Source organism: Gymnogyps californianus, chromosome 1, assembly GCF_018139145.2.
Source record: "Gymnogyps californianus isolate 813 chromosome 1, ASM1813914v2, whole genome shotgun sequence".
Lineage (NCBI taxonomy): Eukaryota > Metazoa > Chordata > Aves > Accipitriformes > Cathartidae > Gymnogyps > Gymnogyps californianus.
In genome coordinates, this window is record NC_059471.1 from 160137754 (window position 1) to 160209349 (window position 71596).

Consider the following 71596-nt stretch of genomic DNA (forward strand, 5'->3'; position numbering starts at 1 on the left):
TTGAAATGGAGCCCTTGATCTGAGCTTTTTTGATGTCCGTGGCAGTTTTCCTGGAGATTAATTCCACAATCACACAATAAAAAAACTGTATAAAATCCATACTCATCAGTACATTTGGGAATGTTCCAGTTTACTGGAAGAGTGCTCACTTGCGCTAAAGCCTACAGCAATCCCATTTAGGAGGTTTATTTTGTGCCATGAGGGCTAAATGTGTTTCTGAGACCCATACTTTATAGGCTTAGAGGGACAGAAACCTCTTCTCAATCTACAGAAGAAAAAAGGAAAAGCCTATTTCTGGCAAGCATCGTTTACCAAAATTAAAGTATCATCACCCTGCCCGTGATCCTGCCCACTGCATTTTGTTATTTTACGTGTGTATTGGGTTTGCGTGGCAAGGTTTTGGTAGCGGGGGGGGCTACAGGGGTGGCTTCTGTGAGAAGCTGCTAGAAGCTTCCCCTATGTCTGATAAAGTTAACACCAGCGGGTTCCAAGACGGGCCCACCGCTGGCCAAGGCCGAGCCAATCAGCAACAGTGGTAGTGCCTCTGTGATAACGTATTTAAGGAAGGGAAAAGAAGTTACAGGGGAGTAGCAATTGCAGCCAGAGAGAGAGGAGTGAGAAGATGTGAGAGGAACAACTCTGCAGACACCAAGGTCAGTGAAGAAGGAGGGGGAGGAGGTGCTCCAGGCACCGGAGCAGAGAGATTCCCCTGCAGCCTGTGGTGAAGACCATGGTGAGGCAGGCTGTCCCCCTGCAGCCCATGGAGGTCCACGGTGGAGCAGACATCCACCTGCAGCCCGTGGAGGACCCCACGCCGGAGCAGGTGGATTCCCGAAGGAGGCTGTGACCCCGTGGGAAGCCCGCGCTTGAGCAGGCTCGACCTGTGGACCCATGGAGAGAGGAGCCCACACTGGAGCAGGTTTGCTGGCAGGACTTGTGATCCCGCAGGGGACCCACGCTGGAGCAGTCTGTTCCTGAAGGACTGCGCCCCGTGGATGGGACCCATGCTGGAGCAGTTCGTGAAGAACTGTAGCCCGTGGGAAGGACTCACGTTGGAGAAGTTCGTGGAGGACTGTCTCCCGTGGGAGGGACCGCACACTGGAGCAGGGGAAGAGTGTGAGGAGTCCTCCCCCTGAGGAGGAAGGAGCGGCAGAAACAACGTGTGATGAACTGACCCAAACCCCCATTCCCCATCCCCCTGCGCTGCTCGGGGGGGAGGAGGTATAGAGAATCAGGAGTAAAGTTAAGCCTGGGAAGAAGGGAGGGGTGGGGGGAAGGTGTTTTAAGATTTGGTTTTATTTCTCATTATCCTGCTCTGATTTGACTAGTAATAAATTAAACTAATTTTTCCCCAAGTCGAGTGTGTTTTGCCCGTGACGGTAATTGCTAAGTGATCTCCCTGTCCTTATCTTGACCCACGAGCCTTTCGTTTTATTTTCTCTCCCCTGTCCAGTTGAGGAGGGGGAGTGATAGAGCAGCTTTGGTGGGCACCTGGCATCCAGCCAGGGTCAACCCACCACAACGTGGAACGGGTCTGTCTTCTGACTGTGTACGTGGTATAAGGGTATCGCAGTCACCATATGAGGGGCAGGGCATTGAAAGTAGATGGTGTGTACCCCAGCCTGAGCCGGTCACCCTGCCCCAGCAGTGTAGGCTTTCAAGGAGTGGGATCTGTGTAGGGTGTTCAGATAAGGAGTGAAGGTCGGTTTCATGTTACATTAGTATTTTCCCTGGGGTTGTAGTTTGTATTAGTAGGGATGAGTAAAGCTGGATCGGTGGGAATGAAGCAGAAATGGTTTCCTAGAGAAGTCCCAGTGGATCGGTGTGGTTGCTTTGCTAATACTTTATTGCCCAGAGTTGACTCACTCTGTCTGGAGGGGACTTGATCAGCAGTGGCAGAGTCTGCCTTGCAGGACAGAGCCTGGTGACGTGGATTTTTCCAGGATGGTCAAGATAGCCATATGTTGTTATGTCTGACAGTTCCTCACAGGACCTGTAAGTAAGGTTTCTGCGGGTAGGAAGTGTTGTGTGACTATGCAGTTGCCTGCAGTTTTGGTGCATTCGTTGGGTTTTGCTGCTTTTGATATGTGCAAGAGTTTTTCTGTGTGCATGCGTGCACTCATCTGTAAGTTGTAAATCACCATGCCCCTCAGCCGAAGGAAACTGTAGCTCCTTGTTCCCAAAGACCCCTGAGAAGTGCCAGCTGAAAACACTACCAGCATAAATAACCAGGGAGACTTGCAATTTCCCTCATCCCAAAATAGGAAAATGGCTGCAATTTCTCACCATACTTTATTTTTTTTTAAAAAGGGGGCCCATGGCTGAATGAATCCCTGCTTTCTGGTCTCAGCAGCTGGCACTGTGTGTGTACAGATGTGCAGAACCAGTCCCAGTCCTGGGGCTGGATCAGTCCACAGGCTCCTGCCACCCCTGTACTGCTGAACTGAAACTGCAGGAATTAATTATAAAGTCAGGGAAGGAGGAGGGGGAAGAGGGAGCTGAAGGTCACACAGGATTTTGGCACCTGTGGGACAGAGGGGAGGGTGGCATCGCTGACAGTGCCAGAAAGAAGGAGGAAGGGCAGATGAGGGAGGAGAGATTAGGTGTTTGGTGCTAGCGGTTGCCACAGATTATGCAGAAGGAAATACGAGAAAGGTCATGGGAAAACTACATCAGGGAGGAAGATCGGGGAAGAGACATTGCAGAGGTGCCAGAGGAAAAGACAGTAGCTAAGGGGACAAGAGTGGGGTTGTTGTGGGGGGAAGCAGAGGAGACCCCAGTGAGGCTGGAGAAAGGGGGTCAGAAAGGAGGCGCTTAGGGAGGGACCGGGGACTCAGCAGCCGGTGCAGGTTCTCCATGGGGGCTGAGGCAGGTCCAGCAGACCAAGGCAGGGATCGTTAGCATGTGCCACTGGGCTGCCTACACCTATGCTGGTGTAGGATTGTCCCAGCAGTGGACAGTCCAGCAGTCCTAGGAGTGACAGCAGGACACAGGGCCAGTGCAGGCAGCCGGCTTTGGAGCTATGGGTCACAGTCCGCCTTGGCACAGCAGGAGGTAGCTGATGGGGCTTGGTGGCCTGGCTGGGGAAGAAAACCCAGGAGACATGAGCAGTGACAGAGCAGCAGTGAGCAGGGTTGGGTTGGGGCCAAACACAGCTTGCAACCACTACAAAAAATGTTGCTGCACACTCACAGTAAACAGATGCCTGCTGTTGGTCAGCCACACGCTTGGCCAAGTTGGAAAAAGTGCCAGCATGCGCCAAGATAAGCACACCCTGCCATTGAACAGAATGCTTTCTCCCTGGCCTCCTCTACATCAAAGGGACCTCTAGTCCTTAAACACAAGGACATTGGTTACCAGGAGATATGGGCTCCTCCTGGACATTTGCTCTCCACCTAAAAGCTCTCTGTCCTCCAGCAAGACATGCTGTGATATCCCTGAGGTAGTAGGACTAGATACAGCCTGGCTCCTTGCAACCAGGGCAGAGCCTTTCTTGGGCCCCAGGAGAGCCAGGGATGCACTCGTGCTTCTTGTGTGCATCCCTGAGGGCCTCTAGTTTGACCCTGCTGTGGTCTGGGCTTCATGTGTGACTATTTGCTAACAGCCAGTGTGAGATGCAATGGTAAAATGGGTTTTCCAGCAACTGTTTCCTCAACAGAGCTCTCATCCCTAAAGAGAGGAGGGCCAGCATCTCCTCTTGGGACTGGTTTGCACCCAGCCCCGAGCCCGAAAGCACTATTGCTGTGCAGAGGCAGTGGTAGCATAGCTCCCATGTCCAGGGGAATGTGCAGAATGCAGCAGAAAGAGATGCAGGCGTGTTGATTAAGTTAACACCCAGGAACACCTGAAATCAGAAAGGAGGAGGGAAGCGTTATCTCTAAGTACCGAAGCCATCAGGATGGACTTGGAGTACCGCAGAGTGGAACAAGCAACGACAGGTATACTGAAATAAATGACTCGGAAAAAGGTTGGTCATACTTGATTTGCCAGAGCCAATTTGTGGTGAGTGAGCAGGCTGTGATACACAGTGGTGACCGCTTTCAGATTATTCGTTTTGAGGCAACCGTGAATCTATCATCTTGGGAACCATTGCCCTGAAAGCCTTCAGGCAGTGACGTCTAACCCTGAGGAGGGTGGATTTCAGCAGAAATGGGATGGAGGGGGGCACAGGGAGGGTCTTTGCATTGTTGGTAGGCAAACCTGGTCAGCAAATAAAAAATTTTAGTGAAATAAAAAAATTAGGGTTTTTTTCAAACTTCCGTGTTCCTAATGTTTGCTTTGTCATAGAGAAAAGAAAAATGTTGGGATTTCAGAAGAAAAAAAATCCTTTTTAATTTTCAATACTCCATTTTCCACCAAAGCCAGGAATGAAAATTGGGGAAGGTGGCATTCATCTTGGAAGGAAGAAAACAGATAATCTCTAAACACCTTAAAGGAAAAGTCAGATGGCTTTCCACAACAGTGTTTTGCCATGCTGCATCCCAGGTCTCTCTCAGTTTGCACAGAGGGTCATTCCATGAGTACGCACTTAGGACACCCTTTGGTAACAACATCCTCTCAGCAGGGTCTTCCTGGGATAGCCCAGATGATAACAAAACAAAACATTCCTTCTTCTAAAAACAGCTCCCAGACAGTCTCTGGGCATTCTCAGTCTGGTTATATAAGTGGCTTTTGAGTACAAGATGTGGTTTGGTCATTACAAACTCCCATCCTTAAATAAATTTACATTGGTGCTTCATGGGGAATGTTTACTCCTGCTTCCCTGAGTTCCAGTCATCAAACAAATGAGTTTTGCTTAATGAAAAGCACTCTGCAGGAGTGCTCCTTTAGCTGGGAGATGGGAGGTCAGGAAAGGAAATAAATGGGGAAAAAAGAGATTTAGTTCTTCTTCTCTTTGAACTGCAGATGTGTGGCAGGATCCCCCATTCCGCAAATTTCTTATACATGGGGTTGTTTGACTTCGGAGTTAAAAATCCATAAAGCAAACTAATTAATTTTAAGCTTCCCACATGGATCTCAAAAAGAACAAGATATTCCTTTGCGCTGCAGCACAATTGAGAGTCTTTCATTATTTCTTCCCCCCCCCCCCCCCCCCCCCCCCCCCCCCCCCCCCGCAGGGTGGGATGTGTTTCTGAAGGATACTATACCTCTTTCTTGCGTGAGCAGGACTCCATGTGTCATGGCAGAGAACAAGTCCAGCTGAGAGGGGTCAGGACCTTTAGGGAAAAGGGTAGTGTTACCGCATTGCAGAAAACACGGATTTAGCAGAGGGATGATTACCATCACAACTGACCCTGTAAATGAATGTTCTCAAATATAACTCTCAAAGATTTAAAAAGATGCTGGTAATGACTATTAAATGGAGTCAAACCATTAAAAAAACATTCAGAAGATTAACGCTGGTGTTGTTGCAGCCTCCAGACAGCGGTTCTCAGCCCTTTTCCACTGGTGTGTTGTGTTTGCTCTGGCTCTAGGAACAGCACTGCTCCTAGTCTCAGCATGGCTGTATTCACAGAAGAGTGCTCTCTGGGATCCTGAATCCTGAAGGCGTGAGAGCAATTACAACTACATAAACTGTTAAAGAGCGGTTGCATTCACAGCAGCGAGCTGCAAGATGAAAAGGACACCTGTTAGCAGAGCCATACTTTCCCTCTGTGCATCCAATGTGGTGACAGAAATGAGAGTCAGGATTTCCAAAGCAGGTTCACGTGATTCATGTCAGCGGAGCTGATGCGAACGTAAGGTAAAAGCAGTCATGGTAGTGCAAACCCAAGATCCAGCTTTCCTTTGCCTCGTCCAGGAGACAATTTTGCATGCATAAGGAAGAGTACAGCATGCAGGGTAAATCTTGAGTGGTCTTGCCTCAGGAGAACCTTCAAAAAATCAGTGGTTACAGAAATTCCTGAGCTGGGAGATGCTTCTGGGTGACTATGTTTAATAATCACTGGAGAACTCAGTTATAGCTTCCACAACACCTCAGCAAGAAATTCCACTGTGCAATAACGAGCATTTTTTGCCAAGATTCAGAGAGTTCTTACTGCTGTCATTTTAACTACATTTTCATACTTGACAGTTTTCAAAACATTGTAAAATTATAGGAGAGTGAACTGGATGCAATTCTGCATGTGTCGGATTGTGAGCTGAATTTGGTGTTTCAGCTTAGACTCTTTATTGCTAGAGAAATACTCCCAGCAGCCTGGTGATGAGCAAAAAAGCCTGCCAACCATAAAGGAAACAGAGAAAACAAGTAACTCTGAACTCTGATATTATTTATAAGTTGAGAATATTTCCTATTCCTAAGAAATAATGTGCAAAGTTATTTTCATAGAACATTTTTGCAGAGCATCTCAGTGCTGAATTCTATGACCAAAAAAGGGTGTATTGGTGTTTCTGAACTGCCTTTCCCAAATCCAGGTAGCATATAGGATTTTCCAGTGATCTTAAACACTTACTTGGCCAGTGAACACATAGGATGTCACAGCGTTCGGCAGCCAAACAATGTTCCTACAGCCTTTCCTGGTACTGAGCTTACCCCTTCACGCAAGTGAAGGCTACTGTGGAGCTTTCACGTTATGAAAATGTTCCTAGAGCAATGGAAGAGGAAGAAGTTTGAACAGCTGTTGAGAAAAAAGGGTTATGTGGGAGTGAAAAGTTTCCCATAACAAGCAAAATTTAAAAAGTAAACCAAACATTAGAAGTGAACAAAACAACAGAAAGAAAAGCAGAAATATTTTGAAATGCATCAGTGTATCCTCATGGAGATGCCCTTTATACAACCTAGTGCCATTGGGTTTGCTCTCTACTCACCATTTAAGGAGCTCCTTGCATCAGCTGTGCACCATTGCAACATTGATCCTCGTATGCAATGAGTAACTGTGTGTGCTTTCAGTGAAAAGCTCCAGCCCCCTAGCTTGGTTTCTATAGCCATGTTCTTCTAACCATTCTTGAGATGGTGCCTGGTATTGTTCCACTTATTCATGAATAACATGTGTTGTGGCTTCTTCTGATGTAAACATTAGCCAGGCTTTCACAAAGTTTTTAATAAACTTCTCCACCACCGCATACATTAAAATGAAAAATTATTGATGACCCCTTTAGCAAGCCATTAATGATGACATGCAATATTTGGCTGATGAATCACAAGTTTGCTGTAGATTTAGGCTATGTTTGTGTCTGTCTCAGTGGAGTCTGTCCCCTTCTTCTCCATGGTAACTGCTCTGCCTCTGACATCACTAGCCAAAATAGAGCATGGAGGTTATAAAATCCTGAGGGGGTGTGGGATGGGGAATGGTAGAGACAGAATGAAAATATAATTCAATAAAGGAAAATTCCTTAACGCTTAAGTCACCGGACAGTGTCCAGTGCATCAATCAGGCAAAGGCCATCTGAAATCTGAGAAACGGGAATATCAGCATTTCGGAGCTGGAAATTTGGGTAAGCTTATTGAGACAACTTGGAAAGCAAAACAACCTGTGACTCCTTTTTGGACTGAGTCATGACACACTTGATCCATATGATTTTCTTTCTTGGCATCAGAAATCCTCTTCATCACAATGAGGGTAAAGACCTCCATATTGGGAGTCAAGAAAGCTCTTTGGCTACTAGGGAAGATGACAAGACAAAAGCAGAAATAGAGTAAGTGTGCTAAAGCAGATGCCAGTACTACTCAATCTTTATCACAATCTTTACCTGTGATCTAGGACGCTGCTTTTCTGAAGCCTAGACCCCAGAAACCATGAACTAGATAACCATCTTAACTTCAATTAAAAAAAAAAGGGGGCAAAAAAAAAAGCAGACTTTTTGTGTTAGGAGAGACAAATCTGAAAAAAAAGATCAACATACCTTGGAAGTTCAAAATCAGAAGGGAAAGACAATGAACCCAAAGTTTCTCAGCCATTAACATTTCACAGTTCAAAGTACAATTGGGAGTTTCCTAGACCCCAGTTTAATGCTCTGGAGCCATCAGTGCTGCAGTTTGGATGCCACTGGAGGACGGGAGAGCTTAGAAGTTGTAAAGCGGGGTGTGGGGAGACAGCAGGCATGGGGAAGGGTCGAGAGGACGGGAGGATGTTTAGGCTCATCTCTGTTCATTTGAACAAGGCTGTCAGTCTTGGGAGGGTTAAGTGTTTCCAGGGGAATGGAAACTCAGCTCCAGCCTTGTCAGAGCTCTGACATGACAACATGTATAAAATAAACAGAAGTGGAGCGTTAAGATAATGCACATAGACCAGGTCTGTGCAATGTCGGGATCATTTTGGTTCACTTCACAAAGCTATTATCCCTTTTTGACTTGCATGGTTAGCCAATTTTAAACGTTCTGTGGACTGTTTCATTTAGGAGAAAAAAGCTAATAATGGAGCCCTGTATTTCCTTACTGCAGCCCTGCTTTATTTACAAAGAATGTACACGAAACCCTCTTTCCTTGGACAAAACAGGAATTAAACAGCAGGAAACGGTTTCTTTGTTCACAATTCTGAGCCAGCATTTAGTCCCAAAATATTTTTCTCCATGTTCTTTCATTCTTGTGTTTTCCCTTTCTCAGCGCTAGCTTTTATTTTTTTTTTTTCCATAAACCAGATGTATGTAGGGGTTTTGTTTATTTTTACTTTAATAAAATGTCTTCTAGGAAATTTAGAAAGCAAGTTGTCCAATGAACAGCAGAAAGAATGCAATGTGAGTTCCTACAAATTTGTACCCACTGTCCCTGCCTCTGTTTCCACTCAGAGCCCAAACAACACAGACAGTGATCATCTGGCTGATATCCATTTGCAGTTTGGCTTGACAGCATACCAAACTGGAAACATAACTGTTAAATGTACACTGTGGCCTTTCCCTCAGCAAGTTCCTAGCTTGGATATCTTCACTTGGTCACTGATTTTCATGCAGCTTGTAAGAATTTGTTATCTTTGTGACTTTCACTGTAGAAACTAGGGAGACTGATGGCTAGACAGCGTTGTAGGACAGCCAGATAAAAAAAAAAAAATCCACCCTTTTTTTTTTATTTCAATGAACTAAAGAAAGAAACAAACAAAAAAAGAGGGAGGAAGGGAGGGAGGGAGGGAGGGAGAAATATAGGGAACAAAGGAAAAATACATTTTAAACCAATGTAAGAGGAGAAAGAAAGACGGGAACAAGCAATTGAGGAGAAATAGAGACAAAGAATCAAAAGTAATCTACACATATAATTTAGATAAAGGAATTTTACTCTGCTTATTTTATAAAATGAATTAAAGCTGCCTTGCAAATACTGGCGCAATTAAATCACGTTTCTCTATTGAAGTCAAACATGAAAGAATAATAAAATTTAGTTATGCCATCTGCAGAAACAGCTGTCAAATGTCTGCTGTCTCTGTTTATTTTGGTGAATCTGAGTGAGTCTGGGCCACTGCATGTATGCACAGCATATATATAATTATATTAAGAGGACAGATGACATGATGTGGTCCTTTCTCAAGCATGTTTTAGCCAGGTGCTTAAACATACATGTTCCAAAATGCTTTTGGCTGAGAGGATGGATATTACACTGTGGTCAAAGACCCAGTGTTGAGGTTTGGACTGGTGTCCAGCAAGACCAAGGGCAGTGGAGGGGAGCTGTTGAAGAGAGGCAGCAGGTCCCAGCCCAGGTCCCTGGCTCAGCCCCAGCTGCATGGGCTGCAGGGCCAAGGGACCTCCAACCACGTCCTTGGCCCCTCTTGCCTCTTTGAGACCAGGATCTCCCAGGTCCTGCAGAGTATCTGCTGCCACATGGCTTCAAACTCAAGAGAGAGAAGTACGGTGTGGTCCACCACCCTCCAAGCCTCCTGCCCTACTCCATGCAGCGAGGAGCTTCCCTTCCTGCCTCTGCCCCTCACCATCGCCTCTCCTCCCTCTGACATGGCGGCTGGCCCCGGGTGAGCAGAGAGACCATGCCACACTCTGATGGAAACACTCTGCCTCCAGCCCTCACGGTCATGCGCCTGTGAGACAAAGGCTGCACCGGCGTTAGCAAGGATGCTGCAGCAGCAGAGGTGTCATATGGAGTCACTGGTGTGCAACCACACAGGATGACACCTTCGCTTGCTCCTGCGACCAGGCTGGAAACCGGCACAGAGCAGGAAGGGGAATGCAAGCAATCATCACGGGGTGATTCAGACGTGAGCAAGGCGAGCCCAGAGGTGTAGACATTAGCTTAGGGGTGACGAAGAAATCTCACCATCCCTTTCCAGGTCACTGTTTCACGGGTGGGCACCTGCAAATCCCAAGCGTTAGACTCCCACCTCACTTTCTCCCCTATCTTGCACTTCTGCCACACCATGACGTATGGCCTGAGCTGTGCAATTCATCACCATGCCGCAACCGCTCCGTGGGGTCACAGAAAGCTGCACCTAGCAAAGAGTAATGGGGCATATAGATATTTTAAAATCAGTGAGGAGACAAGGCACAGATGACAAGAATCCGCCCGAGAGCCTAAACCCCAGCTAACACTGCAGCTGGGATCCAGCTAAAGGAGCAGAGAGGGTTTAGGGGTACACTTCCAGGGGTGAGCAGGCAGGCTGGCTACTCTTTTAAGGTGAAGATGGAGCTCCTTTTTCTAGACTGATCAGAGAGCATTGCTGCCCATCTCAAAGGTGGCAAAAAGGCATTTTGCTCTTTGGGGTCAGCTGCCTGTTCCTCTTCTGTGTGGGCTTGAGATAAAGCTTTTTTGAGGACACTTGGTTTCGTGCTGACGTGGCTGGTGCACTCATTGGTATAGAGCTGCCTGGAGTCCTGACCAGCTTCGTTGGGTCCCCATGTCCCACAAGAGCCTCAGGAGAAGGAGCTTCCAACTGCTGCTAACGTGGCGGTCTCTCCCTCATCCTAGGTTAAGCTGCAGATATGTCAAGTGACAAGTGTGGGTTTGCTCCAGCCATGTGACAATGAATAAACCCTGACTGTGATTCAGATCATGCAGATGCTTTGTGATCTGAGCGAGGATGCAGGGGCTGACGCGTAGGTCGGAAGAAAGTGGAAGAACCTGCAAACTGGTGTCCTCCTTATCAGGCAGGGAGGCAGGTGCTGATTCAAACACAATGTTTGGTTTCTCCAGCAGTGGCTTCTCTGCTTCATACTGCCTATGCCCTAAAGTTTCCGATCTGCTTCAGGAGACATACAGTGATCCAGGTTTCACAGCGTTCGCATTTGATTTCAGCAGCGTGTGCCAGGCGTGTGCTGGTGAGAAAGATGAGGTGGGTCTTGACTAAGCCTACAAGAACAGCAGTTTTAGATATAAAAAGGAAATGACAAGGAAGGCAGTGAAATTATTTTAACTGTGGAGTTTATGGATTCCCCAGTGATTTTTGGCAGCTGTACTCAATAGTCCCCCATAGCAAAAGACACACTTCTGAGCGTGGGGTGGAAACACCATTGCTGCCGGGTTGAGATGAGCACTCCTTCGCTGTGGAAGGCCAAGAGCTACAGCATGGTTGCAGAGAAGGTGCTTTGAGAGGCAGAGGGCGTCTGCCTGCTCATAGTCAGAGGATGTGATATGATAGTGTGGCTTGCTACCATTGGACCCAAGTTGTAGCTATTACTGCAGATAATTACAGGTGTTGTAATTTTATCAGTGTGCTTTTTCCAGAACTGTGTGTCTTAGCACATTTCAAAAGAAGCAAGCAACCCACAATAAGCATGCTAATTAGCAAGCAGCACTGATGAGAGAGACCAAAGAGATGCTGGAGGAAAAAATGCCACAAGTCATTCACAGGATTGGTCGTGGTGGCTCTCAGCCAAACTCAGATCCTGCAGTCAGTCTCCTGGCTTTGTGGGGTGACATTTCTAGCCTTTGAAGCCACATTTTCTTTTGACACCTTTGTGTGCTGAAGATGAGCCCACGCTGCAATCCCTGATGTGCAGAAATGGATGCAGATGGGGTAGTACAAATCATTCCTGCGGCAGAGCAGAGCAGAGCCGAGCACAGCCTGCAAACCCTGCGGCAGGCAGGCACCGGCTGGGGACACGAGCAGCCCGGCTGTGCTGCTGTGGCTGTGGCTGTGTGTGCTGCTGGCCGGGCTTGGGGGGGCTCATTTTGAGCAAGGACGTCCTTGGGCAAGCCAGGCCAGGCACATGCTCTGCACAGCAGGTCGTGGTTGGAAACCTGACTCCTGGGAATGCCAGGAGGTTGCTAGGACTGCTCCTGGCTGAAGGAAATGGCACCTTGCTTCAGAAACGAATCACAAAGTCTTCTCTTTCACATTCCCATAAACCGCACAAAATTCGTCCTTTTTTTCCTTCTTCTTTTTCTGTGCTCTCTCTCAAGAGCTTTCTCAGAATTTCCATGAAAACTAACTCACTGCATAATGGAAATAGAATTAAAAAATACATTATATCTTTTTTCTTGCTGGCCTCAGCTTTTTTAAGGTGAGAATGTCATGATGGATGAATGGGGAAGTTCATTTCCATTTTAATTTTAAACTGCAATGGAGTGGGTCACCAGCTTTGTTCTCTGAATGAGGCACCATGTGCTGAAAGCTGTTATCTCTAGGCTTGGCTGTATTAAGAAGTTGTGGTTTAACCCCAGCCGGCAACTAAGCACCACCCAGTGGGATGGGGGAGAGAATCGAAAAAGAGTAAAACTCATGGGCTGAGATAAAGACAGTTTAATAGGACAGAAAGGAAGAAAATTATAATAATAAAAATGACAATAATAATAATAATAATAATAATAATAAAAGAATTAGAATATACAAAACAAGTGATGTACAATGCAATTACTCACCACTCAACGACCAATGCCCAGTCAGTTCCCAAGCAGCGATCCGCCCCTCTCAGCCAACTCCCCCCAGTTTATATACTGGGCATGATGTCATATGGTATGGAATATTCCTTCGGCCAGTTTGGGTCAGCTGTCCTGGCAGTGTCCCCTCCCAACTTCTTGTGCCCCTTCAGCCTTCTTGCTGGCTGGGCATGAGAAGCTGAAAAATCCTTGACTTCGTATAAACACTACTTAGCAACAACTAAAAACATCAGTGTGTTATCAACATTATTCTCCTACTAAATCGAAAACATAACACTACACCAGCTACTAGGAAGAAAATTAACTCTACCCCAGCCGAAACCAGGACAGAAGTACATTACGTTAACTTCAGATCTCTTCACTAGGTGTGCCTACTGGGTGGATTTGCAAAGGCTACTGTTAGCCTAGCAAAGGCAATCTCTCTCGAGGAGCTGCCCCTGTAGCCAAAGGTGAAAGAAGCTGTTTAAAATTCTGTTTAAAATGGTGGAAGTCAAGGCCCTGACTGGGACTGGGTGAAAGAGGGTCCTTCTTAGTGTGCCTTTTCAGTCAGGTAAATACTGGGAGAGGTAGAGGAGATTGTTTGGGTCAAACTGAAGGAGAAAGTTTTACATGTATTTTTCTCAACAAAAAAATGTAAAAACATGAAAAACAGTGTTTCAGATCATCCTGAAGCCTTTTTGCTCAGGCCAGGAGAAAACACTTCACTGTTGTCTTGTGAATCTTCTGCAAATCTTTTTTTTTTTTAAGCAAAAATGCTAGTCAACTATTCAATCAAAAAACACTGTTTTGAAATTCAGTGGTTAGAATGCTGTTTGAAAGTCTGAAGTCACTCTGAAAAACCTTGATGCAATTTAGGCTTTTCCAAAATGGAACATCTCATTTTTCACATGTCTAAGTGACATTGCATGGCATTTTCAAAATTCCTCCTTCTCTTCACTTCCTTTCCAGCCAAAATTATTTGCTGTTGACCCAATTTTGCATGTAGTTCCATTTAGTGTTTGTCAAAAAATTTTCCAGATGATCTAGTTGTGCTGGGGTGAGAGGCCAGAAGAAGACATGGGCTGCAGCAACAAGGGCTGTGTGAGGATGGTTGAGCAGGGGCACTGCTGCTAAAGGTCCTGGCCACCGCCCTCACTGGGGTTGCTTAAATTCAGCAAACGGGGTGTCACAACAAGGGCACCGCTCAGGGAACAAGAAGTGGGAGGAAAACCTGGAGTGCAGAAGATGCCAGGAGAAGAACTGATGGGAAACAGAGAGAGAGTTAACTGGAACAACCAAAATAAACCACAAGTGTATCCTCTGGTGACAGTAAAGCTGCACTAATTCATCCCAGCTCAGTAAGGAACTGAATGCAACAAAATTGATTTAAAGCAGACTCAGAGTCTATAAAGATGGTCGCGCAGAGGGTTAAGCTCAGCCAGCTAAGCAATGTATCTTCGTCTGAGCTGGCCCAAACGGGAATGGGAAGAAGGTGAAGTCCCAATTGCAGGCTCACAGATGCTTCGCAGGTAGGGGGCAAAGCTGGCAGACAAATTTGTTGCCCACTAGCCTGCCAGTCTTAAGACTGTGAGCTCTCAACCCCACTTGCAGTAAGCTGGGCTCTGTCTGCATCCCTATCCCTACGCTGGCTGCAGAAGCCAAGCCCCCCATTGCCCAGACACATCCTGGAGTGGGCGATGAGAAGTGCTGTGCTCTCTGTATGGTGCCAGGTGAACAACACACTGAAAGCACAGATGATACTCTCCAAATCCACACCCCCTTGGATAATGCCATGCTTCTTGAAGGTAAACCCTCTGCATTCAGACACTGGCTGGGTTTCTTCACAGCCTGGGGCCTGAGCCAGCCTCCTGCGGCAAGGTGGCAGTGCCAGACACACGGCACGCAGCAGAGCAGACCTGTGAAGGACTATACAGGCTGCCTCTGCAGGCAGTAAAGGAAAGCAGAGGCAGGAGCACGCTAACAGATAAAGATCAGAAAATGTAGGAAAGAGTTCCAGGAAATGGCATCTTAAAAAACTGGCAGTCAGTTTTCCCCTCTTCCCTTTTTTTCTGGCCGCCCATCCCTCTATGCTGGCCAGGGATGGGAGCGTCTGGTGGGGCTACGCAGCACTGAGATGTCACAGCAGTTAGAGCCAAGCGGGTCCTCCAGGCCCGTGGGGACCTGTCCTCCCTCCTATTATTTACGCGTTAGGCTGGCTTCCATGGTAAACAATCGTAGATCTGTTTCTCTTCATGTCTGCATTGTTCTGTGGTATTTAAGCAGAAGAGACATCCATGGGAAAGAGACCTTGCCCACAGGGTTGGGGGAAGCCCATATATTTTAAGTGTTCTTCAAGGATAGAGAAGATATCCAGGGATAAAGGAAGCCTGGCAGCTTCGGACTTGTGCAAGCAGTGGTGGAGGGAGACAGGACAATACAGCCTCGTGATTAAAATGTGAAACTAGTAATTGCCTCACTTTCCCTTGCTGCAGGCCAGGTATCCCATGTCTTGTGTGTAGGACATAATACTCTGGCTCTCTCCTTCACCACAGCTCCCTTAGGCCAGATGGAGCTGGACATCCTGGGTGTCTCCTGGTCCACGGTGCTTGGGTGGGAGAGGCACTGCAGTACTGCACTGCCACAGGGAGTACACCAGCCTCCATGGCTGCTGCTTCCCGCTGCAGCCCCTTCCCCTTCCCTGATATGCTGGATATGTCTCTGTTGTGGTTTAACCCCAGCCAACAGCTAAGCACCACGCAGCTGCTCCCTCACTCCCCCCCTGTTCCCAGTGGGATGGGGAGGAGAATCGGGAAAAAAGGTAAAACTCGTGGCTTGAGATAAGAACGGTTTAATAACTAAAATAAAATAAAATGTAATAATAACAATAATAATAATGAAATACATTAATAATAATAGTAATGAAAAGGAATATAACAAAAAAAGAAGAGGGAAAAAAAAGAAAAAGCCCCGTGATGCACAGTGCAATTGCTCACCACCTGCTGACCGATGCCCAAGCAGCGATCCACCCCTCCTAGCCAACTCCTCCCCGGTTATATACTGGGCATGATGTTCTATGGTATGGAATATCCCTTTGGCTAGTTTGGGTCAGCTGTCCTGGCTATGCTCCCTCCCAGCTTCTTGTACACCTGCTTGCTGGCAGGGCATAGGAAACTGAAAATCCTTAAGTTAAGTGCTACTGTATTGGGTTTGCGTGGCAAGGTTTTGGTAGCGGGGGGGGCTATAGGGGTGGCTTCTGTGAGAAGCTGCTAGAAGCTTCCCCTATGTCTGATAAAGTTAATGCTAGCGGGTTCCAGGACGGACCCGCCGCTGGCCAAGGCCGAGCCAATCAGTAACAGTGGTAGCGCCTCTGTGATAACATATTTAAGAAAAGCAAAAAAAGTTACAGGGGAGTTGCAGTTGCAGCGAGAGAGAGCGGAGTGAGAAGATGTGAGAGAAACAACTCCGCAGACACCAAGGTCAGGGAAGAAGGAGGGGGAGGAGGTGCTCCAGGCGCCGGAGCAGAGAGAGAGATTCCCCTGCAGCCTGTGGTGAAGACCATGGTGAGGCAGGCTGTCCCCCTGCAGCCCATGGAGGTCCACGGTGGAGCAGATATCCACCTGCAGCCCGTGGAGGACCCCACGCCGGAGCAGGTGGATGCCCGAAGGAGGCTGTGACCCCGTGGGAAGCCCGCGCTGGAGCAGGCTCCTGGCAGGACCTACGGACCCGTGGCCCCGTGGAGAGAGGAGCCCACGCTGAAGCAGGTTTGCTGGCAGGACTTGTGACCCCGCGGGGGACCCACGCTGGAGCAGTCTGCTCCTGAAGGACTGCACCCCGTGGATGGGACCCATGCTGGAGCAGTTCGTGAAGAACTGTAGCCCGTGGGAAGGACTCACGTTGGAGAAGTTCATGAAGGACTGTCTCCCGTGGAAGGGACCCCACGCTGGAGCAGGGGAAGAGTGTGAGGAGTCCTCCCCCTGAGGAGGAAGGAGCGGCAGAAACAACGTGTGATGAACTGACCCAAACCCCCCTTCCCCGTCCCCCTGCGCCGCTCGGGGCGGGGGGAGGTAGTAGAGAAAATAAGGAGTAAAGTTAAGCCTGGGAAGAAGGGAGGGGTGGGGGGAAGGTGTTTTAAGATTTGGTTTTATTTCTCATTATCCTGCTCTGATTTGATTAGCAATAAATTAAACTAATTTTTCCCTAAGTCGAGTCTGTTTTGCCCGTGATGGTAATTGCTGAGTGATCTCCCTGTCCTTATCTCGACCCACGAGCCTTTCGTTTTATTTTCTCCCCCTGTCCAGTTGAGGAGGGGGAGTGATAGAGCGGCTTTGGTGGGCACCTGGCATCTGGCCAGGGTCAACCCACTACAGCTACTTAGCAACAACTAAAACATCAGTGGGTTATCAACATTATTCTCACACTAAATCCAAAACCCAGCACTGTACCAGCTACTAAGAAGAAAATTAACTCTATCCCAGCCGAAATCAGGACAGTCTCTCATCACATAACGTGATCCCTCAAGCATTATTCAGGAGGATGCTTGAGAGATCTGGGTAAGCAAGATAGGGTCTTCTACAGAAAAGAGGGGGAAAAAATGGTATTTTTCTCTCCAGGCTTAATTGGAGAGAGTTATTGCAAGCTCTGTTTTTTTCTCTGCATAGAGGAATAATGGGGTAGATCCTCAGCTAGAGTAAATCAGCATTGCTGCACAGCCAAATGAGCATCCCTTAGCATGCGTAGTAAGTTGTTCTCATGCAGTTTCCTCTGCCAGTAAATCCTTCTCAGTTCAACATGAGATCAAAATCTTTACATCCCTGATGGTGCCATTGCTCCAGTAGCGCTCTCTGCCTTTGACTGTGTCCTATACACTCTGCCTTTAGTTCCCTGTTTCTCACAGGTCACTTTTCATTTTATGAATGCTTTTCCAGTGAAAACAACAATACAGGTAAGCAGAGAGCTCTCAGATATGCTCAGAAAGGAAGAATGACTCCACAGTGAGGGCCACAGCTTGGCCGCACCATGGTCAAGTCTCTGCTCTATGCTCCCCAGGTAAGTCCCCTAGCTTTTAATCCATGAAAGTAATCTCCTGTAAAAATAGCAGCTGGAAGCACAAAAGCCCAATGCTATGGTATGTTGGAGAGTCTCAACACCTTCATTCAGTTTCCACCTCATCCTACAAGTATTTAAGTGCAGTTCTGCCCTGCTTGCATGGTGCCTCACATGCAGGTAGAGGAAAACACTTTTAGGAGCCTCTCACAAGCACCGGCTGGAAAAAGGAGCCAGGCTGTGCAGAGGCTGGTTTTGTACAAGGCTGATCTCTTAAGGAGGACGAAGCAGCACTTGGCCAGATTTCTTGGTTTAGGGTGATCACAGAAATCGCCTCAGTAGGAGAAGGGGACACTATAGACCCCAACCTGACCTACAATTGCTTGGAAATCTTGAATTGAGGAAGGATTAAATAGTACTGCATTCTGTATTTACAAGCAGGGGATGCCAGAAAAAAAAAAAAAGCTGATAGAAACATGTCAAAGTTAAAATGAAATATCTAAGCAATGTGTTTGTAAACAAAGTACAAAGATCTGGTGAAAAAGGTAGAAGAGTTTTAATTCTAAAAAAACAATGCTGCCATTTAGATTAGCGAATTCTTTGGTCTAATCCCTTAGTTTAAATTCACAAAAGCACTTTCTGTCATGACAGCAGCTGCAGGCACACAAGCCCAGCACTGCTATGCAGTAGATCCAGGGTATCCCTTTTGCTGAAGGGGGAAAGTCATATCCCCCTGTAGCCTCTCATGCATACTTCTGGCACACATTGGACTCCTTGGTTTGCTGATTTGACTCACTAAGTTGGCAGAAAATTAGTTCAACCACAAAATAAAAATGGTTAGTCTGCTGCTAAGCTACTTAGCTGAGCTGAGTTATAGCATGGGAAGGACAAGGGCTTGTGGATGGGCTGGGTTTTGGTTCAGAAGAGCGTGGGAGAAGGGCACTAAGGAGCACAGGGATCTCTGGGACATATGGCTTTGGGGGAGGATGAGCGATCAGAGCTCTAATGTACAAAAGCACATTGTACAAGGGGTTTGATTCCACCCGAACACCTCTATCCAGGACCTTCATATACATGAAGGACATATATTCAAGGCTCCCTTCCCATCTTCACACAAGACTTCTGCTGTCCTTCAACGTGCCTTCCCCCTCCAGCTATAGTACACAGCTATTCTGCCTGACTTGGTCGTACCCCCTCCAGAAATATCCCCTGCCATCCTAGGACATTTCTGCCAATGCTGTTATCAGTGAGTATTAAGCCCTACTTTCAATGGCAGACTGGAGGGATTTTTCTGTCAGCCCCAGACTGACTGTCTGTTGTTGACTCAAGACCTTGACATGGTGCTTTCCATTCCACTTGCTCATGCATCTCCTTGACAGTCTTACTTTTCTTAGAGTAACAAAGAAATGCCTCTCCTCGATTTATTGTGTAGAGCCACTAGAGCTAAACTTCTCAAACAGAAATGCCCTTACAGCAGTTTCACAAGCTTTTAAAATCCAAGGACCACCTTTCCTTTCTGAAAGGGCTCCAAGGACATCCTATGCTGTGTGTCACCACGGAGGTTTTCATTCACAATCCAGTAACAATTAATCCATTAGAAATGCATCTATTAGTTTTGTTTATTCCATCTGTGTGTGTATTTTCCAGCTCCTACATCAGGAGAATGGTGAGTGGGAGGAGGTTAGGAAAGAAGGGGTTTTGCAGTCATTTTTGTGGTCACAATCTGATGTTTCTCAAGTACCATCTGAGGATACCATGCTGTAAGGGATGTTTCTATCTTTCACTCTACCATCAGCTACCATCTCCGCTCCCCTCCTTCCCGATGGGACTGGGGCTCATTTGACCCTTCAGTACGCTGGTTTAGAGACCAAAACCAGTGGAGAACTAATAATTTATTTATTGTGTGACCTAGCCCTGTGCTCTGGGTCACTCTGGGGACAGAGGATCACCAGTGTCAGGGCAAGGGAAGGGACGAGGGCACCTGACTGGGGACAGGGTGCAGGACAAGCTTGCCAGAGACAGGTGGCCACTGGATTTGAAACCACACATGTCAGACCATACTGGTCCAGTGGATGGGGAACACTGCCCAAGGACCTTGATGCTGGCCTAGATGCTGAACTGCTAGTATCTTCCATTTGCCTAAAATTGCTGAGCCTCCCTGACATATTTCTTCCCTCACTATAGATATTCACTAAAAATAGTCATATTAAAACTGAAGTTTTGTCTTTAGAAAAGAGTAATGATCAAACCCTCAACAATGCTAGAGATTACAGGTTTAAGAGAGTCCTTACAAAAAGGACTGAAATTAGGGAGTGCTAATACTTTCCTCTGCCAGCCACTCATTCAAACCCAGCCTTGGTCATTAGTAACTGGAAGTGGTTCCTGCGTGCTGGATTTTTCATTGAGCTACATAAAAAGACATGAGATGGAGAGGATCCTTAATGCAATGGCCACATGCCAACATCACAGCCCCCCCAATACCATTTTCAATGGAATTGAATGGATCAAATGGATTATGAACAGCACCTTTTTCACTTGGTCTAAGTATTTTCCTCCGCGGTCCTGTCCTGGTGGTGAGTAGCTTGCCTTACTGCTATCACAGCTGTAGCTTTTTTGTGGATAAGTGGAAGATTTCACTCTTCTGGGCTGCCAATTAGGTGGCTTTCACTACCAGCTAGAGCCAGAGGGACGATTAAAATAAAGTGCAGCCTTTTGTCCTGCCCTTTGCAAAAAGAACTATCAGCTGTTCCCGACGAGAATAGAGACTTCTCCCACCTCTTGCAGTCCAAGAGATGGAACAGAAAACTTCCAAAATGTTAGAAATATATATTGATTTATCACAATTCTTGTTTCCTGTTTAAAGAAACAACTTGGTTTTTTTGTATGACCACTGGCATTTTTTTTTTAGTGTTTTGGCTTTTTCCTGGACCTCCACTCACAGTATTAGTGCAAGTTAGTGACCAGTTTTAGCCTAGCTCTTACTCAAAAAACAGACATTTCTTTTCCTGCTACTTGGCGTAACTGTACAATTTTCTGTTCTCAGAAATGTAGTAATGTCTTTAATAGGAGACTGACATTCAGGTATCAAAAGACCCTCTAAATTCTGATCAGACAAAAACCCAGGCTACTCACCATTTATGGTCATTTGCAAACAAAAAGCGCCTTCTCAAAGAGCAGCGGTCAGACTGCTCATGTCCTGGCCAGATCCCAGTCTGGCAAACTTTAATTGCGGTTTGGGCTGGAGTATTTTTTTTCACTCCCAACCCTAAAGCTTTCTGCACGCTGTTAAACAGATGCCATATTTCATACCAGATGTGAATTTCCTAAAGTAATTCCTGCTGTATATAGAGAGGACTAACCTAAAGCCTTTGAAGTAAGTAGTAAGACCTGCTGTTGACTTTGGATCACATATGTATGGGCTGTAAGGATATTTGCAAGTCCTTTGGGATAAGAAGACCACATAGATGCAGAACAACACTACAGGCCAGTAGAAGAGTCTGTGATTCATTTAAGATGGGAATCTGCCCACTGTCTTCAATGGGAGATATATTTCAGACTAAATATGGATAGTAAATGTATTTTTCCATCCTTAAAAGTTTTTGGAATGGCAAATATTTTTCTATTCCTGCACTGATATGAATCTACTGGAGGGTCTCTCTCTTCAGTTTCCACAACAGCAAAAAATACACAGCGAGGTGCTGAATGATGACTAACCTCCCCCAAGGACAGTTTCATCCCAGATGGTATATCCCTGAAAAAAATCCTCAGTTTCAGTGGATGGGCGTGACAACATTAAAAAAAAAAATGCTTCTTTGGAAAATTCCTGACCGGGAATTTTGTTACAGACAGTTCTAAGCAGAAGCTGCTACTGAGAAGGGGACTCGGAGGTATTTGGCTCCTGCCAGGCATTGTTTCTCAGTTTGATTAAGCTCTTAATCTTGTGTTTCCTCTGTGGGTATCAAGCTCCAGGAAACTGCCTTATTCAGATGCGTAAAGGGAAATAAGATTCAACTTCAAACAAACAACAATCACCGCTCCATTTTTGATCATAATCTGGGGGAAATGTATCATGAAGCACCACGGCTCGATACTTCCAAAAATCAACTTTGGGAGTCAGAATTTAAGAATCTGTCAGAGCTAATCACTTCAAATAATGCTGCAATAGAAGATTGGACTCGCCACAAGAAGCAATTGCAGCAGGAGATAAAAAGATTACATGCTGAATGATCTGATGTGAATAGGAAAGATGCTATTCTTAAAGCCCTGAGCTCCCATGATGCAGTATTTCAGCTTTGGGCTGAAATGGTAAAGCTAAACTAGAATTGTGCACTGATAACGTCAGAGCAATCAGCCGCTGCGATGGGAGGAGAATTCCTACTTCAAAAACATTTTTTTGTTGAATTGCGGTTATTAGTATTTAAAACAGCAGCAACTGGAGTCACTGAATCCAAGCTGCACCGTGCTAGGCTTTACTCCATACATTATAATACACAGCCATTGCCCCAAGGACCATAAATGTGTAAACAGACAAAACAGACATATGGTTGGAGGGAACATGGAGAAGAAATGATCTGCCTAACGCTTAATAACAAATCAACATCAGAGCCAAAAATACAACACAGGGTCCTAGCGTGCTACCTGCTACAGCCAAGCATCCCCCAAAGCTGTCTCCCCCCGAGGCTTCACATTTTGCATTAAAGGAATCTCATCTTGATGAGACTTCACCCTGGTGGAAACGGGGAGGGAAATGACAGCAGCTGTGATAAGGTAAATCCCACAGGTTAATTACCTGTTCTGCTTTTCACCTCTGAAATGAAAAGCCTTTTGGAATGAAGCATGGAAAGAGACATTCCTAAGGGAACAGGGATTGAGTCCAGGTCTTCCTAGGATACATGTGGGCACCTTTTCAGGGAATTAAAAACTGCTTCACAGATGCTCAAACATCTGAAGAACAGTGGGTATCAGCTGCGGTGAAACCTGGGCTGGCGGGCTGCATTCAACCCTTATCGAGCCATGTTCAGGAAAGGCGAATTCAACAGACAGAGAGAGGAGTTTCTCGGGAAGATTAAGGAAATTCTGTCATATAAGGAGAGACTACAAGAGCCTATCTGTTGACTCTGGCTCCAGCTAAACACAGCAGGAGGAAAATATCAGGTTGGAAGAGAAGCTGTTAAAACTACAGAATGATGTTAAAAAAGCAGCAAATGAGCAAAAGTTTTCTGCAGATGCATTTAACCTTAGAGCAACCCCTGCTGATATGACAGGTGAGGCAAAAACTCCTTTTTAAAATGGAGCTAGGACAGCTTGTGAACTGGATATTGCGATGTGCTTCTCTATGGAAAAGGGAATGGAGTTAATTCGTCCTCCCAGGGCTTTGTTCCTAAGAAGATGCTGCTGTTCTTCAAAAGATACTTTTCTAGAAAAAAAAAAATTAAAAAGCTCAGAAATCTTGTAAAGTCTCTTTCTGTATTGGGTTTGCGTGGCAAGGTTTTGGTAGCAGGGGCGGCTACAGGGGTGGCTTCTGTGAGAAGCTTCCCCTGTGTCTGATAAAGTTAATGCCAGCGGCTTCCAAGACGGACCCACCGCTGGCCAAGGCCGAGCCAATCAGCAACAGTGGTAGCGCCTCTGTGATAGCATATTTAAGGAAGGGAAAAGAAGTTACAGGGGAGTAGCAATTGCAGCCAGAGAGAGAGGAGTGAGAAGATGTGAGAGGAACAACTCTGCAGACACCGAGGTCAGTGAAGAAGGAGGGGGAGGAGGTGCTCCAGGTGCCGGAGCAGAGATTGCCCTGCAGCCCGTGGTGAAGACCATGGTGAGGCAGGCTGTCCCCCTGCAGCCCATGGAGGTCCACGGTGGAGCAGACATCCACCTGCAGCCCGTGGAGGACCCCACGCCGGAGCAGGTGGATGCCCGAAGGAGGCTGTGACCCCGTGGGAAGCCCGCGCTGGAGCAGGCTCCTGGCAGGACCTTCGGACCCGTGGAGAGAGGAGCCCACACTGGAGCAGGTTTGCTGGCAGGACTTGTGATCCCACAGGGGACCCACGCTGGAGCAGTCTGTTCCTGAAGGACTGCGCCCCATGGATGGGACCCACGCTGGAGCAGTTCGTGAAGAACTGTAGCCTGTGGGAAGGACTCACGTTGGAGAAGTTCGTGAAGGACTGTCTCCCGTGGGAGGGACCCACGCTGGAGCAGGGGAAGAGTGTGAGGAGTCCTCCCCCTGAGGAGGAAGGAGCGGCAGAAACAACGTGTGATGAACTGACTGAAACCCCCATTCCCCATCCCCCTGCGCTGCTCGGGGGGGGAGGAAGTATAGAGAATCAGGAGTAAAGTTAAGCCTGGGAAGAAGGGAGAGGTGGGGGGAAGGTGTTTTAAGATTTGGTTTTATTTCTCATTATCCTGCTCTGATTTGACTAGTAATAAATTAAACTAATTTTTCCCCAAGTCGAGTGTGTTTTGCCCGTGAAGGTAATTGGTGAAGTGATCTCCCTGTCCTTATCTCGACCCACGAGCCTTTCGTTTTATTTTTTCTCCCCTGTCCACTTGAGGAGGGGGAGTGACAGAGCAGCTTTGGCGGGCACCTGGCATCCTGCCAGGGTCAACCCACCACACTTTCCTATTGCAGCATCATGAAATATTTTATAAATCTGGGAATATCTGATAACGTCTTGGAGAGGATCTTGTGATCATTGAGTCATTTAGTCTTTATTTTTTTTCAGCTGGACCTTTCACATTTTTAAGAATTACACTTCTAAAATCTGAATCCTTTTGGCCAAAAAAAAAACCCCAAATCCCCCCGTTATGCAGGAAACTGAAAGAACAACTATCCTCATCTGAAAAGCAAGCTGGTGAACTGCAGTTATCCTAGAGTTCGTAACAGACATATTTATAGCGATCTTTTGACCCCCCTCAAGATGATTCATTTTTCAAGAAAGTTGGAAGTCTGCCTTGAAAGGGTATTTTCACTACCACATACACCCATATCTGTTGCCTCCGGGGAAAAAAAATTATAATACACTGCGTTGGTATTGGTATATTAATCACACATATGTGATGATTATTCTTGATAATGCAGCATAACAATACAATACAGCATTAAGGTAGAGGTCTGATTACATGTCATTCAGCAAGGGTTGAGCCACTATATTTAGATGCTGACTAATTTGGGAGAGCACTTATCCATCTTCCTGAGGGATTTCTGCAGCTCCCCTTCCTGAGGTATCTGAAGACTTCGCAGCCACCTGGGCATTTCGCTCCTAGTGCTCCTGCAAGGTTGGAAAGTGCTGACCTCCCCTGCCCCACACCTGCCTCCCGTGGCTCCCTGCCTCTGCTTGGGGAGGACCCCTTCTCCTGGCTCTCCCTGGGGCAGCAAAGTCCTGGATGCTTTACCCTTGCTTGCTGGTGTCACCTGGACAGGGCTGAACTGAAGGACGTGTCCCAAGAAAACTGCATCTGTGGTCATGCGGATCTGATTTCTCTGGTACAGCATCACCCAGATGTACGCTTGCACCACATGTCCTAAAGTATTGATTTGACTTAACTGAGCCTGATTCTTAGTTAAAATATGGGCACTTTACTTTTCTCCCACAGTGTACGTAGGAGGGGAGGAGTAGAGAGTTCTTGAGTAGGTGTAAATGCTCACCTTCAAATTCCCCTTAACAGTGCCCCAGAGTGTATCTCCAGGCCAGGGCGCTGTGTTCATCTGCAAGGTAGCTCTAAGGAAGCATCCTTACCTAGGGGACATGGGGTCCCCACGTCCGCACTGCTGCTGAGACACGTTTGCTGGGAGCTAGAAAAAAACACTGCTCACATCTAAGATGAGGAACCACGGTTACAAAGCCCTCAGGGACAGCAGAAGTCAACTCAGCAGTGACTTTCTCAGATTGAAAAAGCTCCATGTCTGGCAGCCTTTTTAGGATCCTGTGAACTGACCGTGCAGGCAGACCCATCAGTGGCAAAGGCTGGAGGAGGCAGTAAAAGGCTGGCAGAGAGGTTGGCAAGGAGAGGCTGCGAGAGTGAAGCTAGCCCAGGAGAGCCAGGAATCGCCCATCACTCACCGCAGAGCTATAGCAACATGAAAAGACAAGACAATCAATCTTTCTAACTTACTTGGCTACACAATCAAGGAACATTAAGCACTGTATCATAAGGTTGCTGTACTTGGAAAGGTATTTCAAGTCCACAGTGTACTGAACCGGAGCGTACTGAGCAAGGCTGGATGGGAGGTTATTGATTGATTCTTACAGAGACAACTAACTCCTCGGCATAGCAAGAAAGGACCACACATAAAGATCGCACGCACTCCTTTAATCAGGCCCCAGGATCCAGGCAATGAAGCACATCTGAATGTCTCTGGCAAGAACGCAATCTCACAGAGCATAAAGACAGCGTGGTGCACACAAGGTTAGAGATGATTGAGCCAGAGGACATGGGAACTCAATCTTGCTTCGGCACAGGGACCGTCTATCCCTGCTTTGTAACAGGTGGACGACCAAATAACAGGATCATATTTGATTGCTCCCCCTCAGAAATGTCAGGTCACCACTCACAAGGGCAACTGGGTGAAATGAATTTGATTATTAAATCACCACATTTAGCTGTGATTAAACAAGAAACTTTAATTTATTATTATTACTCATGGGGGTTTTTTTTGCATTTTTGCTTTTAAATTGCTTCTCTGGAAAAAAAGAAATTGCTTCCTTTTGGCTACTTGACAGTCAGATTTGCAACTAGTTACAACCTGAAGAATAAATAAGGTATTTCTTTTTGCTAATCAAGAGAATAACCTGTGCACATGTTTAAACATGTTAGTATATTGGAACTGCCATTCACAATTCTCTAAATGGCTACTTTTTTTTATTCCTTATCTATGTAAATATCATTTTGGACAAAGATTAGGAAACAGCTGAGAGTCCAGAAAACTAACATTTAAACTGATATTATTACCTAAGTCAAATGACATTACATGTGCTGGATAGAAGTTACGTATCAAAATATTTTACATTAAAACATATGGTTTGTCCTGCAAAGAAAACATTCTAATGGAAATTATTTTCCTCTTGGAGTTCATCAGGATTGTAGAAGTAGTAGATTTCAGCCTAATCGTTAGTCCTGACTTCGAAGAGAAAAACAAACGTCCCTTTTTCAAGGTCTATTCTGCTTCTTAGCTTTGGGTGGGTTAACAGTTGGAGTGATGTAAACTGGAAACAAAAGCAGAGAAAATTTTATTCAGCTGCAAAAGGGATCTTAGTTGTCAAAGTGATCCACCACTTAGGTAAACTCTCACTCCTGGCAGTTAGCCAGTTCAGCCAGTTTTTAAAATTTGAAGCAGTTCATCTCTCCTGACAACTGTTATTTTTAAACCTTGGTCCTTCACCTTTCTTATCCCCCAGCAGAAACAGCCCAGATCTTTAAGGCTAATAGCAGCCTCTGCAGCCCATCCCATTTGTGTCCCCCTGCTCCTCTCAAGCTGCGAAGGCAGCTGGCTAGGGTACAGCCAGGTACAGCTGGCACCTCTTGCATGGGGAGAGGGAAGGGAAAGAGGCAGAAGATGCTACAGGCAGATGCTATAGGAGAGGAGGAGATAGCTGCCCAGCTGACTCACCCTGAGTTTGATGCCTAGGCAATTCATTGGGAGAATTAGGGTTTGCAATTGGTTTCCTCGTAGACTAAGACAGTGCCTAAACTAGTCAATACATGCCTGAAAAGAAAATTATGGCTAAATCCCGTCCCTCTTAGGTGCTTTGCTGACTGAGTTGCTGGGTAAATACTACAAAAGATCCAGGTGCTCAAATGCCGCTGCAAGAAGCAGATAGGGACTGACTGCATTTTAAAGCATGTACGTAACCATGACTTATTTTCTTCTGAAAGCAGCTTATGTTCTTCACATATGGGTGTTTTTGAATGCAGCCCCAAAATAACAACCTCCAGTTGGTTGGGAGTGAGAGTACAGAAGAATGAGCAAAGCTGTAAACAGCCAAATTCTCCAGGGAAATAAGTTGCAGTTAGGAGGTCCTAATGAAAGGCTATTTCATATCTTTATAGGCATTATTAGACTCCTAAAGGAGGAAGTTTGACTTGGGAACTCCCCATCTCTGTGATTTCCTCTGGCAAGTAAGTCTTGGATGAAAGTTACATGGTGTTTCACCACCAAGTCTCAGATGCTGGGAGAGCACTGTTTAGCAGTTGCTGAGGATATAATCTCAAAAGCAGTTTCCACAGATTTGGAAGGTGCATAAAACTACTGCAGGAGCTGAGGAGAGTGCCCAGGGATCACCCCAAGGCTCACACCAGACAGCCAGTGCTCTGGGCCAGAGAAAGAGACAGAAAAGTGCCCTTGGCAGAAGGTAGCTATGGCTACAACTGTGAAGTTATCCACTCCAGAGAGAGCTCTCCATCCCCTGCCCATGCAGTACAGTGTTGTATATGTCTTGCTGAGAGCTACCCACATGAGAGTGTCCTGGCTGTATCTACATTGCATAGTGCTTGGCCTTGAGCCTCCTCGGGCACCCATGTGCACCAAAGACACATTTATTACTTGTCTTCTGTTTACTCTTCCCCCACACCCCTGAGCTTTGGAGTCTGAAATTATGAGGGCTGTGTTGCAGCCCACCAGAGTGTTTTTTATAGCTTCATGCTGGGTGCATATGTTGCATGCCTTGGAAAGTAGTTGTCCTGGTTTCGGCTGGGACAGAGTTAACTCTCTTCTTTTAGTAGCTGGTACAGTGCTGTGTTTTGGATTTAGTGTGAGAATAATGTTGATAACACACTGATGTTTTAGTTGTTGCTAAGTAGCGCTTATCTTGAGCCATGCTCTGCCAGCAAGCAGGTGTGCAAGAAGCTGGGAGGGAGCACAGCCAGGGCAGCTGACCTGAACTAGCCAAAGGGATATTCCATACCATGGAACGTCATGCCCAGTATATAAACAGGGGGAGCTGGCCGGGAGGTGCGGATCACAGCTCAGGCATTGGTCAGCGAGTGGTGAGCAATTGCATTGTGCATCACTGAGGTTTTTTCCTTTTTTTTTCCTCTTTTTTTTTTTTTGTTATATTCCTTTTCATTATTATTATTATATTTCATTATTATTATTGTTAGTGTTATATTTTACTTTAGTTATTTAACTGTTCTTATCTCAACCCACAAGTTCTACCTTCTTTCCCGATTCTCCTCCCCATCCCACTGGGAGCAGGGGGGAGGAGTGAGGGAGCAGCTGCATGGTGCTTGGCTGCTGACTGGGGTTAAACCATGACAGTAGTATAAGGGACATGTGAGCATGCAGTGCCTGAGGGGGACAATACTGGAGGGCTGTAAAGGGCTGAGGAAGCCAAGTTTGGTGCAGACTCCACCATGCTGCCTGAAGGGCAGGGCTGAATGTCCATAGAAGGACACCCAGCTTTTGCCTCAGAAGCAGCTGGTTTATCCATTCCAAAAGAGAGGCCAGGAGTGAGCTAAAGTACGTGCAGTGTGAATGATCCCATGACCAGGACTCAAGAGAAAAGCTGGGAGCTAAGTTATTGGCAGTATAGACATGCTCTCAGCTGTCCTGTCCTATGGGGTGGAGAGAGCTGACCCAGAATCACACCAGCCCTGTCCTACAGCTGGTGTGTAGGACACAGAGTTCACAGCCAAAGCAGCAGGCTATTTCCCTGTTCAGGTCTTGGAGTCTCTTGAAATGCCTCTTAATATTAAAAACTGTGTTTTCCCCCCCCCCGCCTCTGATGTTGCCTTGGGTGCTGTTAGGGCAGGGCCTCAGTCTGTTCCCAGCACAGGATGGCTATTAGCACTTATACCAGTGCAGACTGGCTGAGTGAGCATCATTCCACCATCCAGGTGGTAATCACAACATAATGCTGCCCTAGCCCATGAATTGCCCACTGTACTCTCCTCCCAAGTAAGCTGTATGCTAAAGCACCATCTGCACAAAGCCGACGTGCTGCGCAGTGTTTGGGAGATGTCGAGTCCCATCTCCCCCCACATGCATACGCAGCTCTCAGACCTACGCCAGCACTGAACAGAGCTATTCCATCCGTCAGCCCTTGGTATTTATTTTCATCTGTCAAAAAAAAAAATCCGAGCCTGAAAGCTCCCAGGAAGAGCCTGGAGTCTGGATCCAGGCTTCAATCAGAAGGAGTAAGTGTCACAGGTATTTATATTAACATGTACAGTTTTGTGCATGTGGAAAACATTTTAAGGAAGCCAGAATTATCAAATATACAGCAGATTTTTACTGTATCTTTAACTCTACATCCATGTTCATGTTCAGGCTGGCTAATGTGTTTTGCAACCATATGGAGATGCCATATTTTGGTCCTGGAGTAAAAAATATGGCAACAGTAAAATGCCATATTTCAGTAAAAAAGTCTTAAAAGAATAGTCTGATCTACTAGTAATGAATATAGAGAGGGGAAATTACACCTAACAGGCTTTATCAGTAAGGAAGAGATGGAAACTGTGGAGGACTGCCTGATCCCCATGTCCCATTTAGGACTGCGCTTGTAGTGGCAGGTTTGAATCACCTCCAAATTCTCCCTGAGCAAGTGTAAAAGGCACCCTCCAAAATGAACTCCAACCAGTGTCTCCGATGGTTCCATGTATCCATGATACGTCTCTTCCCACGAGTTTTTTTGCTTAAACCCTCCCTTTTGGAGAACAGGGAATAGTATTTTTCTGTACTGATGACTGTAGCGATGCACAGACCGTTCATGAGCCAGGCTCTGACAGTGATGCCAGGCCGCCGTACAAGGCTTAGACCATGGACATGGGTTATCCTGATGGAAACCACAGCAATCTTTCAGCACTGAGCAGCTAATTACCCACAATGTGTTGGGATGCTTTGCACGTACAGATGGGGGCAGAACTGGCTTCTATAAGTAAACTGCGTTAATCTGTCTGTAAGTCCTGCATCTTGACTCTAACAGTAAAAAGACAACCTCTTAGTCTCTTGCAGTTAAGGTCTAGTGTAAACTGTGAATTACAAGATTGAATATCTCTTCCAGGGTGGATTAACAGGCTCTGATTCTACCCTCTTCTTTTAACTCAGATGGGGATTTGCAGCTGTGTAAATGAAATGAGAATTGCATCTATATCTGTGCCAAGAAAATGTGCTAAATATACAAATAGGCTGAACTGAATATGATTTAATCTTCAAAGCAGACACGTTTTGAAGGATTTGATTTCCTTCCCCTTCTAAAAGTCGAGCTCTTGCTGTGAGCCTGTATCTACAGAAAGATACTGTTTGCGGGAACCCACTAGCCCTTCCTTTGGCTTAGAGAGTACCATGACCCACACCAGCTAAGGTAAGGAGCAGCCTCTGTCTCAAGGCCCTAACAGAGTGGGGAAAGCTCAGAGGAACTTGCTGGGCAATTTTATCCCCTATCTCTCTAAATACGTACCCAGGACTAAGAGCAGAGTCACAAACCAGATTCACTTCCAGCTAAGGAAAGACACTTATGAGTAGGTTGTAATGAGGTTCCCTCTTGCTGGTCATGATGGCAAAAAATATGGAAGAGGCACAAGCCTACATGGTGTTCATGAGAAGGTGCATACCCAGTGGTGAACTGATAGCTGCCTGCTATCAAACATTTATCTGTGGCTTGCTAGGAAAATGAAAGTCCACCTGGGCAGAATGAGACGGGGAAATCCCTTCAGTGGGTGGCAGAGTGCGAAGGGATGTTGCCATTTTGGAGGTGGACCCATAATCCAAAGCTTTGCAAGACAGTATTTCTCAGATGAATCACACGGAGGGAGGCTTAGGACAAGGTGTCGCCTGCCCAGCCTGGATTAGCTCTGTGACGAGGATGCCTGTTTCTCTGCACCACGGCGCTTCGCTTTCAAGAAGCCAGAGAGGCCGCGGCTCGGTCAGCCATGCGCTCATGGCCTTTACAGAGACACGTCAGAGCTGGGCTTGGGGCCATTCTGGCAACATCGGTGGCTTTGGTTAAATCCGCTTGTTTATTAAGGTGATGTCCCCTTAACTCTCAATGTGCTGAGAGTTTCCTGTAAGTGTGCAGATAGATGCATATGTAGGTGCAGCACGGTGAGTAAGACTGAGAGGAGAGAAGCAGAGGTGGTTGTATCCATACGTGGCGATAACGCACTCTGGGGAGGTGGGATGAGCAGGCAGGAGAGGGCTGTCACCCTCCTACTAAAGCCAATGGGAGCCCCAGCCCACCCGGGACATGGCATTTAGGGGAGTTTCTGCCACGTGTGTGTTTGCGCAGGGACTGTTTCACATCAGGTGTATTGTTTAATGAAAGGGATCTACCTTCCTTTTCAGTAGGCTGGGGCACTCGCTGGCTAAGTTGGGAAGACTGGGCTGCAAAGCTGTGGGAAGGCAGTCATTTATTGTGGGCTGCCCAGACCCTGGCATGAGCGGGGGATCCGGCTGGAGAGAACAAATGTCTATTGCTTATGTTAAAAGAAAAAAAGGATATGTTAAAAGAAAAAAAGGAAGCAAGAAAAGAGGTTAATGCTGTTTACTCTTGATAAAGCTTGTAGCTGCAAAACGTCACATTCTTCAAAACCCAATCAGCCAGTCATGCTGTAGGCTTTAACATCTGTAATTCTAATTGGACCAAGAAAATTAGTTGATCTGCAGCATGAAAACACAAAACACAGCAAAAAACCTAATCGAGTTTGCATGGTGGGAGGGTCTGCACTACCTGGGTGCTGACTGTCCCCACTTCATTGCCAGTATGGCCTTTCCAGCCTCCCCCAGATGACAGAGCCCACTCTGAACTCTGCCTCCAAAACGCTTGAGCTCCTAAGATGCAGCAATCACACCAAGTTGCCCCATAAAGAAATGCAGTTTTAATCACTGCTATCAATCAGCCTGAGAGCAGTGGAACAACCAGCTCACCTGGATGATTAGCATTCCTGCTGCTGGAAGAGCGTGAGTCCAGCCTCACCGAGGGAGGCAAATGTTGATTGACATCTTCCCACCCTTACCACGCTGCTGTCTCCTTCCCTTGGAGAAGGGCATGCTCCCTTTTGTCCATCTCTGACAGCGTCATACATCACCTCTCAGCCTCCTGCAATATTCATCCAGTGACACCAACAAGAATAGCTCCAGACCTCAGGACAGGGAGGGAGCTGCCCAGAGTCAGATTTTAGAAGCAAAGAAAATTCTTCGAAGAGACAGTCAGATGGGCAGCTTCCCATTTTAAGTTGTGCATTCCTTATTTATTTACCTGCACTACCTCCCAACAGTCTTCGTAACGGCAGACTAGACCTGGATTTCTGCTTGCGAGAGTTCCCTGCAGTGCTGTGTCTGAAGGCTGAGATGTGCTGCAGCCTGCCCTGGGAGGACTCCTGGGACTCTTGTCACAGGATTGTTCATGAAAGGCAGGGCTGTGCATGCTGACTGGGTTATTTAGGGGTAAGAAAGGCTGGTGTTGATTGCAATGGTGTGTTCTTGCAGAGTTCTAGAGATGGAAGAGGATCTGAGATGGTAACTCCTTCCCAGAAGAGGACTGCTCCCTACAGGGCACTTCCCAGCATTTGAGTCAGTCGAGTTATACAAGCAACAAAAAGCAACGCGGCTTTCACCACTTCCCCTGGAGATTAGTCCAAAGCCAGCCAGATCCCAGCATTCAGAGACTGTCGTGGCATCGGACTAAATGTTCTGCTTCTCAACTCATGCCACACAGTTCTCTCTTTTCCTTGATGTCTGCATCCTTGGGGTGTTTGTGGACTATGGTTATATCCTCTATTAATCTCCCTGTTTAAGGCATCTCCCATGTGCCTTACCACTTACCAAGACCTTACCAAGGTCTTACCACTTACAGAGGGATAGATATACAGCTGCTACCTCTTTCAACCAAAGCGTATTTTTCATCAGGCAAAGAAATTGTTAATGCAGTTGGGGATTTTTGACGTGGTCCTGTATGTTTACCAAGGAGGTATGAAATCCTGCTTCTGTGCACACAGCAGGCATCAGATGGGTAGGGAGAGCTTCTTTCCTCTTGGGTCCTAAAATCTTTTAAAGAGCATACAGCAGAGAGGCCTCTTTCTCCAGGCTCTCTTCAGGGCCATTCTCCCATGCATTTCCTTTTCCAAATGTTGCTGCCTGTTTTTCACAGGCACCCAGACCTTCATGGAACAGTAATAGGCAAAAGCCTTTCATCTGCCTTTAATTTGGGCAGAAAAACCTATCTATATTTGAGGTAGCAGATGCTCTTGTTTTAGTTACTCACTTCACAAAGGAGCTTATCTACTATCTTGTAGGAAAGGCTTTATGGGTATCTCATACATAAAGCTGCATAATTCCTTGATTTGCTGAGGTATCACAAAGATCATCATTGTATCAACATGAGCATCTCAAGAGGCCAGGGAGAAGAAGTGAAAGGCGTTGTTCCAAGGTCCATGGGAGAGCATCATGGCCATCCCTGCTTTCAGCAGTACCAATTTTTTTCAAAGAGGAGTAGCCCCAGCAGAACTTGTGGTCCTCAACTCTTGAATTATCAGGGATGTGATGGTCAGGTCACGCTCCCAGAGGTTTGGGTTTAGTCCCTGCTCTAAATAAGGCAAAATAGGGATGTCAAAACCAGGTTTCTCCCTTTACAGATTTCTGTGGTGGATTCTGGCAGGGTGTGACTGAGAAGACAGGGAGATGTGGCCCTCTGGGAGAAGAGGGTGATCTAAGCTGGACTCCAGGCAAGGAGTCACAGGACACTCCACCATTCCCCAGGATCCTTCTGGTAAAGGACCACACTCGAGCTCATCATTCCAAAAGATGGCTGGCCAGAGTCACGTAAATAGTAGGTATTGCCTTTCAAGGCTATGACAGAAACCAATGCAGGCCAAACTGCTTGTGTTTAGTTTTCTGGCTGACATACATGGCCTGCGTAGCCAAGATCAATTTGCTGCCCGCTGTTTCTCTCAAGTGCCTCTTTAGCCACTGTTGCTTTGCATTTCTCCGTCCCAGGGAGCATCTGTGCTTTTTGCTGTTTTCAACAGTTAGCGTTTTACACAACTTGATCTTACTGTCTTCTCTACATATACCTTCTCTCTTTAGGCTGCTGATGCAACCGTGGTTGATGCTTTTGAACCTGGATTGGTGTGCATATCTCAGGGTTGCTTGTGACTTCAGGCTGGGTTTCAGAAATTAAGTGCTTTGTTGGGGTCCTTTCCGAGAACTGGAGAAGGGCCAAGTGTGTCCACTTCACTATGCAGCCATCCATCTCCCTGGAGTTTCATAATAATATCCATCTGTTCTTTAGCTTGCTTACGAGAAAGGATCGTGGGGTTACAGTGGTACCAATTAGCACATCTTGTTGAGACTGTGTTTAAAAATATTCACTGCCCATCTGTGTGGAGAGAAAAATCCATTTCTGTTGTTTTCCTTCTGACGCTTGCTGTCTGCAGTACCCAACTCAGTACAATGAGTGCTGGGAGAAGGGGAGAGCTTTACAGCAAGTGGACCAGTGCCTAACTTTGAATGGGACTGGCCAGAGTCAACGCTGGAGAGCGAGAGGAAAGATTTGGGTGCAGGAAAGTGGCAGAAGAGCACAAAGCAGGGGAAGTATTTGTAATGTTCCCCCTCCCCACCTCCAAATCCCACTGGAGATAAAGCCTACAATGGTGCGGTGCTACGCTGCTTGGGGTGCACTATCTAACAGGACTCTGTTAAGTGCATGCTCACTTGCATCTTGCTGGCCAAAGAGCGACCACAAAGGGTGGTTTTGCAGAGCACAAGCACTGCATTGACCACAAATTGGGATCTGTTTGTCTTACAGAGGTCCTTAAAGGTCTCACGGCAAGAGTGCCAGCCGTTCCCCACAGCCACTGACTCCAACTCCATCGTGCTTGGGCACTGTATCCGTGATCATCTTTTACTCTCCCTGACAATGTCAGACAACAGAAAGGAGCAGAGATGTGAAAGAATTTGGCTGTCCTCTCGTTTGAGGGCGGCTTTGGTCATCAGGCCAAATTCAAGAAAATGGCTGGCATGGAGTGCTTGTAAATCCCTGTGTGAGCAGAGGGATTGAGGGGGGTAGCCGCCGGGGACGAGAACAATGAGCAGCTTTCCGCCATTCCTCTGCCATCCCCAGCAAGGCGCCCCCTCCAAGAGCCACTCAGCCCATTTTTAAATTTATCCCATGTCGACTTCCTTCTCAGAGCTGGCACTTTCCTTCAGCAGCAATGAAGCACTGTGAAAGGCACTTACCGTGTCTCCCACAACTCCCTTGAACACCTGGGATTTGGCTTCCTAACCGTGTCTGTGTGCTGGGTTAGGCTTGCTGCTCGTGCCACGACGGGGAGAAATGCAAAGCAGCCATGGCTACAGAGACACTTGAGAGAAACAGCAGGCAGCAAATCATGCTTGGCTGTGCGGTCCACGTATACCAGCCAGAAAACTAAATGTAAGCTTGGCCTACGTTATGCATTGGTCTCTGTCACAGCCTCAAAAGGCAATATCTCCTCTATATTACTCTGGCCTGCTGTGTCAGACTGTCTCTCAGGACAGATAGTGGTCGATGAGGAAAGTGGATGCTGTCTGTGTGTGGTAGCAAGGTCTGACAGTTTGAATAAAGCTGAGGGACGTCTCCATCACCACACACAGATGCAGGCGATATTCCAGGATCTCTCTGCACTGCAGCTATGAGACAGTTAGGGAATGCAAAACCTTTAGCTTAAGCAAGAGTTAAAGTGCTGTAACATATTTCTTGGCTATTTATGACTTTGTGTGATCTCAGTGGAGTCAGGACTGACACACTGCAGTCTTAGGTCTGCTAGCTTTCTTTGGCCGTAACCAGAGGGGAGGTGACAGTACCTGACGTTTCATTCTTATGGCTACCCGCAATTTTCATCTTAGTGTCATAACCTATGGTTGATCGAAAAGGTAGCCTGAAGGGAGCTTACAGACCCAAGCCACCAAATGTGAGGACCTTTCAGTGGAGGCTGGCTTGCATGCAAGAGTTAGCTCACCCAGGTGCTGGTGAACAGACCATAACCTTCTTCCTAATTGTGAGCCCAGCGAGTCTGGGCTTGCTCTGGGCAGGCTCTAGCAGGAGCAGCATTCCCCTCTGGAGGTGGTGGCACAAGGTGTGACTATTCCTCCCTCCCTCCCTTCCCTTTGCAGATCCATTTTCATGAGTCCTGTGGGCCTCACACAGGACAGCTATGAGACAGGAGTTGGGGTTGGAGGCTGGAAGAGCTGTTAAAGGACATTCAAGGCAGCTTGTGTACCTGTTTCCTTTCCACAAGTACATCCACCTTCAGAAAAGCTGGGATGAGCTTGCCAACTCCCTCTGTCACCTTCTGCTCCCTCCTGTCCAGAGGATAAGAAATGCCTGGAAGTACCCCAAAAGAATGTGTATGCGTTCGCTTTGCTCCAGCAACCCATATAATAAATGCCCTGAAGCTCAGTGTCTAAAGTGCTGGAAAACTGCACCCTAGCTAGAGATGATTCTGTAAAGAAAAAAGCTGTCCAGCCACAGAGCAGGTAGTGAACTGGCTAAGCTTTGCCCAGCCAAACGCTCCTCACCCCCTCTGATGATCCATGCTTAAAGAAGCTTGGCCAGGTTCACTGAGAAACATAGCAGGGTATGTTTGGCAGGCCAAGGCACTGAGGGATATCAAAACGTTAATATCTGGGCAGCCAAGGCTCTTTGCTTATGTGGCGGCTATGTAGGAAGTCCTAGCACCTCCGACTAGGTGCTAATGGGACACTGAAGGTGTTTGTAGCAATGTCAATACTGCCCGCCAAGCATTTTGAAGCATGAGTCACTTCTTCCCGAACCATGAGACTGGCTTGCAAGTTATTAATATTTATTTTCTGACTGCAAATACGAATAACCTGCCTTTACTTCCAAACCTTTGAATCTGTAGGGTTAATTCAACTGATGCTTACCCAATATTCTCTGCATGCATGAAAACTTTGGTTTGTTGTCTTTGTGTTGCTTTCCTTGCTTTAAAATAAAAATAAAACTGAGATTTTTTTTCTCTCATCACACAGATCTTAATCTGGGAGGACTTGAATCTCATCAGCTGTTAGGAGATTTACCGTAAAACCACAAGGATTTGCACTGGTTATTGAGCAGCCATATGCTCGGTTCAGTGCAGTGCCCTTTTGCGCCTCTGACCAAGCTGCCTATCTGTCCACTTTAAAGCTCTCCCTGCCGGCAAGAGTTTACATTAGCTCACATAGATAGAGGGAGGACATCAGATTTATTCTCTATTTGCCCTTTTCAGTATTCTCAAATAAAATTTGTCTAGCATGATAGATACAGTCGCTAGTGGTGTCTAAAAAACTCATAACAGGATGCAATGAGCCAAGATGAAAGCAGATCTCCAATCAACCCCATGAACTGCTATATGCTGGAAGAGCCTCTTGGAGATTCATTCTGCAAACAAAACCCCTGGCTTCTCTTCACCTTTCCCCTTTGCTTATAGGGGGAGGACAGAAGAGCTGCTTAGCTGTTCACCTGAAAATGCTTAGTGCCTAAAACCTCCGTGCTTCCTATTGGCAATGAGAGCAAAAAGCTGTCATACACCCTCTTCATCTTATCCTTGGGGCTGCAGGATTGCGTTTCTGTGGTGCAGGCCTGGAGCACAGCGTTTTGTAAGGCTGGGTGTGCTGAGGTCCACCAAGGGCTACAGCATAGCAGTCAGGGGGTCATACATCCTATTTTTAGTAGTGCACTGTGTACCTGAAGCACCCTTGGTTGGCTGCTGGTGGTGGGCAAAAACACTGAGCCAGTAACCTTTCTCAGGGCATGCTCTGATGGGTGATGGTTGGGGTGAGGGGTGCTTTGGAGGCTCCCGCTGTTGCCAAAAAGCTTGTGAAGCCTCCAGAAGGAAATGCAAGGCAAGGGTGAGGCTTTGCGGAAAGCACAAAGCTCTGGCAGATCACTGATTTCTGCTTAGCTGCCAAGGATGTGAAGCATTGGTTGACGAGGCTTTGCGTGTGCAAGAGGAGGGAAGTGCCCTTTCGCACCTTCCCAACCTGCTTCTGGTTGCATAAGCCTGAAAGCACAGAGCCTGAGGTTGCTATGCCAACTTGCGTCCCTAATTCCTCCCATCCGTCTCCCCGTCTGAACAATACTGTGGGCCTGAAGGAGTGGGAGCCCACCCCAGAACAATCCACTGGCAGCAAAGGCTTTGCTCCATCGGTGGAGCAGGCTGAAGGACTCTGGGAGGTGTGTGTACCCGTGGCCCTCATGCCACCGACGAGGGACTGCACCAGAGTGACTGGTTTGCAGCACTTCTGCTTCGTTATCCCGAGTGCTTTACCTTTGCTGCTGAATTTGGTTTCAAGTCCTCACTGGCAGTGCTGAGCCTGTACTGTCACTCATCAAAGGAATTGCAAGTGCAGCATGAATCTGTGTGCCTGGTTTCCTTTCTGTAGCATTAAAATAGCGTAAAGTGCCTTTCAAAGACACTGAGAAGGAGGAGTCACTATTTCCGGGTGCTTACATAAACTGTCTCCAAGTGCAAAAGTGGAAAAAATTGAACTCCTTATGTTCTTCCTCTACCCCCTCCCTTAAGAAGGGCACTATATAGAATTAGGTTGTATGGTAAAAGGGTCAAATCCTTGCGACAGAACAAAAACGCAATGTGGCTTAGGTCTGTACCACATGGAAGAGGCTGGCAGATGAAGTAGCTCCAAGTTTTTGCATCCTATCCTAATTAGCAGTGATTTCCAGCACAAATTCTTATGGTTATCCCCTTCCCTTTCTTTGTTCGACCTGCCACATAAATCACAGACCGTTTTCTCTACACTCCAGCACTATCAGGAGTGGAAATCCTGATGGGTTAGTTTGCCAGTAATTAAATTTGTCCCTTCTGTTCATTTCACAGATGCAGTTGCCCTCTGCTTTGAAGCCAAGTGCAGGTCAGAGCCAATGGGAGCCTTTAATAATCTGGTAGTCTCATCCGGTGCTGAAGATGGTAAGTTTTCTTGCTAATTGGATTGTTGTGAGATTATCTGAAGAGGAATAAGCTCCTCTGGACAGAGGGAGGCTGGGAACGTGCAGAGTGATGGAGAAGGTAATGGATAAATTTATACTCCTGTACACGTCCTCCGAGCCCTCAGCCAGGACAAACACATAGAAAACTCCGCTCTTGTGAGACCCCACCTGGAGTACTGCGTTCAGCTCTGGGGCCCCCAACATAAGAAGGACATGGACCTGTTGGAGCGAGTCCAGAGGAGGGCCACAAAGATGATTAGAGGGCTGGAGCACCTCTCCTATGAAGACAGGCTGAGAGAGTTGGGGTTGTTCAGCCTACAGAAGAGAAGGCTCTGGGGAGACCTTATAGCAGCCTTCCAGTATGTAAAGGGGGCCTACAAGAAAGGCGGAGAGGGACTTTTTACAAGGGCATGTAGTGATAGGACAAGGGGTAATGGCTTTAAACTGAAAGAGGGTAGATTTAGATTAGATGTAAGGAAGAAGTTCTTTACTGTGAGGGTGGTGAGGCACTGGAATAGGTTGCCCAGAGAGGTTGTGGATGCCCCCTCCCTGGAAGTGTTCAAGGCCAGGTTGGATGGGGCTTTGAGCAACCTGGTCTCGTGGAAGGTGTTCCTGCCCATGGCAGGGGGGTTGGAACCAGATGATCTTTAAGGTCCCTTCCAACCCAAACCATTCTATGATTCTATGAAAATGCCTTAGATTTGATTTCCTTTGACTCAGCAGCTTGCTTAGTCATTCACGCCAGAGTAAAAGTCACTTTGATAGGCTTTCATGTCAGAACGACAGATTTTTCACATTGCTAAAACTGGGGTGCCAGGCTAGCGCAGCCTGCAGCCTGAGCAGAGGAAACAGGCTTGTGGCAAGGAAAGGCTGGTGTTGCCCTGCTGCTTCTGCTGGGCAGGGCATCAGAGCAGAGGCTCAGGGTGGATCGCCCCAGCCTTGAAATCTTGCCCCTGAGGAGGCAGGCAGCAGCACTGGTGGCTCCATACAAACAAGAACTACTTGTAGCTGTCACCGAAAAATCTGAATTTTCTCAATTTCAGATCATCAGAGAGAATTGCAGGCAGAGGAACCAGGCTGGTTCAGGAAAATTCTCCTATTTCACATTAACTAAAGGGACCCATTTGAATTTGGCCATCAGTAAATATGTGCAAATACAGAAGCTTTAGTCAGACCTCTGATTTTTTAGTTAAAAAGTAAGATGCTAGTCATTTCCACTGCAGAGAAAAACCTGACCCTGCAGCACGGTGAGGGCTTCTTTCCTCTTATCTAGTTTGTTTTAATCTTGCATTTTTTAAGTCTGTTGCGTGATTTTGAGGACCTGACATATATTTGTGGAGAGATCGTAGCAGGCAACATTGCCTCTTAAAAACTGGGCCAAAGCAGTTTTGTGCTCTGATTCCTTTCAAGGATGCAGATGAGGTTATCGCCATGTCTATTAACTGTACTTCCCTGGAAGGTTTTGGTACTCTGCAGTAAGCATTTCTTATACACACATCTCTGTGTCCTGTGTCACCTCCCAGCCATACAGCTGATGCCTGGGACTGGGGGCGAGGAGATGAGGACTCTCCAGTCCTGCAGCCTGGAGGCTATTATTTGTGTGGCCCTTTGCAGACAGATACATCTCTTTCTGCTCATGCTCTGAACTGGCCAAAAGCTATATAATCTCTCAACAGGACTGATTAACTCATGCTCAACAGCTCATTAGTGATGGCTGCTCAGTTTTCAGTTAGTTTGGAGTGCGGGCAGAGGGAGCTCATGTCTGGTGATGCTCACCCCGAGTCACCTGGGAGTAGCTGCTTCAAACCTGTATGCATATTCAGGTTTTCCATTTGTAAACTACTAAAATATTTATGTTCCTGCTCCGTAGGAGGGACTGAGCCTAGCTTCCTAGATATTTGCAGAATGTGTGGAGATATTAGCAAAAAAGTTACACTAAGAGTACATGGTATTCCCATTATTATTATTATAATGGATTTCACTTTGGATCTTGAGTACATGATTGCAGTCCTCTAAGAGGGGGAAACAGAACAAGAAGAAAAAGAAATATAAAAGAACAATCTGTCATTCTCACCTGTTCTTCCCTCTGGAATGATCCCCATTCACTGGCTTCCTTTGATTATAAATAAAGGTGTATAATATCTCTCAAATCAAAGGAATGAAGCATTTTTCAATCCCCCAAACTTTCTTATTTTCTTAATGAAAGGAACAGTAAAAAAAGAACAAGTGCTGTAATTGCCCAGGTTCTAGCATAGGACTGGTTCTTTAGATAGAGGAGGGCACAGAAACAATTAACCCAGTATGAGGACACAGTGCCCTAATTCACACTGATCATCACGTCGCTGTTGTTCTTCTTGTAAGTAATCACAGTGAAACCAAGTGCCAAATAAAACCTGCGCAGAATCATGCAGACATAGAGCCAGAGCCACCATGAAGCTTCAGGGTGGCAACCCAAGAAGATCACTTAGTACTAGACAGCTTCGGTGCTCAGGCTCTGGCTCCCGGAAGACAAGCAAGGGAATCGTCCGAGCAATCGGCTTGATGTTGCACAGTCCACCCGCACGGCTTCGGGGAGCAGCAGTGGATTTAGAGAAGCCTGTCTCCCAGGCATAAAAAGACAACGGTGTTGGCAGAGTTGTGCTAGAAAGACATACCTGTAAAGATCATCAGGTTTTATGGGTGAACTTCCCCCTGTTTTCTGGAGGCACAGGTGTAGATGGAAGGTGTTGGTGGAGTATGAATGAATGTGAGAAACCAGATCCTTAGAGAAGCAATTTTTTTGCAGTCGACAGCTTGCAAGGCAAGGAGGGCTTCTGAATAGGAGTGTTTATATGGACCCAGCTGATGCCACACACAGTGGCCAGACCCAGACTTGTAACTGCTACTTCTTAACAGAGACCAAAATAGAATAGCTGGTCACAGGTAGCATCACGTGTGGTGCAGAGAGCTCTGGCTTGGCAGTCTCCGTTTCATGCATTTTTCCTGCATCTCCTCTTGTTCCTATGCCATTTGTTTTGTCTTTGTTTTCAGCTGTATCTAATGAGCGTTCATTGTGCTTTTGATCAGAGATTTTTCTGTGAAGACTTACAGGGCTCTGCTCCCCAGTCCTCTTCATCTTCTCCCAACTCCTCCTTCCCCTCTGCTCTTCTTAGTTGTTCATATTCCCATCGCAGGTAAAAATCTTCCAGAGCCAATCATCAGCCCTGGTAAGAGGGTCAGAACGGATGGTAAAAGAGGACAAGTAAGGGCATATCTTGGGGAGCCAAGTAACAGCAGTGGGGACAGAGCTATAGAAATGGCCCAAAAGCGATCATTTCCCTCTCTGTCTTTTGGAAGCACTGGGATGGCATCAGCCAGAGGAGAGCTTTGGGGGTTCTTTTGAATGAACCCCTTCCTACCAGCATCATTCAGCAGGAGAGACGTGTGTTGGCTCCCTCTCAGGTGTGCAGTTATCTGTCTGGACACAGGGCCTGGGAGCAGCTAGGGAAATGGGATGCTGAACAGAGACAAAAGTAAGTCGTGATGTGTACCTACGCCCACTCCTTCCTGAAAGGCTCACACAGCACTCTGTAGTCACTGTCAGGTGAGTGCATGACTTGTCCTTCCACTCCATCAGGATCATAGGCTACACGGGATGGATGTGGTGGGGGTCGCTTTTCCTCCATCAGGGCCTGGGAGACTATGAACCAACCTCCCTTGCTATTCACTGAGGGTAAAGAAATTAATTGTACACTTTGGGGTTTTTTTTCCCCATGTTCTATCCTGAAGCTTTTTTGAATAATGGGGTTTTTTTAAAGCTTTAATTTTGCATCTTAGTAATTTTTCAAAGATGGGGAAAGTTTTAAAAATTTTCAACAGTGGAATGAAAATGAAAGGGCGCATGTATGTCTGGTGAGGAAATCTGGACATGCTGTGTCAGGGGCAAAAGGAAAGGAGGGGGAGTAGAAATGCAGTCTTTTCTCAAAAATATTTCATTAAAATGTAATTAAAAAATGATTCACAGCAAATGCAGCAAATAAGAGGTGACTTGGATTTTTTCACAGCAAAGCAATGCTTTTCCATTTTGCAGGGATCTCAGTAAATATTATTAACCCATTTTACACCTGGAATGCTGAGAAATTACAGTCACACACAAATTCTGCGACAGGACCAAGAATATAAGTCAGATCACCACTTTCTCAAATGTATGCCTTCTCCAGCTGTATTCTCCCAAGTATTACTGTTCTCACTCGTAACTGATGATCATTACTTATTTTCCCAGTCACTGTAACACCCCTGGAGAGCTCTTCACTGAGTTTAAATGCCCAGGGGGTACAGGTAATGCAGGGGCAGTAATACTTGTGGCTGCTCATCTACTTGCTGTTCAGCTGCAGCTTACTGACTCTTGAACACTAACTTTTCAGCATTGCTTGAAGGGAGGGGCAGCAAGCAGGAGAAATGGATGTGAGAAGGAGGGAGGGAAGGTGAGGGGGTGGAAAAATGAGCCTGCTTTACTGAATAGTGAAGGGAGTGAAAATGAATGGGAAAAGAGAGAGAAAAGCTGGTTTAAATATTTAATCTCTGTTGCATTTGCTTTTGAAGAGGAGACAAAAGCCTTGGAACATCTTTTGTCTTGAACTAATTCTGACCAGAGATGAACGGCATGTGATTGTCACTTCTGTCATTTGCCTTAAAGTGGAGAGAAACAGATTGGTCCTGCTGCATCAGCCCATCACATCAATCTCCGTCTCCAGCCGCGGCCGGTACCTGGAGCTGCAGAAGGTATAAATTACTCATGACAGTGACACTTCTGCCCCATGAGCCCACGTTGCCCCAGATCCTGGTGCGGGCATGGTCAGTGTGTGTGCCTGGGAGCTGCACCTTTCTTCAGAGAGGAGGAAGCTCCTCTGAGGGGTCTGAGGAGCAGTTGTGTCCCACCATAGAGCAAGTCACTTCACTTTAGGTCTTCACCGTTTGGAGCCAGGTGGTTAGTGCAACACGTCAGCAGTATTCTCCCCTTGTCTCTCCCCATTCCTCTGTACGTCTTTCTACCCAGCCTCTCCCTGCAACACTTCTCTTCACCTTCCCTTGACTTGCCCTCTCAAGTCCTCCCTCTCTGCTCACCCACAGTCTAGGCAAAGCCAAAATAAGCACAGCTGTCTCATCTACCAGCCACAGCTGCACCATCTGCAGCCCCTTTGGCAGCTGAGGCAGCCCCATGGATGAGCCAGCAGGACCTGCGCGCCAGCATCAGAGACAACAGCTATATGGGCTGATGAGCCGCTGCATCAATGAGGTCATTTGCTTTCAGTTAGTCCTATATAAACCATGCTGTTCAGTTGATATAACTCATGTGCCACACATTCTGTTTCTCTTGTCTCTCACACTGGACACCCAGACCTGAGGACTGCACCACAAGCCATGGCCAGGGTCACCCAGCAAGGCAGGCACAGCTCCTCTTAGCGGTGGTTGTTCTCTGCAGCCGCAGCCTGTCATCCTCTGAGACAGCCTTAGCCAGATAAAAACCTCATTTAGGCTTTCTTTATAGACTGGTGGAGTAAGAGGGAGAAATGTCTCCAGAGAGTAATTCATTGTAAGCCTGGCTTTTAAATTGGTAAATATCTGTAAGCTCTAAGAAAGGCTGATGGTGTCTGACTAACCAGAGGAAACTGCTGAGACTGGGAACTTTTTCTCTTGTTTTGGCAGTGGCTTTGTCTCTCTGATCCACTTATTCCCTTTACAACACTAAAAGCAAAGAGGTGCTGCCACCCCTACTTCTCAGATGGGGGCAGATATAACGTGACTTCTCCACCAGAGCCCCTCAGGACATCTTTGAAAAAGCAGGGATTTTTTGAGCTCTGGTCTCCTGAGCCCTGAGGGAAGGCATGAAAGCCTGGCTTTTCATCAACTCCTGAACCGGGAGCACACCAGAAAAAATGAAGCAAAAAAACCCAACCCAAAAAGCTACAGCAACATCTCTTGAGCCTCTGAAGGCTCATAGTTAGCAATTATCTTTCAAAGGCTTACTTCAAAAGTAATTTATTATTTTACTAGCTGTTTGCTAAGAGATCAAATAAAGCCAAGGTGCCTAGTCAAGTATGTTCCTATTTTATTTTGATATAATTTGAGGAACTCGATTGGCTATTTTAAATGCTGGAGAAGACAGCTGAGTGGGAGTTTGGGCTGGGTGAAGCCAGCTAGGCAAGAGTGTTGCATTTGGTTTACAAAAGAGCTTGAGTAGGCTGAGATTCCAGGCTGATGAGATGGTCTCCACGATGACTAGACTTCTCTCTTTTTTGGCAGAGAACTCATACACTCGACCTGTGAGCTATAGGGATGATAGAGGAGTTTATTCTCTGTAGCACTACAGGACTTCGCTGATTTTTGCAACAATTCCTCCCATGGCAATGATACCAGGATGCTGGTCGCTCTGTTTGGATCTAAGCTACACAAATAGTTGACCAGACACCAAAGATGGCAGCTTTTGGTCCAGCTTTGATCTGAACCAATTACGTAGGAATGGAAAGCATCATATCTTATTTCAAAAATTTGTCTGAGCCATAAAAATACTCCTCTATTTTTTGCCAAAGAGAAAAGGCTCAGCAGCTGACAAAGGAGTCCTGGTACTGTGGTCTAAAAAGAGCTCGGTTTCCGGTCATGACCTATTACCAGTTCACTACTACTGCGGTGTTTCAATGGTGCTGTGCCAAGCCATGCCCTTCCTTCCCCAATCTAAAGTTGTCTGTAGGAGCTGCTGCTTCCCAAATGCGATCAATGGCGTTTTGCCTTTGTGTTAGCCTGGGAGCCCCAAATCCACCTCCTGCCCATGCCTGACCTTAGTGGGAGCTGCTGCCTCTCGCAGACCGTTACGTCAGGACCCATCTCATAGCCTGTGTTGTGGCCTTGGAAGTCTGTCGGCACAGAGGGACGTACAGGCGTGTCAGACCACGTGCCTGCAACAGCCAGGGCACCCTCCTCAACGGCTGCTGATGGCTGCTGACGGCTGCTGTGCAGCGCCGGGAGCACGGGCGAAGGAGGGAAGCATTATTCTGAGGGTGACAAGAGAAACCTCCTTGTGCTCTGAGGAGCAGGAGGAGAAAAAGCAAAGCATCTCAGGAATTCCTCAAAAGCTGCAGGAATTGTTAGGGGGGGGGTGTCTGGAGATGAAACAGACAAGGTAGTTGGAGGAATCTTTGTGTTCAATGAAGAGCAAATTTGCTCTTGAAGAAAAAGAGAGAGAATTGTGGGAGACCTGAAACTATATTCGGGTTTGGGAGATCGTGCCTCTCTTCCATTTTCTTATTGTCAAAATATCTTGAAAATTACAAAGTGTTTTTCTTCCTCTTTTTTTTTCCCCTCTGATTAGGAGTTTTAAGTGGGAAATGCTGAAATACTTCATTTCGAATCTTTCAAAATCAATCTTTTTGACATCTTTTAAAAGAGACTTGTAGATCTAAACTATTACTTTAGCTCAAAAAGGAGAAAAAATTAGAGTCAACAAACAGTGAAATAAACTGCAAACATGATTTTTCACTTGGGGTTGAACAAACTCCTTGAATTCACCCTAATTTTTCTTTGTTTCTCTTCTTTTTCTGACCCTCAGTCCCCCACATTTTCAGTTTCTTTGACCTTTTTTTTACATTTTTATTACCCAGCCCTAGTTTAGTTTTTCATTTATTTAAATATTAATGAAAGAACAGCAGTTACACATTATTCTTATTTCTTAATCAAACCAACTAGCAATCCTAACGTAACGTCTTCGAGGTTGAGGGAACAGGAGAAAGTATTCCATACGGCAAAAGAATTACAGGAATTATGGACAGAAAGCCCCTACTTGGGAAATGAGTCAGTCCGCTTCTGTCTAGCAGAAAAGATCAGCACGGAAGTATAGAGCTTTTAGAAACAGCTTATGAATTTACAGCTTGCAAAGTAAGTGAATTCTCTGTGTCTCTTGTACACATACGCTAACTCATTCCCCACACATGCATACATACAGGTCTCTGGTGGAAAGACGGGGAATGTGCAGTCTGCAATGCATATGAACTTTCTGTTTAGAGGAGAAAAGAAAAGATTTTTTCAATAGGCACAAAATCCCACCCCCTCAGCACCCCTCCTTCCCCTGTGTCTGACACTGACTTCAAGGGAGGAGTTGAGCCAATTATCTGTGAGTCCTACAGAAGGAAAATCTGCAATTTGCCAGTAGTTGTGAGAGCGAGAGGGAGAAAGGCAGGGAGGGAAGAAGAAAGACTTAATTGGCAATTGTAAAGAAAAGCCCCTTCTGTCCTAGAAAGAGAATATTTTAAAGCAAATCTCAGACCAGAAGAAACGAAGCTCGGGGAGGGGGGGCGTGCCAGGCAAGACCTGGGGAAGCATAGGTTCACCATAGACAACTTCCATGCCCCCACTGATTTTTCCCCATAGGGTCTGAGGTGGCGTAGAGGCAGGGTGGGCCAGCCATATGCACCCACGACCCTGCACGACTAGGTGTCGCTCCAGAGACCCTTTCCCCCCAGCAGAGCCTACGAAGTGCAACTTGCAAGAAAAGCCAGTGGGAGTGGGAGAGAATCTGCCTCTCCTTCTCTCGAACTGAGGCTGTGAGAAGAAGAGCTCATCTCACCCAAGGGAAAAGCTATCACTGGTTCTGAGACCCTTCTTTAGCCCATGTTGGTCGCCTGATCCAGTACTTACCATCCATGGGGGGACGCCCTCTGGAGCCCTGCAGTCCTTCCCAATCCTGCTAAGGTCCCAGGAAATACCGGTGGAGAACTGAGCCCAGAGCAAGCAACGGGGATCCACAGAACAACAGCCTTTTACAGCAGCAGTCGCCTCTGATTAAAATTATCAGCTTCATCAGACTGCACCAAGACCCAGGACTGCTCCTCCAAGGAAAGAGGTAAGAAAGCAGCATGGAGTTTGGGATGAAAGTAGGAAACAAACATCCCACAGGAGTGATTTTGGTGTGCATGAAAATTATGGGGATACTAGTAGTGATTAACAAGTGACAGGTCTGTTTGTTACGCATGATACAGTTTGTGCCTGCCTGTGTCCTTTTTAGCTGGGTGCAGTGAATTACATTGGGATGGCAAACAGAGACACAAACAGTAGCTGAAGATTGAGGAGTGCAAGAGAGGTAGTTCAGAAGTCTGTTCATGGATGGGGAGTGGTAGGGAGCATACCCCCTGATGGGAGGATGGAAAACTAAGGTGCAAAAGCTCTAGGCAGGTTGAATGAAGAATGTCTTCCTTAGATCTCTCTCTCTCCAGGTGCTCAGGATCAAATTTGTCAGCACCTCACTGGAATTCAGACAAGCACTCTTCAGACCATACAAAAGCAAGTTCATTGTCATTCACTCTGATGTCTGCCTACGAAACAAGCAGTGGTGCTTAGCAGGTAGAAGAGGACACAGGGAGTCGAAAGAAATGGGGTTTAATGTTGATTTTGGACAGCTGTTTCAGCTCTTTCTGGGCGTATGAGCCTTTCCCTTTATTAAGTGGAGATAATACTCATTGCCTACATTTCTATGACATTTTGAAATCCCTGTGCTGTACCAATATAAAATACTAATGTAAAGTTTCTAGCATCAAGCCAGTGCATAAAGCAGAAAGTACCACTGGGAATTAATCTATGCTTAAGCATTTAATAAACTGGAAGGAAAAGATGTAGATTAAAGCCAGCTGGAGGTTGTTTGTCTCCTCATTCTCTTCTGATTGATTTTGCTTTACTTAGTACATGAACATGTGGTCTCTCTGTTTCCTTTTTCTGCCTTTAATCTTTTTCAATGTATGAGTCCCTGTGCTCCCCCCCACCCCTGGGTGTGAAGGCTGAAGTTTAATTCCTTTTCTGAGGAGGAAAGAAGGCAGATTGTATTGAACTGGAGAAAAACTGGAGTGGGGGGATAAGGAGAGAGCACAAAACACAAATATAAGCTCCCGGTTCAATGGCACACTCTGAGTCAGATTTGCAGCAGAGGTGATGAGATGAGTAGCAACTCCATGAATCAAAGTGCTGAAAAGCATCTTTTGACTTCGTGTGAAATGAAATGCAGTCACGAAAGCACAAGAGTCCTCTTGACCGAATGGCTTGACAGGTGGAACAAGGACAGCATAAAGTGACTATTTAATACATTAAAATCTGCATGTCCTCACACCCATTCTTCCCCTTCAGTGCATCTACATCCTTGGGTCAAAGCATCCTGAAATGAGCACATGTCTGCACACAGGGTTTTACCTTTGATGGGGATGGGAGGCAGTGTGATTTAATGACCAGAGAGGTAAGGGTGAGGAAAGGTGGGAAGGAGAAAGAGTTGGAAAGGTAGGAGTCCCCGAGTCTGTTCATGTTTCTCATTTGTTAGACCTTGGGTGGTGACTCAGCTTCCTTGCACCTTACTCTTCCCTATGTCTGCGGGTAGCTGTGGTGGCAATTCCTTCTCCAAGCTGTTCAGTGTACAGTGGCATTAACTGAGGTCCAAAGCAGTGGAATTAATTCCAAAGTGGAGGACAGAAGTGTCTCTTGCACTAAAGGTGCAAAATTAACCCTCCAAGCAGCTGCAGTGACACAGTCCACCTGCTTTCTTGTGTGATGGGAGTTTCTCTAATCACCAGCAGCTCGGTGGTTACCTGTCAGTCAGCAGTATAATTTGTAGGATTTTGGCTTGTAAAGCTGCTGACCAGGATCAGGTCCCTCAGCATGCATGTTCTGTACAGGACATATAAGGTATTTGCTTGAAGAGCGTAACTGTGTTCACTCCCAGATGCCGCCGCACCAAGTCGTATGAAACTGATCTTCAGCAGGTGTGAACCAACACAGTCCACCTGCCCTCATGCAGCTACACTGGTCCATCCCAGTCTGAAGAGCCAACTCATTTCTAAATACTGATCCTGGGCTATAGAGAAGTTTGTAGTTTTTCTCACAAAATCTATCTCCCTGCTTTTCTCTGCCAGCTAAATAAAGCCTGAGAGGGTGAAAGGAAGCATCCCAAAGCAGCTCTGTCACCATTTGTCTGCCCACGGATGCAAGACAGTATTGGACTGGCTAGGTAGGAAAGGGCAGAGACAGTGTACATGGCAGTGTTGTTTCAGACACTGAATATGGTGTTTCTGCACTGTTGGAGATAGGTCCTGTTCTAAATAAAACACAGAGTCCAGTTCAAATACCAGGTGTGCTTCTTGCTGTCATTCCCGCCACAGCAATCCCAACAGTACCATAACTCTGCATGTGTGTGTCCATCCAAAGTTATGTTCTGACATTACTGTCTGGCTCTAATATTAAGCTGTCCTGCCCGCTGAATATAATTTAGAGTGTAAGCTACTCTGAGGAAAGCATTGCATTTTCTTCTGTGCTTTAGATAGGCTGAATGTGCTGTTGGTGTGCAGCAAATTATAGCAATAATAATAATAAATAGTGTTTTGCTGTTGCCTTGGGTTATAGCACAGCGCTTGTAATGATGCTGGATCAGAATTCCAGAGACTTCTTTATTTAGCAGTGACCGTATCTTCACTGCTGCTTTGGTGCTTAGCACATGTTAAACAAAGTAAAAGATTTTAAGCTTTTGACTGAGATAAGTGTCAGCTACATAGAAGCTTGGGAGATAAAATTCACTCAAGGGAAAGACAGGAATCAAGATCTGGACCTAGAAATGATCTTTCAGTGTACATAAAGTACTTGCATTGTAATATTAAATAAAGAACACCTAAGTTAAATAAACGGCACAGTGGGAACTTGATCATTCTTTAATAAGATCCTAGTAACCAAAATAAACTCTGTCAAAAATGTGCCTTCTTTGCTCTAACAGTTAGCTTTCCCCACACAGGGCTTATATTTTCCCTTTCAGCACGCAATTCATTTGAACTGGTACATGACAAATGTCTGAGCAACACTCTTTTTTTTTTCCTATCAAAGTTTTCTGCATTTGAGTGCTATGTCAAAACGTGATCTCCAAGGTCTCCAGACTCATTTTAGCTGTCAGGGGTTGGAAATCCTGTCTAATAGCTATTTAAGATGGATATCCTTCATCTTTTCTCCTGCTTGTACTTAGCACCCGCAAAGACTGTAACACCCACAACAGCTGTGTATGTATAAAGACTGAAACTCCTATGAAATCTACGTTTCTGCAGTTCCATCGATTGCCAGCCATTCTGCTGCAATGCTGATAGTTTGTTGATAGGGAGTTCCCACACTACCAGTCCAAACAGCAAGATTAAAATCTGGTTTCTAAAAGGCCACTGAAGGCACAGATCTTTGAATTTATCATCGGCCAGTGCTATTTTGTGGCTCAAACTCCCTGCATCAGCAATGAAGGTTGCATGGGACCAGCTATTTACGGTTACTGAGATGTCTAGCTTCCACTGATGTCAAGTGTGATTCTTGTTTCTGTCTGACTTTTGGTTGATCTCAGAAAATGGGAGTATTATGCGCAGCTCCTATTTAGGCAACCAAACGAAGCTATCTAGGTCCTAATGGCAGCTGCAGTGGATTCAGTATATTGGGAAATCTGACCTCTGTGTTTATGTATCTAAATGAGAACCAAGTTCTACTGAAAAATCTCGTAATGTCTAAGTGACGCAGATGGTGGGAAGGAACCTGGTGTCTAAGTTGAAGCACAGCTGATAAAATTAGCCCTTAATGTTTAAATGAAATAGCAAATTACAATACAAAACCATGCTATTTTCAGTGTGAATGCCTTCATTTTTATATGACTTTAAAAGACAAGGAAAAAAACCCAAAAAAACCCCTGAAAACAAAAAAAAAAATCAAAAAAAACACTCCCTGGAAATGAGACTGAAAAAATTAAGAATTTCCAGTGAAAAGATTCCTGTATGGACCATTGATCTACTAACCAGGACTGTGCTCCAGAGCACTCTTTGACAAGCTTGTGGTAAGAGGCTGCCCTACTCCACCCTCCACTTAGTTTCTGGTCTTTCCTCCAACTCTGCTATTTCCTCTTTCAGGACCAAGCAATGATGAAGACCATGTCTGGTGGAAACTGCACCCTGAATGTGCCAGCCAAGAACTCATACCGCATGGTAGTGCTGGGGGCCTCCAGGGTGGGGAAAAGCTCCATTGTCTCACGCTTTCTCAATGGCCGGTTTGAGGACCAGTACACTCCCACCATTGAGGATTTTCATCGCAAGGTCTACAACATCCGGGGAGACATGTATCAGCTGGACATCCTGGACACCTCTGGGAATCACCCTTTCCCTGCTATGAGGAGGCTTTCCATCCTGACAGGTGAGAAAGTGGGGGGAAGTTTGCAGATGGGGAACAGTGGGTGAGAGATCATGAGGATAGACATTAGCTTGAAAACTGTAGCCTGGAGATGACTTTTTCTTGGGAGGTAGCTAAAGGGACTGCTTGATTGTGTTGCAAGATGCACTTCTCTAGAGAGAGATTTCCTGGCCAGGGTGTTCCAAGCACTATAGGGAGTGCATTAGCCACAGAGGAGAGTCCACTGGGTGAAGGTCTGAAACTGAGATTTCCCCCTAGTTTATCCTTCCTACCTTCCCCTCCTGCTCCATATTTTTTATTGCAGTCACAAGTAAATGGCTGAAGAAAATCTCATGGGCATAAAGACCAGCAAGGACAAAAAAGCATGTTATAAGACACAAGCAGTGGAAAACAAATGTAAAATGCACAGGAAGGGAATTCTAACCAAGAAAATCTCAAAGATTTTTTTTTTCCTAAAATTTCCAGCCTGATTCCCTTGATTTGATATTCCAGTAAAAGGATAGCTCTACTTCTACCCTTTCTCCTTAGTCTATGGTTAATCAAATGTGTTAAAGGGAAAAAAGGGAAAATGGTGGGCTCATTTTGTACGTTCTCATTGTCAAGCAGTTCCTCTTGTGAGCGAAGATGTATTCTTTAATTGTGAAAGTAACAGTGGAGATATATTCAGCCACAGCTCACAAAAAACCTACTTCCTGGATTTTCTTTCTACCCTTCTAGCTAGCCAGTGAAACATGACGTTCACATCTGACCAGGCTAGCGTCCACATTCAGTAAGGTCGTAGGGCCAGTTTCTGGGATGTGGATGTGAGCTTTTTTCCCTGAAAGCTCTCTTAGTGTGTTCCACATGAATGTCATTCAACAGGCAATGATTTGCGTTATTTTATATTTGCAAAAGGAATGGTAAGTCAGGAAATGTCAAAAGGAAATGCCAGGGGATCTGTGTCATTTATGTATTTCTTTTTTTCCATGGTCTGTTTCTCTTGAGCAAACGAAATGACAGCAGAGCACTGCACATTGGGAAACCTCTCACTCCTGACTTAGGCATTCGGGACTGACTAGCTGTAAATCTTCAGTCAGGTGTTGCTTCGTGTATTGTGTAATCAAAAGGCCAAGGCTGAGTGGCTACTAGCTCTCCACTCTTCCTGGTGTCAGAACAGGCTGTGTTTTACACAGAGACACAAATGAAAGGAAGAAAAAAGAAAAGCAATGCAGCAGAGCTGAGATAGAAACATGTTTACAAAAGAGAGTAAAATGGGCAATAACTTGCAAGTCCAGTGCAACCTAGGAACACAATTGGATATGGCTGAAGTAACATCATAGCCAAAAGTCTTTTCCATAGCACTACAGAAAGGTGTGGAGAGTTGGATTAGAAGAACTGGAATTAAAGTACAGCTGAGTGTATAGATTCAAAAGGACCAAACAAAAAGTATGGGGAGGAGATGGCAAATAAACCTATTGCTCTTTTAAAATTAGCTCCTCTGACACAGACTGCGACTAACAAGCCTTTACAGTATCTTTTTTTAATTGCAGGGGATGTTTTCATCCTGGTATTCAGCCTGGACAACAGAGAATCCTTTGATGAGGTCAAGAGGCTCCAGAAACAGATCCTTGAGGTCAAATCCTGCCTGAAGAACAAGACCAAGGAATCAGCTGACCTCCCCATGGTGATCTGTGGCAACAAAAATGACCACAGTGAAATCTTCCGCAAGGTACGCTCAGATGAAGGCGAGAACCTTGTTTCCAGTGACGAAAACTGCGCTTACTTTGAAGTTTCAGCCAAGAAGAACACCAATGTGGATGAGATGTTCTATGTCCTTTTCAGCATGGCCAAGCTACCTCATGAGATGAGCCCTTCCCTCCACAGGAAAATCTCCATCCAGTATGGTGACACTTTCCAACAGAAATCCTTCCGGATGCGCCGAGTCAAGGACATGGATGCCTACGGCATGATCTCTCCCTTTGCTCGCCGGCCAAGCGTCAACAGTGACCTGAAGTATATCAAATCGAAAGTTCTCAGGGAAGGTCAGTCCAGGGAGAGGGAGAAATGCACGATCCAGTGAAGGGGGCTTGCACTTCTGTCTGAAGTCATCATCCACATGCAGTGCCTTAAAGAAAAATGGTCTGTGGAAGCACAGAATGGGCTCATGGGGTTCCTCAAGAAAACCCAACATGGAGAAAGGATAACTCTTCCTGCGGATTCTGCTGAGTTACGAATGTAAATAACACCGTCCTTGTAAACGACTGGGAAAAATCATATGCCTGAGATACAAGTGCATTTCTCTGTCTTTGTAATGTAGTTCCTCTTCATTCCTCTTTTTGTTTAAAGACTACAGACCTGAGAAGTAGAGACATTTCAACCTCATCCTTACAAAGAAAGTAGGTCAAAAATGCACAGAAGGCATTAACAGTTACCCAGCATGCAGCTCTTGCTAAGAGACAGGAGGTTATATGTGTGCGTGCGTGTATCTCTGTCTGTGTGTATGTGTGCATGCATGTGTGGAGCACTCCTTTAAAAAAATGGGACTTGCATTTCAAAGGGCAGCAGTCTTAACTGAGGTTTCCCTCATGGTGCAACGAGAGATTGGGAGTGGACTCTATATACGGACACATGACTCTAAGTCACTTCTGAGGGGACCTGCATTAAGAAGATCTTGATTTTATGTTTGCTGGGACAGTTATCATTTGACATCAACATGAATGTTGTTTTGTATTATAGATTTTATTTGGGCTTTGGTTTTTTTATTGTCTGGGGGTGGGTTCTTAGCAAAATCAGATGGCAAGTGCATCTGATATCAAAACAGTGTCTACCTTCTAGCAGTGAAAGGTGTTTTTCATCTGTAAAACTATATATGTACATTGATTGAAAGTGAAATTGTTCTGCAAAAAGCCAATACATTTGACTGCTTTGCAAGCCTGGTGTGATATTGTTTCTCAAAGCAGCCACACCGACTCTGAATACCGTAGTACAAATGCCACCCTTGCCTTGCTGGCCACCAGAGCAGTGGTTCCTTCCTCTGCCTCTATCAGCTGAGACTGACCAGATTCATATGTAGGCTTAGACCACTTCAGAGGCAGGATTGGGTTTTCCTTCAAAATTAAGAACTGAATGGTTGTAGGGCCAGCTCCATCATACTTCTTCTGTTAACATGCCTTTAGTAATTTTGTTCATGGTTTTCCCTGTTGTCTGATAAAGGTTGCCTTGATGGAAACCTTTGCACTGCAGAAGTCCTTCAGGACAGAAGCTTTGTGCTGACTGTCCAAACAGGGCTGAACTGGCTGGCCAGATAAATGTGCGGCCATCCATTCACTTCTTCCCTTTCTCAGCCCAGTCCAGGCTGCCTTGTCTTCAGCTCTCTCCCTGTTCTGCTTCTGGCTTTGTTGTTCGATGTGCTCCTGTATGCCCTCAAAGCCCAATATACTCTCTCAGATGTGAGCTTGCCACTCTCGCTGACTGGAATGAGATGTGTGCACACATAACTGTGGGCAAAGCATGGCCCCAAGACCATATACAACAGTAGAGTATATATGTTATATATACCTCAGAACGACCTTCAGATATCTTGTCCCTCTCTCACCCTCAAATTCTGTTCTTGGCTGTTTCTGCCTTGCTGTGTCCTGGGCAGAGCTGTGAGCTAGTTCATGCTATAATTTGACAGGAAACCAAGAATGATGGTTGTCTGTAAAAATTAGCCTCTGGGACTCAAAATCCCATATTCATTTATCAGCTCCACCCTTCATTGGTACTGTATATTGACTGGTAAAATACACTGTTCTTTTATTCCTGTTGCCAGGGCAGCATCTTTCAGACCACATCCCCCTCCCTATCTATAAATATGTACATGGTTTATGATTAAACCTGTTTTATTTATTAGCTGTGTCCTGGTCCTTTTTTCTTTCTTCAAGAATAATGAGGAAGGTCCTATGTTTTTGTTGTGCAGGTACAGCTAGGCAAGTGAGTTGTGGGTTGAGACCCCTGATGAGATCTCCAGTAAGTTCTGTAAGAGTCTTTTATGTCCTCCAGACACCAGGGGCCACACATTTGTCTGTTTGGAACAGAACTGTGTCTATATCTACATATTTCTATCTATCTGTCTGTCTATCTATCTACCTACCTATTTGAACATTAATTTATATATACAGATATCCTCACAAGCAGAAGCAGACAGTTACTCTTCCTCATGCTGCCTCCAACACGAGAGAACAACAACTCTGTCCTTCATGCACAGAGCTAGCATGCTCATCCCTGGTGTGATTTAATGTGGTCTCTGCAGAGACATCACTGTTGTTGTCAGCAGTCTCTCTGTCTTACCATCGGCACCTCTCAACTGTATGAGTCTTGGTCCCCCCGAGCACATGCCCACCTCTCTACAGACTCTCCACCCAAGTGCATGACTGCTGAATGTGCCAGTGATCAAGCTCTGGGACTCATGTGCCACAGGGACATGGGGGGTTGAAGATGGAGTGAGAAGGGCATGAGCACAGGCCATTGGTTGGGTTAAGGGGCTCCAGGAAGCTAAAGGAGAACTCCTTGCACTATAGACCATGTGCTGCCTTACTGAGCCTATGCCTGCTCTCCCTGGCCTGCTGGATAAAGCTGAATTTTTAAAGAGCATTCATAATCATCAAGTCTCTGCCTTTGTCTTACAACACTGACCTTACGATTATTTTCCCTACTGTCCTTCCATCTCCACAAAGACACCAGCTTTCCTCACCCTTCCATGTCCTCCCATTCCTGCCTTTTCCACCACGGATATGAAGCCATAGTGCATGGAGAAACAACATTGCAGTGACAACAAGGGCACAAGGGTAGGGGAAGCTGAAGACCAAGGAGCAGGTGCTCACAGAGATATGCTGGATCCCACGGGAAGGCCAGTGAGCCCCAGCTTCACAGTCCAGCTTGGCCTGCCAATGCGCAGGGTGAGAAGCATCGGAGAAACTGGCTGGGAATGAAGGTGAAGCAGCATTACAGTCACCTACAGAAACAAATGGCAATAAGCAGGTAATCTTATTAAAGTAATCCTAGTCTTCTCTCTGCATTTTGTTACCAATGGTAATTGCTTTTGAAGTTAGATTATCATGCTCCTGAGGACATTTATTCTTTTGCTTTTATTATATCATTACCGTCATTCTATTAATATTCATATATTATTTGGGCTCTAGAAGTGCTTACAGCCCCTAAACCAGACAGTATGTGTATCAGTTGTTTATTCACAGTTAGCAGATCATTACGTTCTGTGAAAAGGGCTGGGACTAGAAAACAGAGGGCAAGGCTACCTGTCTGCACAGGGGGCATAAGGTAAGGCAGGAAGAGGAAAGGGGAATTGTTGCTTCCCTGCTAACTGCTGAATGTGTCTGGCTGTAAGACGGAGCAGGGAAGGGCTTTATGGGAAACTCTATTGCGTGTGTGCAGAAACCACGAGACCCTGAAAGGAGCAAAGAGCAGACCTACAGCCAGGCATCGGAGGCAATGGAAAGAGAAACTACTACTTTTTTTCCCCCCTTGGGATTCAAGGGACCTGCACAGAACTTACTGCAACCCAAGAAGTCATGAAAATGCACAGGACTAAGGGCAAGTCTGGAGGAAGGGATCTGTCTGGCAAAGATGCTGTGAGCAGATGTACCCTTACTTGGTCTTACCTAGCGTAATTAAGTTGCTTTATTCCAATAGCTATCTTGTCCTACATTGCAATATATAGAACCTAGCATTAGTGATGCGAAGCCTCGCTGATATTTTTTGTGCACTTACTTTCAGGACAACGAGCAGGGACATATACCTGACTGAGGATCAATCACAGCCCTGGAACAAGACAGGGCTGAGATTTATTTTGTACATTGCTCTACACAGCAAGAAAGTCCTTGTCCTGAAGAAATTACAAGTCAACACATTATAGGAGCTACTATAAATAATGACAAAAATCTAATTAAGACACAGGGTCAGTACAAATCAGGAAGGAAATAGTGGTCATGGTGAATTAAGTAAAAAATAAATTGAGGGTGGGAAGGGTAGAGCAAAAGCCTGTTTCGACATCCAGAGGACTAAATTAGGCTTCTGTTTTGAAGGATCCCCAGGAGGACTGCTGCCACCAGGCCAGCCTGATGCTAGAGAGAGGCCTTCATGGTGCAGCCTCACAAAGAGCATTGTCTCCTTGAGACCCCAGGGTGCAATAGGTTGGATTGTCTGGGAGGCCGAAGGGCTTGTTATTGTCACAAAGGCAAGTAGGAAATGGTGGGATAATTTTTAAAAGGGCAGCAGAAGAGAAAAGAGCTTCAGAAGGGGGCTCACAAAGGTAGAATGGCAATAGGAGGTTGGGTGGGGAAAGAAGAGAAAAGATAGGCTAGAGTGTATGTTACAAAATGTACCTTTCACCTTTATTTCATCCTTCTCTACACACAAGTCAAATCTGAAGACATTTTATTTAGCTTTTTTGTCCTTCCTCAAATGTTAACCGCCACTTACCGCTGTGCAGGACCCCCTCCCCACCTCTCATCACACCTTTTGCTGCCTTAGATTTACCCTCCTGTCATGTACCATATTGTGGGCTGCCTTGCTAGCCCTGTCCCAATGTCTTGGCTAGGGTAGAAGGTTACAGGCAAAGGTGTTTTTGAAGTAAGTGATGATTATTTGATTTGATTTGAAATCACTATTACTCTTAGGGGTTTTATTAGCATTATTGTTTCTGTAAAATTACATGGTGGCAGGCTCAGATTAAAGGGTCTCCTTGGAAAAATATATAAAGCGTGATATAATGTACATTTTCCGCACTGGTTTCTATAGCAACAGCCTTTTCTCTGCACTCAGAAAGAGCAGAGAATTTCAGGGGGGAGATGAGTAGCAGTGGCTCTGGCCTAGATCTTTCAACTCTGAGTCCTCATGGGAAGGTCTCCTCCCTTCAGTTTCTGTTATGCGGAGAAACAAAGACCACCAGCCAGACCCACCTCATAGACCACTCAGTATGTCTGGTAAAGCTGTGGGATGGATATGCTACCATAGATAAGAAAGTGATTTCCATAATGTGTTGTAAACTGGGGTATTGCTCCTGGCACAGTACCTGACATGGGGAATATGCATCGCAAACTGCTATAAACCCAACTTCTGTACTTAGATTTGGTTAGAGCTAGCTATGAGCCTTGCCCAACTTTTCTCTTCCCTGTGTCTTTACAGACCGCCATCTGGTACAGTCAGAGCCTGAGACTTCCCAGAGAAACACTTCCTTTTGCTCTCATGACAACATCAGCCAAAGACCTTTCCTTGCCCCTACCATCATTGGCCATCCATAGCACGTAGAACCGTCCTAAGTCCCAAGCATCATGTTCCTAGAAAGTTATTGACAGTTTGGAAGGAGGCCAAGAACTAGCAAGAAAAAACATTTTATGAGCCTAGAGGGATTGACTTGAGTAAGCCTTAAGAAAACTCTGAAAGGGATAATTCTGTGCCATGTAGGTAAACAAAGTCTGAGAGAGGCTGGCTGAAAACCCCTAGATGCGTTTGAAAGGTGGAGATGACAACTGAGACAGCACTTTATTTAGAGTTGGACAGTGGGATCTCTCAGTGGGAACATGAGTATTAAGCAGGAAATCATAGGCAAAAGAGCAGGGTAGACTTCAGGGCAGTGGAAGCTATTGGAAAATTTTCTAAGAGATGTCATGAAAGTCCCATTAGGAAAACACTGGGAAAAACATTGAAATCTACACAGCCAACGGGGGTAACTTGGTATTGGCAGTGAGCTTGACTGGCTGAGACAGTAGGTTATTTTGATCCCCCACACTTGTTTCTGTGATGGAGCTTGATCCCAAGTCTGCTTCAAAGAAATTTCCTCAAACTGCCTGTCCTCACTGCATGCTCCCGACCCCCCAAGTGCAGGGTTGGCAATTCACTGGTCCCCTCCAGTCAGACCACTAACAATAGAGACAGGACTTCTTACGTCAGACCCCGCTTTTTAGAGCATTTCCACAAAGATCCCTGGACTGTTTGCAGCAAACAGCTCCTTCAGTGAATTGTCCATGAACAGTTTCTTGTGCATTCGCTTATTGTTCAGAAGTATTTGATGAATGATTTATGCAAACGTGTCCTGTGCTTTGGCTGGGATGGATAACTAAGATTAGTTCAGATTAAACATGAAGACAAGGAGGGATGAGGTCACTGTGTTTCAGGACATCTTGTAGCAAAGTAAAAGAATATAAATGAAAAAAAAATTCCAACTTGAATATGTGTCCTCACATCACTCTGACCTAGAGGGACGCAAACTCCCTCTCTGCAGCCCATTCCTCCCCTTCAGGGTCTTGAAGGAGGGATTTCAGATGGACTGTATTTATTCAAGAGAGTCCTCTCACAAGCATTTGGCTTTCAGCAGTTAGTACAGAACATCAACTCACACATGACAGCACTGAATATTGTAGATTTGTTTTACCGATATGTCTTGAGTCCATATTTTGAAGTTTAAAAAAAAAAAAAGAAAAAAGCAAAATAACCTCTACAGTTGTGGTGGATGAAGGGGGGCGGGGGGGGGGAGGGGGAAAGAAATATTCTGACTCCAAGAAACAATTCCTTCACACATTGAGACCTTATCTGGAAAACTGCACAACTCTATTAAACTGGGACTTGTGGTCTTCCTGTGTTAGACTGGGAACCAAAGCAACACAGAAACACAAGAAACACACTCCCAGCAGTGGAGCCAGATCTTGTATTTCAGACCCCACTAACATCAGGACTGTGACAGATCCCACCTAATTCCTCAATGTCTTTGCAAAGCTCCCAGGAGCTTCAGAGTTAAAATAAGTTAAAGTTGCTAAAATAACTGGGTGTTAGGTACCATGGGTTTCTGTCTTACTCTTCAGGTCAGAGATCTAACAGTCCCTAGGAAAAGCCCCACTAGTTTCCAAACTCTTTACATAAATCAGCATCTTGGTTTCCCATCCCTGATAGAGGGCCAATAGCACTCACGGGAGAGCTGAGAGAGGATAAACACCTTCTAGATTGCGAGGCACTTGGGTACCTCAATGATGGATAAACATGGTAAAAGGTGAAGAGGCAGACCGGAAACAAATATCACCTCAATCAGGAGCTGAGCTGCTGCAGTGCCAGCTACACAGGAGGGCAATTACATTTTGCATAATCCTTGATTTCTGCACTACCTACAGTCTTGTTCTCCTCAGCATCCACTGAGCTGGCAAGTCCCAGGAGTCTCAGGATTAAAATTACACACTGGCTACCCCCTGCTCTTCAATCACTACATACCTGTGTGCTAAACAGTAGTGTGCTGCAGAAAGGTTTTCGTGCAGGGACCCTTGGGAGGATGCACAGCGTAACCTCTCCTTTCACCCTCTCTCTGCTGGAGAAATGAGTGCCTCAGGAAAACACAGCCCTGTTAAACACAACCTGGGGGGTTAGAGGATGGCATAGGGAAGATGAGCGGCATTGCTTTTGGCTGGTCCAGGGCAGAATGTCTCATCTTTTCTGTCACAAAACAGTTTGTTCCTTGCTGGGTGGCTCATTGCCAAGGTAATAAACAAAAGTTTCTAAAAAGAAATAAAATAAAAAGGAAAAATAAACACAGAGCAACTACTTGTTCTGCAAATTGACAGGAGACTTGCCTGAGGCAATGGATAAGGGGTGACAGGGGTGAACAGCTCTCTCGTGGAGCCTTATTAGAGAGCGGACCGGAGCTCTTCTCAGATACTGTTTATGAGATGCTGCCATCTGGGAGAAATCCAGATTGGCAATTATCAGAGAGAACAATTCCAGCTGGCCACAACACTGCCAAAGCAGAAATTATCCCCTTACACAATGGCACTGACTCAGACTGCTTGCAACTTTTGTCAAGTTTGGGGCAGTTACACAAGGTCTGTCATTCGTCATGGTGGTATTTATTTGTATTATGGAGCCCTGCCCACAGACCAGGACCCAATTATACCAGACAATATACAAATGCACAACAAATAGAAAGTCCCAATGTACGCAAAGGCCAGGGCAGAATCTTAGTCATTAACTACATCTGCCATATCCACCCTGTGCCTCACAGCATCTGTCTTATCCTATGATGGCTATCTATCTACCTGTTTCCTAGCAGCATCCTATCTGTAACCTAAAGTAAGAAGAAGCTGCTGTATGCAATATTAATCCACCACTTTCCTGATTAACATCTGAGAGTTAATTATTTCTGCAGAGACCTTGTAACTACTACATTGTGGTAGTAGCAGCACCAAGACCTAGTGTAATTTAGTAGTGCTTTTCCTTAAGCTGGACTTACTGAAACACAGAAAGCAGATGTAAGGATTATGCACTGTTTCCAAAATGCTCGTGGGATGGGCGAATTCTTTATTATTCTTGCACTGGTTCCTTGCAGTGTTTCCTAGCAGTCTTGCCAAGGAAAGAGCTCTTAGGTAGACAGAGCATCTTTGTGCCATGTTGGTGATCCTGTGGTTGTGCAAGCCCCAAGGCAGCCATGGCTCATGGTAGTTCAGACCTAACTCCGAACTGTGTCCTGTGACAGGCAGCGGAGCTGCCTTACATGTGGCTGTCATGAAACCTGAATCTGGGCAGGGCGAGGAAGTGAGGCAGCCATGCTGGCATTGCCAAATCATGGCAAAGACCTGCTGACTGCCCTTTCCTTTAGTGACCAGGTGATGCCTCAAGGAATGTCTGTTCCTCTCCTGCCTGTGAGCCACACCGGGACCTCCCGTAGCTCTCAGGGGTAAGAAATGGGTCATATACTGCTAGGAGCAGGGTGTCTCCCCACCTCTGAACTACAAATTGATGGAACAGAAGACATTTTTGGCCACCCACAGAATTTAAAGTTGAAAGCAGTGAAAAAGCATGAAGAGGACTGAGATTCTCCTCAGTAGCCCCTTTGTATTGCTGTAGCCCATGCAAGAGCTGTTATTTGCTCTTGATCTCCCAGAGAGGAATACCTCTGGCACAGGCTTTGGCAAAACAGTTCACAGTATCCTAAAACTTTGTTTCCTCCCTCCACAGCATGATCATTGGAGAAAGGTCTGCCCTCAGACGGATGGTAAAACCCTCCCAGATGATACAGAACCCAGCTGATGGAGAGCACCCCAGCAGCAGCAGGACACTTTACTGTGCTAGACAGTGAGCAGATGCGTAAGAAGTGAATGCCCTTGGTGGAAGGGAGAGTCTTAGGGATGTTTTCTATCCCTTCTTCTTGGGACTTCACACATCTTCCCCAATGCATTTTCTCTTTTCAGACAAGAATTCTGCCAAAGAGGAAAATGTCTGAAACCGCCTCAATAATTAAGGAGCCTAGAGTTTTGCTGATTTTCCATGCCGCAGTGCTTATCCTGTCTGTGTCCCATACCAGACATGACACACTGTTTTGGTCTGCAGAGAAAGGAAACCTGGGTGAATACCCTAAAAAGGGACTTGTGATATGCTCCAACAGATGCATGGCGTGCCCCAACAAGTCTGTTGTGGGGCACAGCCACAGACCATCCCAGAAATAAGTGTACAGCCAGCCAAAATTACTTTAACTTCAAAGTGAGAAGTCAAAAAGAGAGCACTGTGGAAGCTTTGCAGTGCTATGCAAGGCCAGTTAGGCAAGGCTCACTGAATAAACTGTGCCACGTTCAAACAGGTTGATCCTGGGGTGCTTACAGAAAAGCACAGTTGAGCCCAGAGCTTGGGGTCAGTAGCCTCAGAGGGACCAGAGTATGTTGGCACCATACTAACAAGCTAGCAGGGTAACTTTAGGGACACACCGGTGTTTGACACCATGCCAGCAAGGCAGCAACCTCATGAAGGCCTGACGCATGATAACTGGTTCAACAGTTGTCCACTGTGACAGGAAACGTCAAAAAGTGGCCCATGCATTGACATGACTCCAGCTGAATATGGGCATTTAGCCAGAAACTGCTCTGTGGTAGGACGTACTGGCTGCCTGTTTGCCAGGAGGGGCAGAGAGGGAGCAGCTGAGTATATTGAAAAAGGTCAGGCCAAGAGGTGGCAAGAGTCAATCTTCAGGTTCCCCCAAAACAGCTAGAGTCAATTTACTTTCTGGACCTTGGAAGGGGCAGAGAAGAGAACGCACAAAAACGTGTGCAGGAACTGGGAAAAATGAAGCAGACAGAGCCATCATCGGGTGAAGTCTGTCCTGTAGACAGGAAATGTTTCTTTGGGATAGTTTTAAGTTTCATTTTCTGCCTCTGCTCCAGAGGCCAGAGACAAGAAGCCTGACTATTTTTAAAGATAAGTTTGACGCATTATGAAGGAGCTTGTGTGACATGATAGGCTGTTGCAGTCAGGAAATGGACAGCCTGACCCAGGAGAGGCATTCCAACACTGCGCTCCTGAGCTCAGGCTCTGGCCGTCTGCAGGCTTCACTCTCTTTCTCAGGAGGAGACAGGAAAAAAGAAAAGAAAAGAAAAGAAAAGAAAAGAAAAGAAAAGAAAAGAAAAGAAAAGAAAAAGAAAAGAAAAGAAAAGAAAAGAAAAGAAAAGAAAAGAAAAGAAAAGAAAAGAAAAGAAAAGAAAAGAAAAGAAAAAAAAAAGAAAAGAAAAGAAAAGAAAAGAAAAGAAAAAGAAAAGAAAAGAAAAGAAAAGAAAAGAAAAGAAAAGAAAAAGAGAAGAGAAGAGAAGAGAAAGAAAGAGAAGAGAAGAGAAGAGAAGAGAAGAAAAAAGAAAAGAAAAGAAAAGAAAAGAGAAAAGAGAAGAGAAGAGAAGAGAAGAAAAAAGAAAAGAAAAGAAAAAGAAAAGAAAAGAAAAGAAAAGAAAAAGAAAAGAAAAGAAAAGAAAAGAAAAGAAAAGAAAAGAAAAGAAAAGAAAAGAAAAGAAAAAGAAAAGAAAAGGAAAAGAAAAGAAAAGAAGCCTTTAGTTTCAACTCAAGCAGAAGTAATTCTGAGGAAAACAGGACACTTTGGGAAGCAAACAGGTGAACAAAAAAATGTCTAAGGAGATGAGTATGTCAGACGTCCCCTTAAACTAACTGACCAGTAGTGCTGTTCCTGGGGTCTGGGGTTTGACTTCAGGCCAGCAGTAGTAGTTGGGCACCAATGGCCTATGACTTGCTGGGTTGAGGTGAAAGCACCAGCCCACGTGAGGTATCACAAACGCCTGTGCCTCCAAATTAGCTGTGAGAACATGTTGCCAGGGTGAGCCCATACTAACATGTAATCTGATGCAAGCCCAAAAAGCTGGAGGTGTTGATCTTGAGTGTTAACCAAAGACACTGGAAACTAATACCCCAAAGACTTGCTCTTTTATATCTGACCAGAAAACTTGAGAAGCTGAACAGTGGTTAAAGTGGCAACTTATGTGTTGGAAGTACAGGTCTCATCCTTGGCTAGAAGTCTTGACTTCTTCCCCCAGCCTGGGGAGAGCAGCTTCCCAGCTCCTGCCTCCTCCCAGAAACAGCAAATGCACATTCAGGCAGGGGGAGACTAAGAAACAGAAGCCACCAAGAAAGCTGGGAGGGATTCCCACTTGGGCAATTACAGTCTCTGGTGTTCTCCTGCTAGGAGGTGGAGCGACACGACCCTCTGCCCTGCAGAGAGGGAGATACTGTATGGGAGAGTCCCGCCCGCTGCTGGTTTTTGCTCCCCTCCAGCAGGGCTTACGCTGCCTCCTTCTTCCCTTCTTCTCTGGTCCACTGCCACCTCTCACATCGACACAGAAAAATGGGTGGCAGTTGTGTTAGAGGGTTTACAAAATCAAATGCTCAAAGGCAAGAGGCATCTTGGCCATGACTATATTAATAAATTAAGTGGTGTCATGGTGTTTTCCCAGACTCCAGAACTGAATCACTCACTCTGTTAAACTGTTTGTACATTCCCTGCCACAATTTTGACCTGGACCAAGAAGAGGTCCTCCCAGATAATCCCTTCAAGCAGTCTGTGATTTAGCCCAGGCCAGGAACAATTCTTCATAAGGAGTTTGCAGGCAGCTGCCCGCTTCTGGAGGGTAATGAGATTTAATGAAGTGAATGCAGACCTTTCCATTCCAGTTGGTTTCAGTGCCAGAGAAAGATCCTACATTTAATTTTCTAGTACAACTGTAGCCTACAGTACCATTCAAGGAGCAAGGGTAGAAAAGGTTACAAGGTCTGTAAATATCTCTGATGTAACCTGCTCATAGTGTGAAACAACATCATCCTTCACATCTCTTCGATAAACAGAGCTGTGGCTGCTCCTTCAGCTCTATCTCTGTTTACAAAATGGCCCACTGGCAAACTCATGGAAATAAACTAGAACAGGCATGAAACTCACCCTTTTGGAAGGTACTGCAGAGAAACAGCAGTACATTTCTACATCTAGGTCTCCGGAGAGGCAAAAAAAAAATGTGGTGGGGAGGAGGGAAGGAAGACTGCTCAAAAAAAAAAGAAAATGCAGCGTGAGGGCAGGTCATACAGGACTAGGTTGCTGACTCTAACCATGCTTCAAGGGTCTCATTCCAATTTACATTGCCCTGCTGATGCTATGCAAAAAGTCTAAATGTAGTTGCAAGTCAAGTTACAAACCTTCAGCTCCATTCATCTTTTGCATCAGAAGTACTTGGAGCACAACAGCAGTAAATTAGTGCCAGCTCTCCTGCTGAGATAATTCAAAGTATCTTTCCCTGCCCAGCAGGGCCTGATTTTTCATGTCGATTACAAATTGTGATTAATATGGAGACATTTGCTCATTTAACAGGGGAAAAACATCCAAACCCTAAAACCTTCACCAAATAGGGCTTTTGGGGGGAAAACTTGCTTTGTTTATTCTTCTCCACTCAGTGAACTATTAATTTCAATGAAGAACTGTGCCAGCGATGGGCAATGATACAGAGAGATTGATAGATCTACTCTATTTCACCCTCACATACCTATTGGGGTACATGTACATTCTGAGTGAGGCTTGTCAATCACCTCGGTGCTTGATATTGTCCCTACCTCCCACACCACTGATTAGTGTCACTCACCAAATGAGCAGAGAGGGCGCGGAGGCAGATTCTGCCAGCAGTAAGAAACTTACTTCAAATCAAACATGTGAAATACAGCCTAAGATTCATGACACGTAGGTGGAGCGGGGAGGAGAGGAAAACATCTTTCTCTTGAAGGACTCATGGCTGCTTTTATTTCTTGTAAAAAAGAAATGGTCTAGTTTACTGGAGGGGAAGGGAGAAGGTAGGTTGGTTTTAGGAGCACTGCGTGATGCCTTGGCAATGAAATGGTTCAGGGTCAGGGGGTGGGGGAATATACCAGGAAATTATGCTACTTGTGGAGGGTCCCTGTGAAGGCGGGTGATCAATATCCATCTGCCAGAGATAGCTAGGTTGTCTTTATGGGATTAGCTCCACATGGCAGGAGCCCAAGAGACTCTGCAGTACGATATAGAGGTAGGGAAGGAAGGGGGAGGGAGGTGGGAGGCTGGTTTTCATGTCTGCATGTTGACAGTCAACGTCTTGGAAGCTCGATGAAGAAGGCTTTTGCTAAAGGTTGGTCTAAGGAGAGGTGACATGCAGTAGCTAGAAATGGTGCTGAGCTGCAAAGATCTGAGCTGGGATCTCTGCAAAGCTTGAGCGTGCCTGGGAATTGGAGCTGTGGTCACCATCCTGTGAAGGGTTAATTTGGATGTTATGGAGTTGGGAGGGGGGTTGGAGTGTCCCAAATTAAATCTAGTTGAAGATGAACAACAGGAATTTATGCCTCAGACTGGGATGTGACAGAAATATCTGTGTTGCTTAGTGGTTATTCAGCGCACTTGGAGTCAGGACTTTTGGAGCAAAAGGAGGGAGAGTCCTGCCTGCAGTGGGACAGAGATTTAACTTCATGGTATGAGTTCCACCTTCTGCAAAACTAGGCAGTTAATATTGCTGAGATAGATAGACACTGGGAGGCTTAGGAATGCTTGCAAAAGGGTACAGGGGAGCCCAAATACCCATCCCAAGAGATACCTGGAAGTCAAACAACAGCGGGCATGCCTGATGCTGAGCACCCACCACTTCCACTGACGGCAGTGAGATCAGAGTGGAAGGGGATAGGGGAGGCTTGTGATCTGGTTGGACTGGGCTTTTAAAAGAGCCATATCATTAGAGTCTTATGAGCTTTGACATCTGTGGGATGAGGAGCCTGGACAGATCAATTTTGCTGTGGGAAGGGAAGACTTAAGGAGAGAGGATGTAAAAGGAGATGGAGGGCTGGGAGAGAGCTCTTAAGGGTAGGGGTAGATGCTCCTGCAGTCATTTCGGGGGAAAGAAAGTAATGGGGGCAGTGACTGCTCTTCCCAGCATTAGTCATCATCCCCCACACCAAAGTCTGTCAGGACCCCCAGCCTGCCTCAAGGGTCCTGGCGGAGGCAAAGTCAGCTGCAGGAGCAGGGCTGCCTGATGTCTATCCAGCAGACTGCTGCTCAGGGCAGCTGCCTGTCCTGCCTATACCCAGATCCACCATGACTAATCTTTCCTGTAAGGCCTGTAAAAGCAACAGACCCTGTCCTATACCAGCCCTTTGCAGCACCTAGCACATGGGAGTCCACCCCCTCCTTAGGGCTCTAACTACAACACACAAAGCCATCACTACCATTAAAAGGCCATTATGTGATGACATACAATTAGGGATTACAACACAGCTTGATTCTGCACCCTCTGACATTGCTGAAAAAGCCCTGCTAGGGCAGGAGTCTTTTTTAGGGCAGTGATGGGGTTCTCCATGTGATGTTCACACTTTGAGGAACTGATCATTTCACTGTCAAACAAAAGCCATACGGCTAGATTCCATACACAAATGACTCGATCTAGAAATAGATGTCCAATTAAGGGAAAATATGTTTCCAAAAACCATTTTGTTTCCTACAGTTTATAAGCTTTCCTTTTTTTTTTTTTTTAACTGACTTTTCATGTCAGTCAATTTAGGGTTGGTTTATTTTTAACTGAGTTAGTAAACTCCTATACACCAAACCCCCTACGTAGAAAGAACAGTCTCTGCTATTTGTTTTTGTTTTTTTAATCGCAGAACAGCTATCACATTTTCCACTCCATCTTTTGCCCCAAAGCCTTTCGTGCCATTGTAATTCAGTGGATCTAAGATCTGTTTATAAGGGAAGCTGCAGAGGCTTAGAAGACCCAAAACCAGGCTCTGTGAGCTTTTAAGTGCTCTTAAGGATGATAAAGAGAAGCAAAAAGTTTTAAGATGAGAAGAGATTAGTGCAATGATCTAGTTTACACCCCTGAGAGAGTATATCCAACAGTCCTGGCATCAAATAAATGACCTCTAATGAGGAAAAAAGGCTGAGCGTTCACAAAGCAGATCCTTCTTCCCAGCAGAGATCCCTGCACCCCTCACACATAATCATTCCTTGGAGGTGGTGAAGACAATAGGACATATGGAGAGAGGAAGGGGAAGCTGCTTGGAGCATGCTAGGCAGGTCTGGTTGCTTGGGGTGTTTGGGTGCCACATCTTTCGTCCGGGCTTGTCCATCTTCAGTGGCTCAGGATTACCATTCTTCAGCGAGTGCTGGGGCTGGATGGAGGTGAGGGTCTCCATCCTTCCCAGGCCTCCAGCAGGAACTGAAAAGCCTCCCGGAGAAGCGTGCTTTGCAGGAGTGCTGGGCTGGAGTTGTCCAGCTGTTTTGGCACCAGGTTTCACAAGGATTTCAACCCTCTCATGTTTCTTTGTTCCTCATCCCCCACCGCCTGAGCCTTTGGTACAGGGCAATCACAAATCCAGGAGAGGCCAGCGGTGCAGGCGGAGGTGCCAGCACGGGCCAGAGGATGGGAAGGAGGAGAGGGGAGATTCAATTCGCCTTCACCACGCTTAATATGGCTTTGAGCCACTCTGGATATCAGCATGCGATCGGGGGCCTGCTGACCCTCACTGTCGGTGCTCTCCCCCAGCTGTCCGGGGGCCACCTTGTGATTACTGTGAAAGAGGTAAGGGAAAAGCACGCTGCCAGTAACCTCAGAAATATTTAGGAGTCTGCAAACCGGTGGGAAACCATTACCCTAAAGTCAACCAGCCTCCTAAAATCCTTGCTGCGCTTCTGTTTTGCCAGAGCCACTCCACAGGGGCTGGCGTGCAGGAGAGGGGCTCCAGCTGCGCCCCGCGGCCGGCGGGGATGTGTGGGCAGCAGAGGGATAGGGCAGCACATTTTCCCTGGCGGGGGCTGTCCAGAGAGCGTCTCTCACACACCTCCGCCACTGCTGGCAGCCGGGATCGCACCACAGCGCTGCGCAGCCCCCTCCTCCCTCGCCCAGAGGCCGCCGCATAGCTCCCCAGACTGTCTCTGGGAGAGGTTGGGGGGGGGGGAATAGAAGCTTAAAAGGGGGGGGGGGGGGAACCCCCACAAAAAACTGCGGTGACAGCCAGGCCTGGTACCTGCGGCCGCCATGGCTTCTCACCGGGGCAGCTGTGGTGGGGGGCGTGAGGCGCCAGGACGCCATCTTGTGGCGCCTCCCCACCAGTGACAGTCCACCGAGGCAGGGGACTGGCCTCCGCCCTGCGGCCTCCCGGCCCCGAGGCAGGCCCCGCGCACCTCGTCCCCCCTTCCCGGAGGGTGGCTGTCCCCCTCTGTGCGAGGCAGGCGGGAAGGGCCAGGCCCCAACGCCATCCTCCCCCCAGGGTGCAACCAAAATGCAAACTCCTGCACTGAGGGACTGGATTATTTGTGGGGGGAGTTGAAATGCTAGGGAAGGACTTTTCGTCTTTTTAGCGACAGCAAAAAAAGTTGCCGTGACCCCAGTGCAGCTGGGTTGAAAGTGGTCCCCTGAAATAAAGCGCCTGAAGACCA

General features: G+C 46.2%; 1 protein-coding gene across 1 annotated transcript; it reads left to right on the forward strand.

Moving 5' to 3' along the window:
• Positions 1–48519: 48519 nt before the first annotated feature.
• Positions 48520–54943, forward strand: RASD2 (RASD family member 2). The gene is made up of 3 exons (XM_050911688.1): positions 48520–48553; positions 52608–52887; positions 54414–54943. The coding sequence occupies exons 2-3, from the start codon at positions 52617–52619 to the stop codon at positions 54941–54943; spliced, it is 801 nt and encodes a 266-aa protein (XP_050767645.1). The 5' UTR covers positions 48520–48553; positions 52608–52616.
• The last annotated feature ends 16653 nt before the right edge of the window (positions 54944–71596 follow it).

What these genes read in the sequence shown, in the direction of transcription:
- RASD2 (XM_050911688.1), top strand. Translation starts at nt 52,617, where the DNA reads ATGATGAAGACCATGTCTGGTGGAAACTGCACCCTGAATGTGCCAGCC. An exon ending in GAGGCTTTCCATCCTGACAG is followed by an intron (nt 52,888 to 54,413) that starts GTGAGAAAGTGG and finishes TTTTAATTGCAG; the next exon opens with GGGATGTTTTCATCCTGGTA.